Source organism: Thamnophis elegans, chromosome Z (genome assembly GCF_009769535.1).
Source record: "Thamnophis elegans isolate rThaEle1 chromosome Z, rThaEle1.pri, whole genome shotgun sequence".
Lineage (NCBI taxonomy): Eukaryota > Metazoa > Chordata > Lepidosauria > Squamata > Colubridae > Thamnophis > Thamnophis elegans.
Genome location: NC_045558.1, coordinates 113,151,838 through 113,223,926, shown reverse-complemented (window position 1 = coordinate 113,223,926; position 72,089 = coordinate 113,151,838). Strand labels below are relative to the sequence as shown.

Sequence of the window (72,089 nt, the reverse complement as noted above, 5' to 3'; positions counted from 1 at the left end):
AGCATAAGTGCAAAGCCCAAGAGAAGGTACAAAAACCCCGCAATCTCAACTCCATGTGGTTCTACTTCATCATTAAACCATCCTTCCAATCAGCCTCCATTTTGCCTCCATTGCCTTCCTCCAGACTTGGAACTGAATCAGATGGATATTTCTTCCAATAATACTTACTGTTAGATACTAGCTTCAGTTATAATGGTTTCCATCAAGGTCCTCTGTTCCAGCGGGAACAGAGGTTTAATCTCATTGGTCGAAGGATCTGACAGCTCCCTATAAAAGGGCTGCTGTCAGACTCAACCTTCGCTGGATTGTTCTTACTTTTTGTGTTATAATAAAGAGCTATTGTTACCATTAGCCTATGTGTGCCTATCCATTACCCGATCCAACACTGGCAACGAAGATAGGATTGGAAGGCAACTAGGCAAACCAAAAAGAGCGTAGCAATCCAGGAAGTACATCCAGCCCGGAGCTCAGCGCAGCTTCGAGCAGCCATTTTTGAAAAGCAAACTCAAAATGCCCTCAGAACACAAAATGGCCATGCATGCCCCACCGACTCCATATGACCCTGTCACCGAGCACTGGGACTCGTATATGCTGAGGTTCGACTGCTTCCTCGAAGCCAACAACCTCATGGGCCTTTCTGAAGGCCACAAAAAGAACATGTTCCTCGGTTACTGTGGACGGATAGGGTTTGAAACTGCCAAAGACCTCTCTGAACCAATGCTGCTACAATCGGTCACTTGGTCCATGCTCCAGCAGACGCTGAGGACCCACTACGCTCCCAAGCCATCTAAGCACGTCCGCCAGCATGAATTTAATATTTGCAACCAGAAGGAAGGCGAATTGATCAACAAGTATGTTGCGGTGCTACAGCGTACTGTGAATTCCAAGATCTAGATGAACTTATTCTTGACTGCATCATATGCGGTGTGTGGGACATTAATTTATAGAGGAGGTTACTTGCCAAATCTAACCTCACTCTGCAAATTGCCTTGGACAAAGCCAGGGCATCAGAATTGGCCGTCAAGCCTACAGAGACCCTGCAGTGCCAAAGCACTCCGCAAGACACGCAGAAGAGCACACACGTACATCGCGAGGCTGCAGAGGCCGAGAGCTCTGAAGGTGAAGATGACAGTTGCCGCATGCGCAGTAGCCGCACCAAGCCAGCGTGCAATTTTGACCCACGATTCCCGCCGTGCGCTAGCTGCGGAGGAGACCATGCCTGATTGGCTTGCCATTTCCGCAAAACTATCTGCCAGTGCTGCGAGCGAAAGGGGCACATTGCTAAAGTTTGTAAAAGCGAGCACCCCACGACGACCTGGCAGCCAAGAAGCCAATCTAACAGCCAGCAGAGGCCCAACCAAGGGACATGGCAAAAGCCACCATGGCACTCAGAGGGCGACACCAGAGTCACCTACCACATCTCAATCAGCCAAGTCCTCACAAGGCGGTCAAAAAAGCTGAAGGTCACAGTCCTCATCGAGGGCTTTCCATGCGAGATGGAGATGGACACAGGGTCATCAGTGACTATCATGCTGTGGTCTACACTAAAGCAGACTATCCCTAGCCTGAAGAAGCAACATCTACGTGCCCCTAACATCCGCCTTCGCGATTACCAGGGGGAACCGAGTCCCCATCGTGGGCCAGGGCACCTTCTGGGTGAACTTCAACAATTTCAGTGGCCAGCTCCCAGTGACAGTGGTCAGCGGTGACCTGCAGTGCCTCCTGGGGCTTGACTGGTTTGAAGTCCTGGGCCTAGAAGTGACCGGTATCAACAAGAGCACCAATGAGCTACTCGCAGACCAGTGGTGGGTTTCCAAACATTTTCGAACCTACTCTGTGGGTGTGGCCTCCTTTGTGGGAGTGGCTTGCTGGCCATGTGACCTGGTGGGAGTGGCTTGATGGCCATGTGTTTTCTTTCTTTCTCTCTTTCCTTCCTTTTGTCTCTCTGTCCCTTTTTCCTTTTTTCTTTCAACTCTCTCTCACTTTTTCTTTCTTTTTTCTTTTTTTATTTCTTTCTTTCTTCTTTCCTTTCTCTTTCTCCTTCTCTCTCTGTGTAAGTCTGTCTCTCTCTGTGTGTGTGTGTGTGTGTCTGTGTGTGTGCCAGTGGTGGGTTTCAAATTTTTTTGGAACTTCTTCTGTAGGTGTGGCCTGCTTTGCGGGTCAACTGGTGGAACCTCTTCTAACCGGTTCAGTAGATTTGACGAACCGGTTCTACCGAACTGGTGCGAACTGGCAGGAACCCACCTCTGTCGCAGACCCTACCCCTGAGACGCCAGTCCTTCTTATTGACTGCTTAGAGACTGGTCCCATTTCGTTTAGTGAGGTTGCCCACCACTTGGCAAGAGATTCCACGATCAAACAGGTTTTGAACTGGGTGTGCAGGGGGTGGCCCAAGGGACCTGTTGGGTCTGATTTCAAAATGTACTATTGTAAGAGAGATGAATTGTCTGTTATTAATGGCTGTTTGCTATGGGGGAACTGGGTCGTTGTTCCACCCAAACTGCGAGTTGCAGTATTAGAGGCTTAACACGTAAGGCATCCTGGAATTGTCAGGATGAAGTATTTGGTTAGGAGTTACGTTTGATGGCCTAACATGAACAGGGAGATCGAAGAATGTGTGGCTACTTGCACATCGTGCCAGGAGTCCAGACTAGCTCCCCCAGAGGCACCCGCTAAAGAGTGGGAGCAACCTCAAGCACATGGTCTAGGGTGCACATAGATTTTGCTGGCCCAGTTCATGGCCAGACATTCCTCGTAGTTGTGGACGCCTAGTCGAAATGGCTAGAGGTAGTCCTGATGACCTCCACTACGGCAGAAGCGGTCATCAAGGTACTACTACAGAGACTTTTCTCCACACACGGCCTGCCCGACAGCCTGGTCTCTGACAACGGGCCCCAAATCACGGCCATGCAATTCGACACCTTCTTAGCAGCACAGGGAATCAGATATGCCCTGGTCGTGCCATTCCATCCGGCCTCCAATGGTCAGGCAGAGAGAATGGTGAGATCTGCAAAAGAGTCCCTATCCAGGATGGGCCCGGGAGATTGGCAAACACGGGTTGACCACTATTTGCTAATTCAGCACATCACACCCAGTGCCACTATATGGAGAAGCCCCTCCAAGCTTCTCATGGGTCGCCAGCTAAGGTCCCACTTAGACCGGCTACATGCAAACTATTCTGCCGCATCATCCCCTGACTCCACAAGCAAAATTCAGAGCATTAGCGTAGGGGATTCAGTTTACGACCACAACTACGCCAGGGGAACTCTGTGGATTCCTGCCACAGTGATAGGCATCACCGGGCCTCACTCTTATCTTGTAGAGATCGAGGACGATCAGAATTGGAGAAGGCACATTGACCAACTCCGTGGCCGCCTCTCCAACTCCACTCTTAGTCAGCCAGATGTAACTCCTGCTCGAGTTAGCCAAAGCCCTACCCAAAAGGAGCACAAAGTCACTCCTTCCAGAGCGAACTCAAACCCGAAGTCACCGGGATACTTAGCTTCTTGTGTTGCAGGCCCGCAGCGAGCTCCGAGCAAACTGGCTTCAGAAGCTTCAGCCGCGACCTGTGAAAAATTCCAGGAGCTTCCACCAAGCGGAGCTGTGGAGCAAACAGGTCCATCCGACCTGTCCAAACACTCTCCGACTGAACTGCGCAAAATTTTCCTCCCTCTCACCTTCCTTCCTTCTCAAACTGAACTAACAAGTTCTTTTCCTTCCATCCATAGCACTGATGAACAGCTGGTTTCTCTTTTCTTTGTGATTTTCTTTAGAAAAATGATAGCATTTCCCCTCTTCTAATGCAAAGAGGCACATTTGCTTATTTATGTAAATGGAAAATTGTGCTGGGGACACAACAGATCTGAATTCTGTAAGGGACATTGGCCTCCTAAACTACAGATGGACCTTTCAGGCAAGGTGGACTATTAAGGACTCACATTTGCAAAAGGACTTGGAAGACTACAAGAGATGACTGGATTCTGCATTCAATTGGATGGGTCACAAGATCAGAATATAACCATAAATATACTATGGTAAAATAAAAATCAGATATTCACATCTAGATCTTCCCAAGCCTATTTTTGTGAAGAGATTGATCAAGATACCTATTTTATTGTGACCGTGATTTTTTTAAATCCTTCTTTACCTTATAGGAATACTAAATAAGCTTTCTACATAAAATATTCAGACCTGGGGAAAATGGCGTACATCTGGTATTACTGACTGTAAATGTGCAACCTATGAATTCCAGCACAATTTTTCTTGGCACGTAATTCAGTCTTTCTTGGCATATGAAGCTACATAACCTGCTCTCGGATACTTGAAAACTGCCATCATATCTATGCTTAGCTTTACTTTCTGCTAAATTAAACATGCCTAATTCCTCTTTTAACCATTTTCTGTGCCTGAGTAGCTCATGCATTTAAAATCTCACATTATTAAATCCCCCTCCTTCCATATTGTTTATATGATCTTTGAATAAAGCAATCAAAACTTGGCTTTTATTCCAGGTGAGACCTTGCCAACACCAAGTAATCTATTTTTAAGGAAGCTGCCATATTACATTTTGTTTGAAATCTACTGAACTTTTAAATTAGATCTATATCCAATAGTTGTTTCTATATTCACCTTGGACGTCTGGAAATTACTTTGAGGCAATTAGGCAGGGAAGTTTATGTAAACATTAAAATTGGTTTTCTTTCCTTCCCTTTCAGGATATTAAATTTATATTACAAGAACAGGTGTGGCATTCATTATCTCTAGGTCTGGCCTAATTCAGCAGCTGAAGTCATTATATTATACTAGGTCTCATAACTCTGTAAGACACTGATATATAGCAATAGAAGAAAACATTGAAAAATTGGAACTCTTCTCTCTCTTTTTTTTCAAAGTTTGCTGAATTGAATATAAGCTTAGCTTCCATATGTTGATGTGATCACTGCATGTACAAGCTCGTTGCAAGTACAAATTATATCCAGCAATATAAAGAAGATGATTTCAAGCACGTAGCCGGTTCTTTAGAGGTGTATCTTAATCATGCAGGGGTGTGTTTTCTTAGTAGGCCCAGTCGCCTATTAAGCCATAGTTGTCTTTTAGATTCACCCACATATTAACAGTCACATTTCATTTCATCATGCTGCTAGCCAGACCCTGTCTCCTCAGCCTAGGATGAATGACTGGAGTAAGGAAATGTGACAAATGAATAGCAAGAGCATGTTTTTTATTGTCACATTTTTCTTGGGAAGAAAACAAAAGGAATAGAACAGAAAAAGGATAAAAGTTTTTCATCCTTTTTCTTGCATTCTTTTTTCTTGCATCCTACAATTTGAACAAAAGGGATGCTGTGGCTCAGTAGTTAAAATGCTGAGCTTGTCGATCAGAAACGTCGGCAGTTCAGCGGTTCAAATCCCTACCGCTGAGTGATGGAGTGAGCTTCTGTTATCTCTCCCAGCTTCTGCCAACTTAGCAGTTTGAAAGCATGTAAAAATGCAAGAAGAAAAATAGGGATCACTTTGATGGGAATGTAACAGCATTCCATGCGCCTTCAGCCATATGACCTTGGAGACATCTTCGGACAGCGGTGGCTCTTCAGCTTTGAAATGGAAATGAGCACCGCCCCCTAGATTTGGGAACGACTAGCACATCTATGCGAGGGGAATCTTTACCTTTACATTTTGAACTAGAGAACAGCTTGGAGTTTTAGACTGCTTTATAGCATTGGCATGTTAAGGACTCATATCCCATTACAATTTGTTTTGAACTGTAAATTATTGTTAATAGAATTTTGGATTGTTTTTAATTTATTTAGGTAGACCCCGAAGCTGTAAAAAAAATGCTGCAAGGAATTCTCAGGACTTAATAGGAATACCTATTTGGAGATCTCTCTCATCAGCATTGCTTCATCTCATCTTTCATATTTCTTGTCAAGGTAATACCCTTGATTATTATACCTTTCCATCCATATGCAGCTATGAGTAAAAACTATGGGAAGGAAGATCATTATAATTGTTAAGATCTTGGCATTTCCCTCAACAAATTGCTTCCTCTTGTTCTTTAATTTCTAATCCTGTTAGTAGTCACCATGGGAATGACATATTTCTTTCTTTTGGTCTTTCACCAATGTTACTGAGAGTGCTGCTGTGCTATTATTTAATGCACTTGTTTGACTTTTAATCCAGCCTCCTTTCATAGTTTTCCAATTTTTGTCAAAATACATTGGTTCAATGCTCATATTAAAGGACAACAAACTCAAATCACTGAACTTCCTCCATTTGGCTTATTATTAACTCCTGTACTTTAGGCATAGCTTTACAACCAATTGGGCTGTACTCTTGTATCTTCTAATTGGGACCACATTTCTCTAATGAATTGTTAAAACATAAAGTGTAGTCTAACATTTGTTTATGTAAAGATATATTTATACTATCGCTGCCCACCAAGTTTGCAAAGAAAGAATGAATAGAATAGAATAGAATAACAGAGTTGGAAGGGACCTTGGAGGTTTTCTAATCCAACCCTCTACTCAGGCAGGAAACCCTATACCATTTTAGACAAATAGTTGTCCAATCTTTTCTTTAAAATTTCCAGAGTTGGAGCATTCACAATTTCTGGAGGTAGGTTTTGCCACTGATTAATTGTTCTAACGGTCAGGAAATGTTTTCTTAGTTCTAGATTGCTTCTCTCCTTGATTAGTTTCCATCCATTGCTTCTTGTCCTGCCCTCAGGTGCTTTGGAGAACAGCTTGACTCTCACTCTTTGTGGCAACCTCTAAGATAGCGGAACGCTGCTTTCATGTCAACCCCTAATCCTTCTTTTCATTAAACTAGGCATACCAAATTCCAGCAACTGTTCTTTATATGTTTTAGCCTCCAGTCCCCTAATTATCTTCTCTGCACTCTTTCCAGAGTCTCAACATCTTTTTTGCTTAGTGGCAACAAAAACTGGATGCAGTATTCCAAGTGTGGCCTTACCAAGGCATTATAAAGTGGTATTAATACTTTATATGATTTGGATTTGGATTTTATTCAATTTGTAGGCCGCCCTATTCCCCGAAGGGACTCAGGGTGGCTGAACAAAGCCAAGGGAGGGGAAATTACAAAAAGTGAGACAAAGACAAAAAACAATACAAACAGTTTAAAAGCACAACAGACACAGCAAATTCGAGTAGGGGGGGGAACTCAACCCCAGGCTTGCTGGGACAGCCAGGTCTTCATGGCCATCCAGAAGGCCTGAAGGGTGGAGAGGGTCCGAATCTCCACGGGGAGCTTGTTCCAAAGGGCCGGAGCAGCCACAGAGAAGGCCCTCCTCCGAGTAGTCGCCAGCCGACATTGGCTGGCAGATGGTATACGGAGGAGGTGTATCTGTGGGATCGAATGGGTCTGTGGGAGGTAATCGGCAGAAGGCGGTCTCTCAAGTACCCAGGTCCAAGACCATGTAGGGCTTTATAAGTAATAACTAGCACCCTGAAGCGTATCCGGAGACCAATAGGTAGCCAGTGCAGCTCGCGGAGGATAGGTGTAACGTGGGTGTACCGGGGTGCACCCACAATCGCTCACGCGGCTGCATTCTGGACCAGCTGGAGTCTCCAAACACTCTTCAAGGGCTGCCCCATGTAGAGCGCATTGCAGTAGTCCAGTCTTGAGGTCACGAGGGCATGAGTGACTGTTGTAAGATCCTCCCGGTTCAGGTAGGGACGCAATTGGTGCACCAGGCGGACCTGGGCAAACGCCCCCCTGGTCATAGCCGACAAATGGTGATCTAAAGTCAGCTGTGGGTCCAGGAGGACTCCCAAATTGCGAACCCTGTCTGAGGGGTGTATAATTTCACCCCCCAGCCTGAGGGATGGAATACTAAGCCAATTTGTGAGAGGAAACACAAGCCACTCGGTCTTGTCAGGATTGAGAGCCAGTCTTGATTCTATCCCTCTGTCAATGCAGCATAGAATTGAGTTGGCATTTTTGGCAGCTGCAGCACACTGCTGGCTCTTATTTAAGTGATTGTCCACTAGGACTTGAAGTTCCCTTTCACAGTCACTATTATTGAGTCAGGTACCACCTATTCTGTATCTGTGCATTTGGTTGTTTTTGTTTAAAGGTAGAACTGGTGTGTATTACTTGTTTTAAACATAGACATGTAAGATTGATTTTCTATTAATGACCTTCCTAATCCAAACTCAAATCTGAGTATTATTCAGTCTTTTTCCAGCTTACAGTAGGAATATACTGTTGGGCAGAATTAGAAAAGCTGTGACCTATTATTGGTGAAATCACAATGTGTTTCAGACCCATCTAGCATAGCTAAGTGGTGAAGGATGATGGCATATTTTAGTTTACAGATTTCCTGATCTTGAATGGTTGCCTCTAGCTCTCCAAATGAGGTTAAACTATAACTCCCAGCATTCCCCCCCCCCATTAATAGCATTAGAGGAACCTTTGGGAATTGTAGTGCAACAGCATTGAGGGGGGGGTTCCATAATTTTGCTATTTATGTGGGCATAAGTGCCATTGACCCCATAAATAAATCATAAATCTTTGCTCAACCATCATGTTTTCACAATTAAATTGACTTGGATGAAAGTAATCCATTTGAATATCCATTCAGTGAGAACTTATCATGTGGTCTTTCCTTTTCCATCACAGCCAGGTTGTTTTCACAAGCAACCCAAGAGTAAGTCAAATGAAACTGATATGAATTGTGGATCTTGGAACCAGAAATACAGATGGTCTTTGTCTTATAACCACTCGTTTAGCGACCATTCATAGTTACAAAGGCATTGAAAAAAGTGACCATTTATCACACTTTTGACTGTTGCAGCATCCTCATAGTCACATGATCAAAATTTGGATGCTTGGCAACTGGCATGTATCTATGATGGTTGCAGCATCCTGGGGTCATGTGATCACTTTTTGCAACCTTATGACAAGCAAAGTCAATGGGGAAGCCAAATTCATTTATCAACTGTGTTCCTAACTTATCTAATGCAGTGATTCACTTAACGACTGTGGCAAGAAAGATCATAAAGTGGGACAAAACTAACTTAACTGCCTTGTTTAGCAACAGAAACTTTGGGCTCAATTGTGGCGGTAAATTGAGGACTGCCTGTATTGTAATAACCTGAGAGATCATCCATCGGCATATAAGAATTTTTCTGCTAAATCAAACTAAAGGACCAGTTAATTTAGTATTCTTCTTCTAGGGTACTGAATCTAGGGCTTAGAACATGGGTTTCAAACTTGCACAGTCATGTTGCCATCCCGTAATGTTTCGTGATGTTTTTTCCCTTTGCAGAGTGGGGGTGGACGTGGCCTTCACGTGAAGCATCCGGCCTAGGGCCGCCAGTTTCACGCTCCTGGCTTAGAGTAAACATCCATCTAAAAGCAAAAACAGTCCCCTCCAAACCCCCCATTTGGCCCAAATCAATTTTTAATCAGGAAAGCGCCTCTAAATATGGGGATTCCATAGAATTGTTTTATCCAAAGAGCACAAACAAGCACGCCTCTTTTGTGCATGAACAGAGTCTTCTCTGGGATAGCTACTCTGAAAGAAAATAATTGCATTCAAAGAGAATGGGGGTAGCTGTGAGTTCTGAAATGAGAAAAGGCAGGGTGCTTGTGAGATTCACACAGCTGGCAAGCTGCTCCGGCCGAGTGATGAGTGATTTGATGACCTGTGACTGGACGGCTGCAATAGGAGTTAATTCCTTGCTCGTGCACAACCGGATGTTGCAACCGAGCGAGGATTTCATCCATCTCTGGCAAACAGCTCCATCCAAGCTCAATGCCTGGCAGGCTTAGGAGGAAGCTAGTTAAAGAAACTAGGCCCAGCCCTTCCCCTGCCTATTTTTCTCCCCAGCCTTTTCTCCCTAAGTCAGAGCAACCAGCTGGTTCAGAGTGAAGAATATGGGGGATTTCCCCTTCCGCTTTGATCCTCTGGCAGCCTGAGGGTGCTGCCAGGGTGGAATAGACGGGTCCCTGGCCAGCAACTCCTGGAAACTTGCCTCTTGGGCCAACCTATTTCCAGGCTCAAGGCCAGTTCCTTTTGGACTCCCATTCCCCCTTTCCCAAATTGCCATGGAAACCTTCTCCACATTCAGCTTCCCCTCTCAGTCACCTTGTCTTCTGAAAGGCCTTCCCCTCAAGAGGTCTTTCCTCCACAGGGCACCCCTTGACCCAAATCTCACTCAGGGGGAGCCCCAAGAAGGACCTGAACTGACAAACAGTATAAGAGGGTGGCTGTTTGTCAGCCTGCAAGTCCTACGTCTTGGCAGGCCAGCCCTGCTTCACAAAGGGGCATTGAGAAGTCTCTCACTCTCTGATTTATACACACAGACACACACACACACACGCACTTTTTCACAGCACCAGGCATTGGATCTTTTGTTCCTTTACTGGGAAAAGTTGCCTCACCCAAGGCGCTGGCTGGGTAACCAGCCAAAGCCTCACACGGGTGGGAGGAAAGAGGGAACAGAGGGGGATTTGCAAGGGAACTGCCTCAGGTTGGCCTGACACTTGTTTCCCTGAAGCCCTGACCATTGTGTGAGGCAGAAATTCAACAGGCAAGGCCTCTCCTGCTTCAGCATCTGTTGAATTTTTGGTTGTGATGCAGTTGTTAAAACACAGGGATGGGTGGGGTAGGGTAGTCAACTATAGAAAGCTCTCCTATGGACCATACACCCAGCCCAAAATGACTTGAAAAAAACTAAATAGCAATAGCAATAGCAATAGCAATAGCAGTTAGACTTATATACCACTTCATAGGGCTTTCAGCCCTCTCTAAGCAGTTTATAGAGTCAGCATATTGCCCCCAACAATCCGGGTCCTCATTTTACCCACCTCAGAAGGATGGAAGGCTGAGTCAACCTTGAGCCAGTAAGATTTGAACAGCCGAACTGCAGAACTGCAGTCAGCTGAAGTAGCCTGCAGTGCTGCATTTAACCACTGCGCCACCTCGCCTCTCTTAAATATGAATTATTCCCTTCAGGCTACATCACCAATACAGGTAATCCTTTATTTATGACAATCTTTTCACAACCATTTGAAGTTCCAAGAGACTTCAGAAAAAAACTACTTATGATCCTACCTCAAAGTTATGACCACCACCACCCCGCCCCTATAGCTATCACATCATTGCATTTCAGGAGTTTGGCAACCAGCTCACATTTATGACCAGCTACAGTGTTCCAGTCACAACTGCGATTCGTAACTCCCCTTCCCCCATTTATAGCATTATTTGCCAGTTTTCAGCAAAAAAAAAACAACACCATTCCCTTAACAACTATGTGATTCGCTGAATGACTGTGGCAACTCACTTTATGACTACAGTAAAATGGTTTTAAACTGGAGTCCAGTCACCCGGTGCTTCAACTTATAACCACAATGACTTATGACCACATTTCTGGGCTCACTATGGGCGTAAGGACTAGCTTTACCTGTTTTAAGCAAAAACACTCTTATCTATCTGAATCTCAAAAAGTCCCTGAGGTTCTTTAACTTTTCAAATGAATTCTAAACGTTTTGCAAGGAAGCTCGCCCTTTTTCCCGATACATCAGGAAGAAAAGAAGAGCTATACATATAACATCACATTCTGCTTTTCCGAATTAGAGTAACTCTGCTTCTAACATTACAAATCCAATCTCCCTACTGGCAGCATCTATAATAAGGCATGTGTATCATAGGCTCATTCTGCAAATGACACAACGATGGAATTCTGTTTTCATATTTGACACAAGTACAGAAGTCTGGTTATTTACATAATGACACTATGTTCCACATGTCATCACTTAGTCCTCAGTCCCTTCATGAACATCCACACTCTCACATGAGGAATCCAACCTTGTTTGGCTTCAGTCTGTTATTCAGGATACACTGCTTTTTTTTTTTTTTTTACACAAAGGGAGGCCTTGCTCAGAGTTATCCATGTCTTGGTTACTTCCCAGTGGATTACTGCAAAGTGCTGTACATGACTGCTTTTGAAAACTAGAACTGAGTCATAAAACACTGGCATGTACAGTTTCAGGTGCTCCTTGGCTTGGCCATGCTGCACAAGCTGAATTGTCTTTCAGTTTCTTTCTAGATGCAATTCAAAATTATCATCTTTAAGTCTTGGGTGGCATGGGGCCAGATTATTTGCAGGACTGTCTTCCTTAAGGGTATGTACCCAGTGGTGGGATTCAAATAATTTAACAAGCAGTTCTCTGCCCTAATGATTTCTTCCAACAACCAGTTCACCAAATTGCTCAGAAACTTAACAACCGGTTCTCCTGAAGTGGTGCAAACTGGCTGAATCCCACCACTGTATGTACCCATACTAGCAGATTCAATGGGTGGACACCTGTTGTGGGTTGCACTTACCTTCACTACTGGTTTGCTGATTGTGCGTGAGCATGCCTGACTTGCACTGTGCGTGCGTGTGCAATCCACTGCCCCCGTGACAACCAGCTGATTGTCGGGGGTCGTGCAGTGCCGCACACTGTGCATGCGTGCGCAATTTGCCTTTTGCCATAAAAGCAGGTATAGAGCACAGTCAGGTGGGCCAAAAGAGCCACTAAACAGGTTTGCTCTCAGCTGCTCTGACCCACTACCTGTTCGGCTGAACCAGGCCGAACCAGCAGCAACCCACCTCTTAAATGCTTTCATCCAGCAGAACATAAGACATGTGCCTTCTCACTAGCTGCCCCTGTCCTGTGGAATACCTTCTCCTCTATGATCCAGCATGTCCCTAGCCTTCTAGACTTCCAAGGATTAGGGTGATTGTGATTATGTAAGTATTGGAGAAGGTTGTTTTAGGTCAGAGGTTCCCAACCTCCAGTCTGTGGACTGGTACCTATCCACAGTATGCCAGAAACCAGGCCATGGAAACAAGCAAATCCCTCTCTGTTGGAGACAAGCAGCACACAAAACCACGCCCACTCTGGTCCACAGAAAAACCTCTTTCTACATAATTGGTCCGTGGTTCCCAAAAGTTTGGGGGCCATTGTTTTAGATCACTAGGAGCTAGGGGTGGGAGCTGGAAGTGTTGGAGATAAAACTGATTTTTTAAATATATATATATATATATATATATATATATATATATATATATATATATATATATATATATATATATATATATATATATATATATATATATATATATATATATTATTGCTATTGATGTGAGCTGCCCAGAATTATGGTACATAAGATAAGTGGCCATGTAATTGTCATTCAAGAATGAATGAAAAAAAATTAAAAATATATTTTAAAAAACGGGGGCATACTATCATGTATATGAGTCTTGAAGTGAAAAATAGAGGGAATCAGGATGAAAGTTAAATTTGATAACAATATAGTTAATTTAATATGGTTCATATACTTCGTATACACCAATTTTCCTCCTTTTTGTTGCTTTAAAGAGTAAAATTCAAGATTAACTCTGGAAATTCTCTGGGGGCCATAATAACATTTTGGAGGTGTATGATAATTTTTGCTACTAGTAGCAATAAACAGAGTTGTTAAGGGTGCAGTCCTGGATCCATTTAGCTTGGAATACATCTCATTGTTACTTAACGGGATATTTCTGAGTACTATGATGAAACTAAAGGAAAGATAAGAAGAAAAAGACCCACAAGATGGGTCAGTTACAATGACAATGGGTGCACTGTAGAAGACCTAAAGGATCAAGTAAAGGATATATCATCATAGAGAAAATCTACATGGTTACTAAGACTTGATGGCACATAATCGATCAATGAATGAAACTCAACTTTTAAAAGGGTTCAGCAATTCTCGATATAGTTACATACTTCATATTACCTAATGCTGCACCTATGTTACTTTAAAGGAGACAAATATAATACATATAGGTTAAAAAAAAGAGCATGGGGCTGCCTTGAAGCCTGTTTGGAAGCCACAACCAGCACAAAATGTACCTTTTCTGTTTGCTGACTGTATAGCAGAAAAACATTGAAATTAAAAGACCTGCACTGGTTGCTTATCTGCTTCTCAGTCCAATTTATTATGTTGCATATTCTCTACAAAACCCTTTATGACCCAGGTTTTTTGCACTTTCAGGGACATCTGAGCCAGGAAGAATCCATTGCATCCTAGTCAAGAGGATATATTGAGAATTCACCTTCCTGTGATATTAGGAAAGAGCAACCAAAAATAAGTCTTCTCAGCCCAATTGTTCAATACTCTGCCTCCGGTGTTAGGATACCCCTTCTGGCTAGAAGGTAGTGAAAGCTTCCAATAAGGCTTCAGGACAGAAGGTGCCAGTTACTGTAACTGGAGTCAACTATCTGGGGAAGGAGGAGCGCTGAGTCACATAATGTCCTGTACAATTCATATTTGCTGTTTTTGACTTAATCATTCAATGCAAACCACCTGCAAAAGTATACATATGAACATTTAAATCCATATTCCATGTATATCTTTTATGATCCCTGAAAAATTCACTCACAATCAACCTCTGAAACCATGTTTTGCTTTGGTAATTAAAGGAAAATAAATGTCAATTTCAAAATCTGGATTCTCCTCCTTTCCAACAATCTCTGGCAATACTTTCCCCAAATTAGGGTCCTCTAAGTGGGCTGATACAACAGTTCCAGAACTATCCAATCGTCATGCTGGCTTCAAATGTCAAGAATTTTCATTCCAACAAATCTGAAACAGGCTGTTTGCGAACAGTTGTCCTAGACGAGGGGTTCCCAACGGGGGTGCGGACAATATTCCAGGGGGTGCAAAAACTTGGGTTTAGAAGTTTCAAAATTATAATGTATATGTATAATTATATGCATATAATTATTTTTAAGGAGTGCGAGAATATATCAGAAGCATTCTAGGGGTGCGAGAATATATCAGAAGCATTCTAGGGGTGCAGGATATAGAAAAGGTTGGGAACCCTTGTTCTGGACCTTCATATTTTTCAGTTGGGCATGGCTCCAGATGTGCCCATTGTCATGATATTAGAATTCAACAGCTGAGCAGATTTATTTATATCTTGTCTGCATTATTTGTATAAATAACGTTAAGACTGTAAACATCCTTAGTAGTCCTTCCTCCTCCTGTTTTCCCCTTAACAATAACCCTGTGAGCTGAGTTGGGCTGAGAGAGAATGACAGTCCAAAATCAATATCTCGCTTCGAGCTGGCTCAAAAATTGCCCCCAAACTGCCTTTATTACCAGCTCTGTCATAGTTTACATAAAAGCACAGTAAATTTAATTGCTATTGCTTCCTCCACCACATCCCCTGCAAAAAATATATAATGTCTGCTGCAAAACAGAACAAATTATGGAAAGTTTTTACTCCACGCTGACATTATGCACAAGTCCCTGTGCATAACATATGCTTACTTAGTGATGTTGCTGCAACTGCTCTGGCTTGTGCAGTGACATCATCTCATGCTCACATGTGTCAAAAACATGTTAAGTTTCTCATTTGCTGAGAGAGAGAGAGAGAGAGAGAGAGAGAGAGAGAGAGAGAGAGAGAGAGAGAGAGAGAGAGAGAGAATTCCAGCCAGCTTGTTTTTCTGCAAATTCCCAGCCAAGAGTATATTGGGAGCGGGGGGGGGGGGGGGGGGGGAGGTACAGCTGCCAGCTTTTTTTTTCCCAGTCAAGATTAATCCAAGCTCCATTTTTAATTATTTATTTTTTTCACCATCCTTGGCTTGGAATTTTTTTTAAAAAAAAATCTTGGAATAAAGTTATGTTAATTGATTTCATTGCCTACCATGGAAACACCCCTGCCCTCTACGAAGTGTGCAACTGAATAATGTTTCTGTGCAATACACTCTTTCCTTGGCAAAACCTACCCGCAACCCTATTTCCCTATTCTTTTCTCTTACCATAACGTTGTTTTCTGCCATTTGAGGTTGGTGGTCATATATATACATGAGGTTGTGTATCAATGTTACAAAGCTTATTAAGGCAGTGGGGAGTGGAAATGTTAATGGTGTAGAAGGCCTTAGAACAGGCTTCTGCTCCTTCCTGATTTTAACTGCCATTGTTCTTAGCCAGAATTGCAAGAGAGTGGGAGTTGACTTGAAATCCAACTATCTTTAGGAGATTAGGGGAAGCTGTGGTAAAACAATATATCTCTGTTAATCTACAGCAGCTACTTTCACTTGATTTTGAACAAGCCTATTTCATCGGAACTGAGTTAGAAGGAATGTCTCAAAGGACTGTGGAAGCGGGTATGTAAAGTTGAATCCATATTAAAATGATTACCTTACATATAACTTCTTTCTGTCCAACTGCCAAGTTTAAAACATAATTAAGTTCAACATTACTCATAAAGAGCTAGCAAAAGCCCCAAACATCTTAACTCGACAATTCAAGCTAATTTCTTCACACAAAATACAGTGAAATCACACAGAATCCAGTGAAATCCTATTTTCTCTATCCCACTACCACCTATTTTCTTCAAAATGTGGGAGGAGAAAACTTAGGAGCTGAAGTACCCTTAGCTCTCCACTCCTTCCTCACAAAGTAGGCTCTGTTGTCCTCTTAGTTCCCTTTAAATGGAGAAACATTAAATGTTCCCATTGCCCATTATGGTGTTAAGTATGTTTGGATCTTATTTTAAAAAAGGGTTGGTGTCTCCCACACCCCATGTTTGTTCTGGTGTCTCTTTAAATCAATCTTCATTGGCCTCACATGCTCTGCCAAGTGTCCTATTTTTAGAGATGCTCTTAGTGTCCAAGCTACTACCCCCCTTGCCTTATTTTGCAGTTTCCTTTGCCAGCCTCTCTGAGGCCTGGTCCAAGAGAGGTAGGTAGCCCAATGCCATTCTGAAATTGTCCCTCAGTGGTCTCATGACCACTTTGCACCCATTATTTTCCCCATCAGGAAAGTTGTAGCAGTACATCCAACTGCACACAAGATCATTTTGAAGACAGTCTCCAGCACCCGGATGACACACACAAATGCTTTCCCCCACCCCTGGTGGTCATTAACACTAGGCTGTTGCTTCCCTTCCTAAGCTAGTCCAAGCAACTCCCTCCCTCCTCCCACACACGTTTCCTTTCAAAGAAGCCAAGGAAGAGAAACCATGCATTGTTGTATGCCCAGAGGCCTTCTGTTTTCTTCGGGTGCTTTCCTTTAGAGCTATAGAGCAAGAGACAGGGGAAAAAAGGAGAGCCGAGGTTGGCACTTTGCAGTGCTATGATGGGCCAAGGAACAAAATGTTCCAGAAGTAAGTTCAGGGTGTGCAGGAGGAATAGGGTTGAAGGAGTATACGACAGAGAGGAAAAAAGAGAATAACGTAATTTATAAGCGATGATCATAGCCAATCTGGTATTTGTATGAAGAGACAACTGAGGCGAAGTTAGGCTTGGCTCTGACACCACAAAAAGGGATATTGTGGCTATTGGGCTAATTAAGGCAGATTGTGAAACCTGTTCAAGAACAGTGCATGGTCAATACACCTTCGAGGTACCACCTGGATTTTTAATTTCACATATATATTTTTTTAGTGATTTTATTAGAATTTATAGGCCGCCCTTTTCCCTGAGGGGACTCAGGGCGGCTTACATAAAATAGGGAAGGGAGGGTACAAGACAATAAACACAAAACAATACATAAAAGTAAAATAGTAAACAACATTCATTCATCATTCGGGTGGGGACATATTATCTTTATCCCCAGGCCTGACGGGATAGCCAGGTCTTGAGGGCTGTGCGGAAGGTCTGGACGGTGGTGAGGGTACGAATCTCCACGGGGAGATCGTTCCAAAGGGTCGGAGCTACTACTGAAAAGGCTCTCCTCCGTGTGGTTGCCAGTCGACACTGACTGGCAGATGGAACTCGGAGGAGGCCTAATCTGTCAAAGATACCTCTGGGCAGGCTTGTGCAGATAATTACAGATTGTCCCCTTCTCTTTTGCGAGGCCCTCTTAGAGCTTGTTTTGTGACTGGGGAAAGAGAAGCACAATTTGGTTCAAATAATTATGAGAATAGGGTATCAGAAGACTATGGATTTCATCCACCATCTCCAATTTAAAATAGCTCAAGATATTCTTTTTTTTCCTACAGAAAATACAAAACATGAGTTTTGATAAGCACGCATACCAAAAAAAACTTCAAGCTTCTATAACAATGCAAGAACATACTATGAGCACACTATGTAACTATATTATTCAGAACATAAAGTTGTGTGGATGGTTATATGAAGATCTATGCTCAAAGAAGCTTGAAGTAATAGGTAATCTCTGTTTGTAACAGTTGATCAGTGTTGCCTGTTTAATCCATGCAAATGCATTTTTTTATCAAATGTTTACTTGAATTTAATAGGTTTTTTTTTATCCTACCTGCTCCACTTAAGCTCAGAGTGGTTTGCAGCAAAAAAACAAAAACAAAACCCACTTCCCCCTGTCCTTATAAAAATTATATTCTAAAACTGAACCACAAATTAACAATAAGCACAAAATATGTTCAAATTTGGGTGCTTGCAGATGTTTGGACTGTTATTCCTTAGCAATGGCAATGATGGTTAGGGCTGATGGGAGCTACAGACCAAAACATCTGGAACCATAGCTTAGCAGCTAAAGCCAGTCAATCCCACAAAGGCTTACGGGCTTACTGCAATAATTCCAGAGCCATGCGTCATGCCACAACTGTGCAGTGAGAAACTGACAGCCCAAGTATATCCATTCCAAATTAAATTTCATTGAGAATTACATCCAGGTAAGTGCACATATGATTGCAGCTGCAATGATTAAAGGCCTTCATAAGCCCAAAGAATCATCAACAGAGTTGGTTGTTTACTCTGTCTCTCTCTGATTCACTGCTCTCTTTTCGCCTCCTTTCCATCAGTCTCCAGTAGACAAGATAGAAGACAAAGCAGTGACATCTTCTCTGCATCCTGGACCTGAATGAAAAATCATATAGTAATTCAACAAATATTGTAAGGGAAGTAGTATGTTGTGCTTCAGGAATTCACACAGCATCACAGATGTTCTAAAGTGGTGGAGAGTTTGAGGTTCTCCAGGTGTTGCCTGTGCTACCCGGGACCAATGATAGCAATAGCAATAGCAATAGCAATAGCAATGAGATTGGAGTTCAGCAGCCTATGGAGGTCTGAAAGACTTCTTGACAAACAATCTTTCAGATATGTATAAAAACATGGTATTGCTTATAGTTCAGGAAATAAATTATTTCTCTTAGGGCATGAATAAGAAATGCCAGGCTGCCTAGAAAGCCCATCTGAAAGGCATAAAGTTTTACAAGATTTCAGAGAGAGGGTTACTTCTGCATTTCAGCTGGAAATAGATTTCATAATTCACATCCAGAGACTACTAGCATTAAGGCCCACCTTCTCACATATTTAGCAATAGCAATAACACTTAGACTTATATGAGGACTCGGATTGTTGTTGGGGGCAATATGCTGACTCTGTAAACCGCTTAGAGAGGGCTGAAAGCCCTATGAAGCGGTATATAAGTCTAATTGCTATATGCCACTTCATAGTACTTTACAGCACTCTCTAAGCCAGGGATCCCCAACAACTGGTCTGTGGACCAGCCCTGGTCTGTGGCACACCAGCAACCAGGGCACAGATACAAGCAAAGCCCCATATGCACAATACAGGCAGCATGCAAAACCACACCCCCTCCAGCCCACAGAAAAAGTTTTCTCCATGGAACCGGTCCCTGGTGCCCAAACATTTGGAGGCCACTGCTTCAAGCGGTTTACAGAATCAGCATATTGTCCCCAACAATCTTGGTCCCAACTTCGGAAGGATGGAAGGCTGAGTTGACCTTGAGCCAGTCAGGATCGGACTCCTGGCAGTGGCTAGAGTCAGCCTGCAACACTGCATTCTAACCACTGTGCTACTACCATTGCATAGTGAATGGCTTCTGCTAGTTGTGAGAGAATAATAATAGAAGGAGAAAATTATTCAGTGCTAAGAAACTTGTCCACTATCACATTCACCTATTTAGGTATCATATTTTTTGGAGTATAAGATGCACCTTTTTCCCTCAAAAAAAGGCTAAAAATCTGGGTGTGTCTTATACACTGAATACAGCATTTTTTGCCTCCCGAAACCTCGCCCCCTTCACCAAAATGGCCGTGCATAGCTTTTAGGAGGCTTTCAGAGAGCTCCTGGGGAGGGCAGAAATGAGCAAAAAAAGGGCTGTTTTTTGCTCATTTTGCCCCCCCCCCAGCCCCCAGGAGCACTCTATAAGCCTCCTAAAGGCTATTTATGCCCTTTTGGGGGGGGGAACAACCCATTTTCGTGAAAAAGGGCTGTTTTTGGGAGGTTTGCAGAGTGCAAAAACTTTGTTTAAAAACTTGCCTCTTCAAAACCTTGGTGCGTCTTATACTCCAGTGCCTCTTCTACTCTGAAAAATACAGTACATGTGTGCATGCATTTCTCCCAACTATTTCAATGACCTCTCTCTAGAATGGCAAAAAGACTCAAACCTAAATTCAGACTGATGATCATTGAAACCATTGCACTGCCCCTTTACAGTCATGTGATCCCAATTTAGGCACTCGACAACCAGCTCATATTTACAATAAGCTGCAGTGTTGGCAGTCATGTGATCATGATTAATGATACTGTCTGCCAGTTTCTAGCAAAAAATATCATTTGGGAAGCTGGATTCACTTAATAACCACATGATTTACATAATGCCTATGGTGATTGACTTATGATGAAATGATCGTAAAATCAGGTCCAGTCATGTGACTTGAGTTACAGCTGCAATGAATTATGAAAAAATTCCAATCCCAGTTGTGATTATAAATCGAGAGCTTCCTATTTTCACACTATACAAGGTGTCCAATCTCCTCAACATACATGCAATTTTTAATATGAACCATGATGCCATCCAAAGATATTATCCTTCAATCCTAGTTGTGATTATTTACTGAATTTATTTACTGAATTTATTTACTGAATGAAAAACATTCTTCAGAAATCAATAAAATTCTATCCATTTATATAGATCAGGGCTTATCCTGAAGTGGAACAGTATAGGGTTTCCTGCCTAGGCAGGTGGTTGGACTAGAAGACTTCCAAGGTCCCTTCCAACTCTGGTATTGTATTGTATTGTATTGTATTGTATTGTATTGTATTGTATTGTATTGTATTGTATTGTATTGTATTGTATTGTATTGTATTGTATTGTATTGTATTGCAATGAACTCAGGAGAAACTAGATCTTACTTTCACAGTATGCAGGCTTTTTTGTTCAGAAATTGCAACAAGAATGTATATTATAACTGCATACTGTACAGTACATGGTGTGGCAGTACTTAACTGTTTTCTCACCTGCTACAGCCTACAAAACACTTCTTACACTGCATCTACATTTGGGTGTTAGATTCTCACATGGAAACACCCATTTCTAGGGAGGGATTACTATATCTACATGGAGGGAAATAAGCAGTGCAAGTACCAAAAAGTTACATTTTAGACCCAGTACTTTTCAATATCTTCATAAATGACAGTTGAGGAAATAGAAGAGGAACTCATCAAATTTGCAGATGACACTAAGGTGGCAGGAATAGCCTACACCCCAGAAAACAAGCTCAGGATCCAAAAAGATCTTCACAGACTTGAACAATGGGCCCTATCCAACAAAATTAAATGTGATGTGGAAAAAAGCAAGGTTTTATACCTGGGCAGGAAAAACCAATGGTGTCAACCCTGAAGATGACATATGTGTAGCCATATTTTATTGTAGTCTTTGTATTATTTTTTCTCTCTATTAGCTTGGGCTTGTAGTAGCTTTGAAGTAGCTTTGAAAAGGATGGATACCTTGCATTTCATTTCTCATGACAAAAGGTACAAGTACAGATTAGAAAGTAAAAAGTACAGATTAAGCGAAACCTGTCTTAAAAACAGTAACTATAAGAGGGACCTTGGGGTTCTAGGGGACAATCACTTAAAATGAGTTAGCCATTTGCAACACAAGTCAAAATAGCTAATACAATCCTTGGTTATATAAACAGAGGCATAAAATCAAAGTAACGTGAAGTAGTACCACTTTATAAAGTCCTAGTAAAACCACACCTGGAATACTGCATCCAGTTTTAGTCACTACATTACAAAAAAGAAGTTGAGACTTTGCAAAAGTGCAAAGAAGAGCAACTAAGATGATTAAAGGCCTGGAGACTAAAATATATGAAGAACAGTTGGAGGATTTGGGTTTGGCTAGTCTAGAGAAAAGAAGGATTAGGAGGGGCAGGATAGCTGTACTCCAGTATTTGAAAGGCTGCCACAAAGAGGAGGGTGTTAATTTATTTTCCAAAGCACCAGGGAGCACAACAAGAAATAATGGGTGAAAACTAACCAAAGAGAGAAGCAACCTGGAATTAAGGAGAAACTTCCTAACAGTGAGGACAATTAACCAGTGGAACAGTTTGCCTTAAGAAATTGTTAGTGTTTCGTCACTGGAAGTTTTTAAGAAGAGACTGGACAGTCATTTGTCTAAAATGGTATAGGGTCTCCTGCTTGAGCAGGGGGCTGGATTAGGAGACCTCCAAAGTCCCTTCCAGCTCTATTCTGATGGAAATGGATTGAATTGTGGTAACATTAAGGAAAGAAAGAGTTACTCAGTTGTTTGTTTGTTTTTTTCCTGGTGAGGTTTGTTATCAGGTCTCTGCATCTGATACAAAGTGTGGTTTAAAAACCCCAAAAATCTATTTTGGCTCTTGTTCACTCTCCAGCTCCTGAAAGCAAGCTCTGGATAGTTCAGTTTATCTGTTTGCCCTGCTAGAAGCGATTTGAGAGAGGGGAGTCTTAAGAATTGAGATTTGAGAGAGAAGAGAATTGAGAGGGAAGTCTTAGGAATGGTTTTGTGAATGTGGGACCTTTTATACCAAAGAAGATGTTTTGAGAAAGAAGGTGAGTGTGGGAACATTTTATCCCAAACAAAGAGCTTTGCCCAAGTATACAGAGTGTCGGAGGCCTTGGCAATTAACTCAAGAGAATGACAAGAGTGATGTGTATAGCTCAGAGAGATCCTGCCCTGGGATTAGTCCAGACCAGGATGCAAACAGTGCAGGGCCTAACTGGTTTGACCAGATAGATATGTCCAAAGAATGTGCCAGGCAAAACAGTTCCACCCAGTCCTGTCAGAAACACAGCATTTAAGTGGATGGATTAGGAAAATATACAGTCACTGACTGCAAACTGAAAAAAGTAGAAAGCTCAGAAAAAAAAGAGATTTTGTGGGAGACAAAGGAATTGTCTACAAAGTGCATGCGTCAGACACAACAATACTTGGTTGGTTCTGGATGTAGTTGCACACTGGTCTACTTCATATATTCTACTGTAATAAGCCAAGATTTGGCTGGGCTTTCAAAACCTGCTATATAAAATAACTGAAGCTGAAAAGATTGGGTTCACAAAACATGCTAAGCTCAAATCAAATAAATGAGAGTTTGATCCAAGCCATGAAAAAGGTGGACTTTTTCAGAGACAGCCACGTCTCTGAAACACAAGCTAAATACCCAGATAAGCATTGGCAGCCCACTGGGATAGATAGTTTTTTTAGTCCCCTTGCTTTTTTACTACCCTCCAGGGACTGTAAAAACTGAAGATGATGTGAGTGATGTTCTTTTAAGCATAATAAACCAAAGTAGCACCACTTTTTATGAGCAAGAAGATTCATGAGGTCTTTGAGTGATGGACTGGGGCCACCTTCTAAAATGTAGTGAGTTAATTAAAAACTGGAGCATTAAATAAAAGTGAATTTGATTCCCCTCATTTACATTTAAATGTCATTAAAATTAAATGTAGCTACTATGATTATGCTCCAATTATATATGCAGTAATTTTCCATTTCTGTAATTATTTCTGACAGAAACAGATTGTGGGCTCCGAATTCAGCTTCTTGGACAACAAGTCCATTTGGCCTTGGTCTGATCAGAGAAAAACAAGGCAATGAAGTTAAGGGCTCTATTTTATTTTTAGAGAACAGGATCATGGCCAGAGTAGATGTTTCCGAGTTCACAATAGAGTTGTTATAATTTGTTACATAACACTCTTCTTCCCAAAAGCTTCAGACACAACCCCACTCTCTGCCTTTCAGCTGCACGATTGTCTTGTGAGGTAGGGGACTGAGCCAAGATCAACCCTTGAGCTTTCTGGACGAACAAAGATGATCTTGGGGGAGGGGGGTATTAGGTTATACTGTAGTGGCATTTTAATCAATTTCCCTGGGCAAAAGCACTTGCAAGACAATGCAGAGAACTGATGCTGGTAGAGACCAAAAGTAACAGCTAAACCTCTCTCTGGCAGCAGCACAAGAGGGGAATCAAACATCCAGGAACTTCAGATGGAGATAAAAGTTTAAATAAACACTCTTTCAATTGCAGCAGGTTAAAAAGAATGAAGAAATAAATAATAGGCTTTAATTATAAGGAATTGCTAAAACTCTTGCCTAATCAAACAAACACAGGGAGAGAAAGGTTTAATCTCCTTTAGGAAACGATTTCATACTTTGAAAGTCTGTTCTACATCTTAAATGTAGTTCTTTCCTCAGTACAATGAAAATCATCTATCCCTTTATAAGGAAAAAGTAGTAGTTTAGGATGGAAGCAAATCTGGTCTTTTCTGATTGGAATCTCTTCATTCTACTTTGGGCATATATTGGAAACCAATTTTTGCTGTACAAAGACATACATGGGCATAATTTTACCTAGTAAATCTTTTAAAATAAATATGCTTCAACCATGCAAGCGTTTCAGGCTTTTGAAGTAAAATGCACTGAGCTGATTAATGAATGCTTGGCACTCATATATAACAGTGCATTTATGTTTTTACATTTTTAATTAAAATGCTCCCTGGAATCTTTCTGGCTACTGGCCAGTACAAACTTTTAGATATAGGGAAGGAAATCCAAGAGAACTATATGACTAGAATAACTCCTATTTATTCCCAATCAAAATGTGTGGGTTTTTTCCCTTTTTAATTTGGGAAGGGGAAATAAAATGCTGATGTTTGTTCTTTGTTTTGTTTTTGTTTTTCACCAGGAAGCTAAGAATGCTGTAGGTGGCTTTTTTTTCCATTTTACACTGATGATCGCCTAATAAAGCTACCTATTAAGTACAGGTAGCCTTTAACTTAAAACCATTTGTTTATCAACTATTCAAAATTACAATGGCACTGAAAAAAGTGGGTTACCACTAGTCCTCGCACCTACAAGTGTCACAGCATATTCACTGTCATATGACCAAATTCAGGTGCTTGGCAGCCAGTGTGTATTTACAAGAGTTGCAAACTCCCAAGGACACATGTTTGCCATTTGCCACTTTCCCAACTGGGAAAGTTAATAGGGCAAGTTAGATTCCCTTAACTGCATGTTTCTCTCAGGAACTACAGTGATTCACTTAACCATAGGAAAAAAGGTTGTAAAATCAAGTGTGACTCACTTAACCACCTTGCTTAGCAATTAAATTCTGGTCCCAAATGCAGTTCTAAGTAAAAAAACTACCTTTAATAGTAGCGGGCCTTGTTTTTTTATATATACAATGGCTTGAACAGTACAGATGTAAGTAATGATATGAACTTCTATGCCATTTTCTAGCTTAGATTCTAGACCTATATTACATTGGTTCAGTTTTATGCTTGTTTGAAGAAAAGTTAAAGCAATGTGCCTAAAATTGTTATAGAGCTAAGCAGCCTGGTCAATTTAGTTTTTTTTTTTAAAAAAAAACAGGGTCAGTTTGGTGCAGTAGTTTAAGGCATCAAAGACCTGATTCTAGTCCCCACTTAAACCAGGTGATTTTGGGCCACTCATTTTCTTTCAGCAGTAGAAAGGAAGTAATTGCACAGCCCTTCTGGAACTCTTGTTAAGAAAGCTGGAGGAATTCATCCAGGCAATCATCAGGAGTCAAAACTTGTTCAAAGGCGTACACATACAAGCACACAAAATCATTTTCAGTCCATCCAATTATGCATGGTATTCAGAACATCCATTCTAGTGATCAGCTGTCACAGTAATAAAACTGTAGCGTTCATCAAACTTGGTGCTCGATATACTTTGAAAAACAAACAGACTAAGATTGAAAAATGCTGAGATTCATTCTTCCTTGAAGCAGAAGAAAAAGACAAGAGTTGGAAACAATCACAGGCAATTGTTCCTGTCTGGATTTGGTGCCTGGGTTTGACAGCTGCAAATGGCACCTTCCATTCTTAGCAGACTAATTTGGAACCAGATTAGTGAAGTGAGCTCCAAATTAAATTGGATCTCACTTCCAAACAAACAGGGATAATAAAGAGCTACCTGGCAATTTGGATAAAAGAACAATCTGGGGGAAAAAAACAGAGCTACATAGGTAGTCCTTGACTTACAGCAGTTTATTTAGTGACTGTGAAAAAAGTGAAAAAATGACCATTTTTCACACTTATGACTTGTTGCAGCAGCAGCTTGAGCCGCAGTGGCATAGTGGTTAGAATGCAGTATTGCAGGCCACTTCTGCTGATCATCGGCTGCCAGCAGTTTGACAGATCAAATCTCACCAAGCTCAAGGTTGACTCAGCCTTCCATCTTTCTGAGATCGGTAAAATGAGGACCCAGATTGTTGGGGGCAATATGCTGGCTGTGTAAAGCCACTTGAGGGGTGTAAAGCATTGTGAAGGGGTATATAAGTCTAAGTGCTACTTCTAAGTGCTATTGCTATCTCCATGGTCACTTGATAAACATTCAGACACTTGGCAACTGACTCATATTTATGATGGTTGCAGTGTCCTGGGGTCATGTGATCACTTTTTGTGGCCTTCTGACAAGCAAAGTCAATGGGGAAGCCAGATTCATTTAATCACCATGTTATAACTTGACTTAGCAACAGAAATTTTGGGCTACATTGTGATGAGGACTACCTGTACTTGCAACCCTTTATAATGAATTGCTCAATACATTAAAATATATATTTGTGATGGGACTCTGGTGTTTAATTTAATTTTAATGGAACAGTGCGAGGTAAACTAAATTCTAGTCTCACTTCAGTGATCCAACCTACTCTCTCCCAATCCTAGGAAGCAGGAAATGGCAAACCACTTCTGATATTTGCCATGATATGGCCAGTGAATGATAACGAAAAGGAGGTGTGAGAGAAATTACAGGAAAAAAAGTCCCTTCGGTTTCCCCAGTCAACAGAAATGAACTGGTGGCATGCTGGAGAGTGGAAATAATAATCCAGGGTTTCCCATTTTTTTTAAAAAGGAGAAAAAACATTGTTTGCTTTCTAATCGTTAATTTGTGCGGAAGGCGACTACACCCGCTGTATGATAGGACTCCGCCTATCCTACCGCACCAAGCGAGGCGCTTTTGTGGTTGGACTGAAGGCTACAGTAGGGGGAAAAAATGAAGCCCCTAGTACGTCAGGGATTATGCTAAAGGAAAGCAGAAACAGCTGTGCGTGTGTGTATGCTGTTGTTATTAATATTACTCCGGATTATTACCGGTTTTATGTTGCTCGCTTCCCCCCCCCCCACACACAACGCCTTATAAATGGGGAGGGACCTTCGACCTCCAGGCGGCGCAGGTTCACCACTACTTGCCACCTTTTGCCACATTTCGCTTTTGCAGCTACAAAAACAGACACGTCTAAAAATATTAGCAGTCCGCAATGGAGTCAGTCCGAATTTAGCTAGGGGAGGGAGAGGCTGAATGAAGGATGAGATGGAGGAGAGGGGGGGGGGAGGTCGCCTTTGTAGGGCTCCCCGTTGTTACCAGGATCTGGAGAAAGATGGTTGCCCGTTCCCCCCCACCTTTCCTTCTCCTCCGCGATCTCCTCCCCTCACGCCCCCTTTCCTTTCCTTGTTGGCAGCCCGGATTGGCAGAGGCGGAGCTGGAAGGGGGAGGGGAGAGGATCCGGGGGGAGGGGTCTCCCTGGGGTGGGGGGAGGTGGTGTTTGCAGTCAGAGAGTCAAAGGCAAGTGAAGGTGGAAGGAGAGACCGAGTGGCGGAGCGCGGGTAGGAAAGCTGCTGCAGACCCAAGGCAGACGAAGCGACGCACGGACAGAGGGTATCCCGAAACAAGGGGGTGGCAGACAATGTGGGGGGGTGGGGCTGCTAAACTGAAAATGTTATTGTTCTTTTTCCTCTTCCCCCTCCCCTCTTTTCCTCGTATGCCCGTTTCTCCCCAGATCGAGCACCCTGAAAAAAACCAGGCAAGGGAAATCTGTTGCAAGGTGTGCGTGAAGCCGTAAGATGAGAGCGTGCTCTATATTACAGAACCACCTCCCCACCTTTCGGCTCCAACCCCCCACACCCACCCCAAATTGGGTAGCTTTCATTCCCAAAGCAGGCAGGCTGCAAATAAACAAACAAACAAACAAACAAAAAGTCCTCCACCGCCTTTCCCCAAGTCAAAACAGCCTTGTGCTGTAGGAGGCGGCCTCGATGCCAATGTTATTAATGCTAGCATTCCCCCCCCCCGTCGTTCTCTTGATTGGGGGGGAGGGGCGGCTTTCTCTTTCCCACCCGAGCCGGAGCTGCTTCGGATTAATACCCTGCTTGGGTTCTTTAATTCGCTGTTCAATTGACCTAATCGGCAAACTCAAATGTCAAATGGGTCGGGTGGGGGGCGGAGGAGAAGGAAACAACAGTCCGGATGGGAGGCAGCCTTTCGCGCCCCCACCCAGACTTTGAAGGGCCAAATTGCCCGCTGGTTTGGGAGAGGAGAACCTTTTCTTCTTGAGGGTATCAGGTGAGAGCGGGGAGGGTGAGATCTTTACCTCCCGGGAGAGAGGGAGAAAAAAAGATGGGAGGATTAATCGGATTGCAGTAAAGGGGAGGGGGGAAATGTGTGAGCTGGCTTGTCTGGGTCTCTGAGGAAGAAGGGCACAGAAGAAGAGGTTAAATACAGGTGAGTGCGTAAACTAAACACTGCTGGATGCTGAACCCAAGCTGTCAAAAGAGTTCTAAGTGCTAATGGCTAGAAGCCTGTGCTGAAGACAAGAGTTTCACAGGTTCAGGAATCCAGAGGTGTGGGAGGGATGACAGGTGGTTTCCAAAGGAATTGGCTTTAGAGTGGTTTGGTTGGGAGCAGGATCAGCCCCGTAAATGGGTTGGTGGTTAATAGAATTCATGGAGCTGCAACAAGGGAGCTAGTCCCTTAGCACTTTGGGGTGTGTCGTCTCCCCTCCTATCCATCCCAGTGCGTTAAAGAGCTATGAACACAAACAGCAGAGTCTAATGCTAGGTTTCTGAGAGATGGGTTGATTTAAAGCAGGTGAATTTGGGGCTCCCTGCATTTCTTGGGAGAGGGCTATAAAAGCGCATTAAGCAGGAACTGATTAGTTGTCCAGAGAACACCAAGAAGTAAAACTGGGTTCCTTCCACTTGTGGGGTTTACAGAAAGGAAGCTTGTGAGGACACTGGGTGCTACTGAGGTTAAATATGCTATGGGGAATCTATGAATGAAGTTCAAAGATTTTTATTCCTAGTTGAAAGTAAGGCATGGTGGGGAGGTGAGACAATGTTCATATTCCCTGGAGCCAGACTGGAGTGTGTTGTGCTGCTTGTTTTTGCAGCCAGAGGCTTCACATGGAGGTGCCAAGGGGACTTGGCAGGGAACCATTCCTTGTGCTGGAACCTGTAGGCACCTGGAAACCTTCTGGCACAGGTTGCCCCATTGGCCCACAAGCATTTCCTGGTCTTGTGCTGAAAATAAAGGAAATGCTTCTCAAACAAGGGTGTTTGCCTCTAGCCATGTTTCAGAAGGCTGTAATTTGACCTTCAGGCCCCTGAAGATGTGGTGTAAGGAGTCGATGCCTTACTGTCCAAAGAAAAAGTTTGTGGGAATAAGCCAAGATGAAAGATTGTAGCAGCAACTGATTTAGTCCATATGTGCTTCCAGGTGCCCCACTTATCACATAGTTTCAATTGTTTCTATTTTGCTTTTAAATTGGAGCATATTTTGTTAAGATCTGAGTGTCACCAAATCTAGATTAAAGGTAAAGGTAAAAGTTCCCCTTGCACATATGTGCTAGTTGTACCCAACTCTAGGGGGCAGTACTCATCTCCGTTTCAAAGCCGAAGAGCCAACGCTGTCTGAAGACGTCTCCGTGGTCATATGGCCGGCATGACTAAACGCTGAAGGGGCATGGAATGCTGTTACCTTCCCATCAAAGGTGGTTCCTATTTTTCTGCTTGCATTTTTACATGCTTTCGAACTGCTTGGTTGGCAGAAGCTGGGACAAGTAATGGGAGCTCACTCTGTTATACGGTACTAGGGGTTCAAAACGCCAAATTGCCGACCTTTCTAATCGACAAGCTCAGCATCTTAGCCACTGAGTCACTGCGTCCCTTAAAATCTAGATTAGGGACCAAGAAAATTGGGAGTGGTCAGTAAGCATATGTAGCTTGCTACAGCTTGGGTGAATCATACATTTGAAATTTTTAATTCCTAAGTGGATGCTAATACCTACCTTTGTAGATGTGGGCTAGAAAGATGAAGTCAAATGGTGCTTCTAATATTAACGAGGGATAGGAGGTCCTTTAGGTAAGAAAGGGAACTTTTGAAGATCTCAATGCTGAATCAGAGTTCCCAGTATCCCTCATCTTAGGCTGCATCTTTGAAAGCAGCACCTGGAAGGCTTCAAAGATTTCTCGCCCATAGCAGATCAACTATTCAGTCCAGGATCAAATGTAATCATCTCATCTTTCTATGATTTGGAGGAAGTAGATACAGTATGCATTGCTTACCATGTAAACAATGCACACTGAAGGTGCTGCTCAGGCTCCTTTGGCTTAGCATATGGAAACCTTATTGTTTTGCATTTAATTGTTCAACAGGTGGGTAACGTCTAGCAAAGCAATTCTAAGCTGCACAAACTACACCTGTTGGTCTCTGAGTTGAGCTGGTGGCCAAAAAAACCCTGAATCCTGCCAAACTAGATGAGAAGAAGAAGGGGAAAAAAGACAGTAATTTTGGAAAGCATATTTGGAAAGAATGAGACAAAGAAGCCAAGAATCTTTAATGTCAGAATCCTTAATGTCAGGAAAACCTAGTCTATTATGTTAGAAACAGGGCTACTTTTCTATTTGGAATTATGGATCTCCCACTCCCCTAGTCCATACTTTCCTCTCTGCTTTCTTAACAAGGAATAAGGGAATCCTGATGCCTGGCAATAGCCTAGGCTTCTTTGTACAGGGCTGGGAGTATCTACTAAGTGTAGAGTTGCTACATCATGGAGTCATGACTTTTTGGATGCTTGCTCTTTGCAGGCCCCATTAAGGGCCCCTCAGTGGCAAGAAGCTCCTGGGGAACTGGATGGCTGCCCGAGTCATGGTGATCGAAACAGCTATTTATGGCTCAGGAGGGAGATCCTTGGATGGAGCCCAGCGTGGGAAGCAGACATAGTACCTGAGGGAGGAGGGGAAAGAGATAGAGAGACAGTAGAAGAAAGAATGGAATATTGCATGTTCTTACTGGGCCCTGGGGAGCCTACCCCAGGGTCAAGGATGGAGCAACACTAAGAGATGGAAGAGAGGGTGGGCTTGCAGCCAGGCAGAGGGAAAACAGCCTAGTTGCTAAGAGTGAAGGGGGGAATACTTAGTCATGCATTTGCCTTCCTCTGCTCCCCCCTTCCTCTTTTTGCTTTGCAAGAAAAATGCCAATGCAAAATCTTTTGTAGCATGATAGGGCATGTAAGCCTTAATATACAGAAGTCTCTGAATTATGTACTAGGGACCGGGAAGTAGACATTGGGGGTGGAGGAGAGAAGATGGTGATCCATTTGAGGACAAACAGTGCTACATGGCTCATTTCTCTTTCTCCAGGAATGGGTAGGTCCATGGAAGAGACGTTTCTGGGATTGAGATCTTTGTAGCCATAATTCAGTGTACTAACATACTAAGAGCACATGTATTTATGAGTGTAGAGTTCCCTGCTCCAATTTTCCCTTGAGGCAAGAGGAATGACAGTTCCATTTTTTTTCAACTGAGAAGACTCATCAGGATATATGTCTGGGTTGGCAGAACATATGGACACACCTCTAGCACAGCACAGTTAATAACTCCGTGTTCTGGTCTTGTGCAAGTTCCTGTTTTTTTAAAAAAAACATTTTAAAGGAAGACTGTAAACTACTGCAGATAGGTAAGACTGTTCCACAATGGGGTTCAGCATCAATTGATGATGTGCAGAGATCAAGATGTGATGAATGAAAACAGTTCCCATATCCAGATGGACCTTCTGCATTGATTTAGCTGTATCTTTAAGTGGGGTACTCTCGCACTATGTGGGATAGTTTAGTTCAGGTGGTACAAGTTTAGTTCAGATACACTTCTGTATATTAAGGATTTGCACACAGAGAAATCTGGAATAAGGCTTTGAACCTCGACAATTATTTTTTTAAACCAATTAAATGGCCAAAGATGTAATGATTAAATAGGCTAGAAACTGGGACACCAGTTTAGTTCTAATCCTGCCTTAGGCATGATGCCAACTGTGTGATCTTGGGCCAGTCACTCTATCTCAGCCCTAGAAAACAGAAAATGGCAAACTACTTCTGAAATCTTGCCATGAAAACTACATGGACTTGTCCAGGAAGTTGCCAGGAGTCACTGGCTTAGGCACATACACATACAAAATATGACAAAAAGCTTATGTTTGCTAAATCTTATGAGATTTATCTATAACTTGCAAGATTTTGTTTATGAAAACTAAAATTTGTTGAAATTGGTGATATTTTGGACATATATATCAATGTAATATTGTACAGTAATAGTTTATATTACATTAGTGTCCATACCAAAGATTACTGCAATACGCTGAGATATCATCAGTCATTCTTAGACTGTAAGTTAGGAATCATTATTGTGGTGAAAATGTTCTGTTCATTATGTTGCATTAGTGATATACGAGCGTATATGAATCAACTCTGAAGCAAAGGTAATTTGCCCAAACTGCCAAGTGAACAAGATCGATAGCTTTAACCAAGGTAAATTAAATATTGAAAAATAAAAATAAAAACTGATTTAATTTAAACTTCCCATTTTGAAATGCATATGTTTTCTGAATAGATCCAAATAACCAGATGGCTATAACACAGTTAAAGTAGATAGACTAGGTTCCACATCATGTATGTGGTTTGTTTGATTTTAGTTTTGTATATTGTCTGAACGCCAGCCATTATGGTTTATTGCTCACCAAACAATAAGAAAGCATCTATCATAATATAAGCCATGGTTAAGCAGATAATGGCTTAGCACAATGTACTAAGCGATTATTGCTTAATTTTTGCTAGCACAAAAGAGCCGTGGTGGCGCAGGAGTTAGAATGCAATATTGCAGGCTGATTCACAGTTGGATTCTGAATGGCTCAAGGTTGACTCAGCCCTTCATCCTTCAGAGGTCAGTAAGATGGGGATCCAGATTATTGGGGGCAATATGCTGACTTTGCAAATCTCTTAGAGTGGGCTGTAAAGCACTATGAAGTTATATATAAATTTAAGGGCTATTGCTATTGTTACTAACCTAATCAGGGAGTGGGTCAATTAGAGCAACCTATTGATTGGTTTTAGTTTAATATTTTGTGTAATGTCTACATGTGAACCATGACTAATTGAGACATTACCATAATATATACATAATACATTACCATATTACCATGACTGCTCAAATCAATAGTTTTATTCTGTCTTCCAGGGATAATAGAGGGAGGAGCTTAAAATGGTGATACAGCATTGTGTAATATGTAAATATGTGCCCCCTGATTCTACACACTTAACTTATCCTAGATTTGTCCTGCAAATTGGCAGGATATTCAATGTACATGTTGGAGCATATTCCAAAATGCATGGTTGTACCTGAAAATGCCGTACAACTTCACCTATGTCCCTTTGTTGAAAGCTAAGATTGCAGTTCTCTACACACATGATAATAAAAGTCCAAAATGTTTTTTTTTTCCTTCCTGAGGAAGCCTTCACATTTCGAGTTTAGACTAGTGCTTCTGAAACTTACCAACTTAAAGATGTGTAGACTTCAACTCCCAGAATTGCCCAGCCTGTATGGGAGTTGAAGTCCACACATCTTAAAGCTGTTGAGGTTGAGAAATACTCCTTTAGACTAGTGGGTCCCAATCTTTTCTTCACCACGGCCCCTCTTTATATAACTTTTGTGGCCACTGACACCCTCCCCCCAAAGACTTAACTCAGGATTTAAATTAATGGTGAAATTCAATTTTTTTTTCCTGGTTCTGTGGACATGGCTTGGTGGGCATGGCAAGGGAAGGATACTGCAAAATCTCCATTCCCACCCCACTCCTGGGGGAAAGATATTGTAAAATCTCCATTCCCACCCACCCCCCTCTGGGGCCAGTCAGAGGTGGGATTTGCCAGTTCTCTGAACTACTCAAAATTTCCGCTACTGGTTCTCCAGAACCTGTTGAATTTCATCCCTGATTTAAATCATAACATTTCTTCAAACCTTTGCAGATCCCTTGTGATGGCATTGCAGCACCCCAGGGGACTCAGGCCACTGATTAGACCAGGGGTGTCAAACTCGCATCGTCACAGTCCCAACACATGACAGATCACAACTTTTCCTCCCTTCACTAAACCGGGTGTGGGCATGCAAATTTGACAGCCCTGGGTTCTATTGAGTAAACAATATGAGTTGGGAAGTAAGTGGTCATCTTGTTTGATAAGCAGTTTTATGCATATTCATTGTTTGGGATCAAAGCATATTGTAATTACTTGCATAAAATAGGACACAATCATGATGTCCTTGGATAAGTGTAGCAAGAGATTTCCTAATTGCAGGGACAAGCAATCTAGTACCTTCACAAGTTTTGAACTTGAACTATTAATAGGGACTTGCAGAGTAGACTACAGTATGATTGTAGGAATGGTGATCCCAAACATCTGGAGGGCTCCAGATCTTCTACCCTAGCAAATATAGTAGCTACATTGGTTAATATTGGAACCCAGTAAAACATTAGCAGGAAACAAAATGCAGGTGACAAAATTGTATCATCATAATACATAATCTCTGAAGTTAGTTGCTTTACTAATGGTTATTAGTAAAAAGTAATTTAAGCAGAAAAGCATTTTTGGTTGAATTGCTATCAAGTGTACACTACAGTCCCGACTAGTATTTTCGTTAGGAATTATTTCATGAAAAGCCATGCATTTAGAAGGTAGTAAGTTGGACAAGGCTATTTTAACTTAGCCACTCAGAAAATGAACAGTGTCTTATATCAAATAAACCTGCTTACATTTACATTTCAGTCTGAATTTCTAATTTCACAATGAGTGCCCTTAATCACATTAATATAAACATTTTTAAATATGAAATCTGCATGGGGAAAACTTTTCTTCTAGAAATGTAAATGTTTAGGAACTGAATGTATTCTTTTAGGGAAAGAATAAATAGGGAATCCTAAGCCCTAGGGGAGACCTCTGAAGAAATCTGAACACAATTTTGCAGCTTTATTGGACTGAATTTTTTTGCTAGGATCATATTAAAATGGACCATATAAATAATAGGTTTCACGCATTGCTAAATGACTAATTCCAGTGGTGTTTGGAATATGCTGCAGAATTGTTATTTAAAAGAAAAAAATGAAGTCCATTGAGGCCCCTCTCTGAATTATTTTGTCATTACTATACAGCTGGCCTTCTATGTATATCCATAATTGATCCTGCCCACCATGGTTATAAGTCATGGCAGTCATAAATTGGATTATCCACACGACTAACTCAATTTTATTTTATTTTTTGTGTATTGCTCATTAATCAAACAAATGGTTCACTAACGGCTGATTTTGCCAAAAAATGGAAGTAAATGCCACTTTTTGGTAAGGTTGACTCAGTCTTCCATCCTTCCGAGGTTGGTAAAATGAGGGTCCAGATTATTGGGGCATAATATGCTAACTCTGTAAACCGGTTAGAGAGGGCTGTAAAGCACTGTGAAACGGTATATAGGTCTAAGTGCTATTGCTATTGATAAAATAATCACATAAAATAGTCACATAATCATGGGATACTATAAATAGCTATAAATATGAGCCAGTTGCAAGTACCTGAAATGCATTCATGTGAATGTGGTGGGAAACTGGCCATCAGAACTTCAGAACCAAGTCGTAAGTAGTCCCAGGAAGGAGAATCGTAACTTTGAATGGTCAATAAATAACTAATCATAAGTTGAGAACTACCTTTATTACTCATGTAGCAGCTGTTATACGGATCTTGATTATCTGCTGCCATCCCAGCAATCAACATTGCTGGTGATATCCCTCTTGCACAGTGAGCCATGTCATTCTGTGACTCATGAACAATTTGTGGATTGCATTGGACATTTTTGTTCAAAACTACCAAGGAGTATAGGGGGCTGATTTTGGAAAACTTCTATAAGTGCCTAATCAGAGCATTGCATTTTGAAACCTCCTGGAATATTGGAACAGTCCTAAAACATGTCACCACAACCTTTGAAGCACAGTAAACTACTAAAGACCATAGCTCACTGGTAAAGTACCTTTAAAAAAAAAAGACTTTTCTTTTTTAAATAATTATATTATTTTTAATAACTTAAGGCATCAGACCAATGATGCAGTTCAGCCGATTCTATCCAGTTTAGGTGAACTGGCTTCGCCCACCCACCCAGATGTCATCAGGGCCCATTTTTGATGCTCTGTGCATGCGCAGAAGGTCCTGCGCATGCGCAGAGGTCGTGTGTGCACATGCTCACATTTGCAAACCGGTAGTGAAGGTAAGTTGATTTCACCCATGTATCAGGCATATTTATAGTTGTCCTTCCTCCTATTTTTTCCCTTAACAACAACCCTGTGAATTGAGTTTAGCTGAGAGAGAGAGTGATTGGCTCAGAGTTGCCCAGCTGGGCTTTCATGCCTTAAGATTTCACAGGTTCTGGCCTGGAGCCTTAACCACTGCACCCAACTGGCTCTTTTTGTGTGTGTAAGTCGGTGGATTGAATTTGTGGCATTTCCAGCAAGGCCTTCAAAGATATTTTCCATCTGCAAATCCGAGGTGGGTTCCTACCGGTTTGGACCGGTTCGGCTGAGTAGGTAGTAACTTGGCCTGCCACTCCCCCAAACCGGATATCATCTTGTTTTTTGCTTCTGCGCAGAAGCAATATTTTTAGTACTGTGCATGCACGCGTAGTGTGCACCAAGTGTGCCCGCAGCACGTCTCTGAGAAACCAGCAGTAGCAGCACCTGGAACCTACCCCTGCTACAGATGAGGGGAAAATGTATAGACAATTGTCAATATCAATAGATGGACTGTAGAGGACCAGCAGTTCAACTCAACAGAACGCAAGTGTTTATATTCCTGTCTCATTCGGCTGGTGCTGGCCACTTGCCAAGGTGTGGCTGTTTATATGAAATCATGCCTGATTATATAATGAGGGGGTCTAGATCTAGGTCTAGATCAGGGTTGACTTCTTCGCCTCTGTTGTGTTATCCCCTCTCAGCTTCAGTTCCCCTACCTGAAGAAAAGCAAGGTAGGTTTTTGCACGAATGAGTAACAGAAAACCACCTCAACTCCACAGAGTTAGAACCCCACTCAGATCAAGACAAGGTGTCTCACACACATCACAGGGTCACAAAACACCAAGCATATCAGTCTGTCTCCAAAACAGTCTATTTTTTTTAAAAAAAAATTGGCCCATTAAAAGGCTGTTATAAAAAAAGATTCTATTTTTGAGGTGATAGACTGAGAATGAATTCAAGTTTGTTTTGGAGAGCAGCCATAAACAGCTTTTCTCAATCTGACACTTTTCAGATGTTGTCAGGCCACAGCTCCAGAATTCCTAAGATGGCTTGGGATTTTGGAAGTTGTAGTCCCAAGGCAGGAGGCTGGGGAAGGCTGATCTTAAGAGAGTATAAATGTATGCAGGAAAGGGCTTACAAGATGAAGCTTAAAAAATAAGATGTAAAACTTGGCAGTTTTCACAATTACTTGGCTTCTTTTGGGTGCCCAATGTCTCACATTTGCAGCAAAGATTAATGGTTTCAGACTGCTGGTTTGGACGAACCAGTAGCTCTGACGATCAGCTAGGAGAAAACTGGTTCACCTCAACAATCAGATGGGCCTATCCGCCCGCCCACGCTATTTTCCTACCTTTATCTTCTCAGCTGATTTGCATGGTAGAGCAGATTGCCATGCGAATCAGCTGTGTTATTCCTCCAAAGAAACAAGACTTCTTCAAACTGTGCGCGTGTGCAAAATCGTGCATCACCGAACCAGTTGTTAAAGCGGGAGGATCCCACCACTGGTTTCAGTGCTAGTTTTTAACATGCCCTGTTAACACTTTATAATCTTTATAGGTCTACCACAGTCCAGATGAGGTCTATAAGTAGCTAAGTGTTGCTTGTGATAGAAAAATACATTTAATGGCTGGCAGCATCCCCATCCTTGTTAGCTTAAGTTCAAAGCAGTTGGTGGTTCATACATGCATGTTGAGTTCTTGATGTTTGTTCTTCCTGAGGATATTTCATTACCTGGCTAGGTAGCAGTGCCAGTTCTATTCCCAACTGTGGATATATCTGACTGACTTTGCATTCACTTGCTAGTTGGCAGCTGAATGAGAGATTGTGTGGCCAAATAGGAAAGTGTTGTATTTGAATATCCACATCTTATCTACTTAGGTTAGTTCCCAAATGACTCAACCATATGTGCAGCCATCATTTGTCATTATCAAGTGAGGGAGAGTGAAAGTGACATCACCCAATCAATGGTTCATTAATATATACATTTCCTCCATTAACATATCCCCTGATTGTCTTTGTCTTTTGTCCCAGGTGCCATGACAGAACTCCAGGAAGTGCAGATCACTGAGGAAAAGCCACTACTGCGAGCACCAGGAGCACCTGATCCGGGCAAGGTTAGTACAAAATGGGGAGGAAACCGTCTCTCTCCATCCTTCTGCTGCTGCTTTTCCCCCCTTCTCATCAGCATATTTCCAAATTGTATCCAGGCCTGCTTATTTCCATCTTTACCGGTCCTACTTCTATCCCATCTTTGCAGAGAAGTTGCATTCATAACTGCCTTTTTTCAAAACCTACCTTATAGATTTATCTCTCTGGCAGTAGTTTTCCAGGTTTTCCCCATCACTTTGAGCTTCAACCTTTCTAAAGGCGCCAGAGTCTAATGTATCTGTGTATGCCATCGTTCCTTTATTATTAGCTAAAAAAATGTCCTTCTCTGTCAAGTTGGAAACTTTCTAAGCCCGGATCCATGCATGGTCAAATGCCTGTCTCTTTAAAGGAAAGGTAAACAGCGTGTGCTTTTCTTGGATATTGTTGGCTTGCAATTCTCCTTATTCCTTATCGCTGGTCATACTGTGTGTGGCTATTTGGCAATGTTTGAAGAACAACTTGTTGGTCATCCTTACTTTGCAAGTCTTAGAGGCGAAGATGTAACAGCTGTTATGTTCTTATTGGAGAATGATCAAACCTGTATCTAATTCCACAGCAGCAGTAGGTAATAAATTATAATTGTATATCTAAATATAATTCTTAGTTGAGACAAGAGAACCTGAGATCTTCTTGTAGTTGCTGTACTTCAGCAACTATAGTCCAGCAGTGAAATTCAGCAGGTTTTGACAAGTTCTGGAGAACTGATAATGGAAATTTTGAGTAGTTCACAGAACCAGAAAATACCACCTCTGGCTGGGTCCAGAGTGGGGTGGGAGTGGAGATTTTGCAATATCCAATATCCTTCCCCCAGGAATGGGGAGGGAATGGGGATTTTGCAGTATCTGTCCCCTGCCACACCTACCAAGCCATGCCCACAGAACTGGTAGTAAAAAAAAATGAATTTCACCACTGCTATAGTCCCTGCTAGGCAGGCCTGTTGGTGAAAAATGAAAGGCAATGTGATTTAGTATGCATCTGGAGAAAGACACTTTTATTTTACATCGTGAAGCTAACAGTATAGGTTTTATACAATCACTAGAATCCTATCAAGCATGATACACTAATATTCCTAGATTATTTTGATGCAACATTAAAATATTAAAAGCTACTTGGAAGTACTGTTGTTAGTTGATTAGGAGAGAGGAGAATCAGCTTGACCTATTTATGTGCCTTTAACAGCTATTTGGATGTACAGAATTCGGCAGATAAAGCTTTCCGCAGCCCAGATCAGTGCTTCTCAAATTTGGCAGCTTGAAGATGTATGGATTTCAATCCCCAGAATTCCCCAGCCAGCATGCTGGGGACTTGAAGTCCACACATCTTCAGGTTACCAAAGCTGAGAAACACTGGCTTAGATGCATATACAGTGACCTGCACATCATGATTATTAAAGAAACTAGTACAAAGCCAATGGAGGGGTGGGGGGAGTGGCAGTTGTTTTTCCAAGCAGTTGCTAAGGGCACTGCCAGGAATAAGTGTAATCAATCTGTCAAGGTCCTACTTCCTCAAGGCCTACTTTTAACTTTCCCTGGAACTTCCTTTTTGGTATTAAAGCATTCAGCCAAAGACAATAATAAGGACAAAAAGGACATCTAATTGCCCTGTGTTCTTCCAGTGGCGAACAGCAAATACTACATACAACAATGGGGCTGGCAAAGAATTAGACCTCTTATTGAGGAGGACCAATGAAAGGAGGAAAAGATCCTGCATGTTCCGTAAGAGAGGCTATTTCGGCAAATTTTTGACATACCAAAATTTTCTTAATGTTTCGACTCAACTAAGAAAAATGCAGGAACTTCATCTCCTTTCATATCTGAATAAACCTGCATCCTTCATTCTCCATTATCAAATACTAGTATAATTATTGGTAAAGGACACTGAATAGACTTGATCCTTAAATAGTGGCATAAACCTCCATCCTTGCTAGGTGCTTTAAATTGATTTTAGATAAGAGATATATCTACAGAAGGGGGTTGATTGCAAGATGAACAAGGGTTTTGAAGCATACAATAAAACTTTGCTGAAAATAGTAAATGTTGAGGAAGGTGAAAATCCAGAACCCCGTGTGTTATACACCATTCTTTGAGCTCTCAGCATGAAATAACATAAGCACAAGAAATAAATGGAAGTGAATGCTTGCCCTTCTCTCTATGTTTTCAGCAGTGGAAAATTTTCACATTGTTGTAATGTTGTTGGGGAAGATCAGTAAGTGAAACATGATCAGCCTATTGAAATCTTTGGGAGTTGCACAAACTAGGAGTGGTAATTTAAACTTCTTTGGCAGACCCCTTCTTCAAAAGATTCCCTATTAAAAGATATAATTACAGTTAGTTGTCACCAATCAGGCTGAACCTCCTGACCTGCCCTAATTTGTCTCACTGGGAAGTTTTAAGTCATTCATGTCAGTCTGCAAAAATAGAAAAAGGGGGTACTTTGATCTTCCTGACCAAAGTCAGCATTGCAAAACTTAAAAAAAAACACATTGCGCCAATTCTGAAACATAGGGTATAACCATGGGGGAGGTTTTAGCAAGAATTTCCCTTTTTAAATGAAAAGAGGTTTATTGGGAATAAGTAATATATGAAAACTAAACTAATAATCACACACAAAGAATTCCAGGTAAAATCAATTCAGCCAGCCTATATAAATTAGTTATCTGCCTATAGGCTTCAACATATGTTGGCTGTTTAATTGCAGAAAATATGGATTGGAGAGAGTCATCCGAGCCTGATGTTTGAATGTTGTTAGCAGGCTTTCTTTGCTACATCTTTTCTCCTTTTCCGTGAATGCTATTTTTATTATTACAAAATGTCAGGGGAAAAGACATCCTCTTTAGAAAGGTTGAGCTTTCCAAAGACTCCATCTCTGATGTCATACTCTAGCAAGCCAATCAGGAAATTATAATCTGGTATCGCATTCCCTAACAACCAGTGACTGTATGGCAAAGATGCTGAATATTTTTCACAAACAATGCTATTGTCCAAAAATAGTTACATGGGAATGGCATTTTTAAGAGAGGGGATATGATTAATTCTATTTAGGCATCTCAATGTGAGGGCACTAGATGTTTTATGGTGCATTTGAATAGTATCAGACATGAAAGGTTTGTCACACATTGTAAAATCATGAATGTGATGCTATATAATATTGGATGAGGTTTAAAATTATCACAGTATTGTTATAAACAATAGCCATATATAATAATTGCTTATACGTGCTGTTACAAAGGAAACCTGTTTGGAATCACCAACTTTTTATTTCTTAGTTCAGTTTCAAGCCTTTTTTTTTTTAGTTCCATGGCACCTATACAACTACTAAAGGTACAGGAGTAGCCCCATTTCTGGGGGGAAACACCACATATACCTAGACATCCTACTAATTCTAAGTAAAGCAATTTAGCTATTAGGAGAAATATTTAACATAAGAATTAGCACCACTCACTCCCAGCAGTGGTTCTTGAATGCAGGGCATCACCATAATTAATAATAGCAGATGTTCCCAATATGTCATGGGACATGGAGTTAGGAGAACAGTTAGTGCAGACATACAGCTTGCCCAGAAAAAAAAACAAAGACAGCTGTGTTGGTTCAGGAGAGAAAAAATAAAAGTCCAAAATCCATACAAGCAGGGCATCAAAAACTATGCAAGCTTTTGAATTCGCCAAAACTTTACACCAGGCAAGGTGCTACAAAGACAACAGCTTAAAGATAGAATGCATTGTATTTTTATGTGCAGCTGGTCTGTAGTCATACAAGCTTCACAAAGAATGAAAACAAGCAGGTTTTCCTCTTTGCCAATGACAAGCATTTGGCCTCAATTGAGCAAGTTGTTAAAAAACATAAACTGGAACACACAAATTCTTGTATCCATATGCTGCAGCTCTACAGTGCAACTGCTTTCTAATGAACTTATTTGCTGCTTGCAATCCATGCTGGTTTTTTTTTTAAGGATGCCAACGAATGACAAAAAGCCTGCACGTTCTGCTTCTTCCTCCCCCCCCCCATAACTGATTCTTCTTCCTCTTACTTGTTACCTCCTTGCCCCCTGTCTGTCTCTTCCCCTCCCCCCTTTTCTGTGTTCTAGGATGCTGAACTGGTAACAGCCAAACTTCTACAGGAATATGGCCAGGTAATACTACCATGCCATCCTTTCCATTTTACTCAGAAGTGCCTTCCCCTCCTCCCTTTGGCTTGCAGGAGTTTCTAACTTCAGAAGAAGTCAAAGAGTCAGTCTGTGTCCATTCTTTCTAATCTTCTCCCTCAATTGAACAAAATGGATAGAGGTAGACCCAGTATTACAACTATCACCTGCTTTCTTGAAGGAGGAATTGCAAAAGTCTATCTTTCTCTTGCCTGATATTTGCAAAGAAGGAGAAAATTGTTGTCAGATAGATAAATTGTAATGACTGATTCTCCACAAGGAGAGAGAAAGTGAGGAAGATGTAACCGGGGGTTTTCCTCCTTATTTGTACTGGAAGAGAGAAGTGCAACCCGTCTGGGTAAACTCAACAAAAGCAGTGACTTCTTTGTTCAGCAGGAGATATTCCTGGAACAGAGATTACAAATCAGGAACATTTTTAGAGCAGTCACTTTTTTTTCTGGCAAGACACTTTTGCAAAAGAGCCAACAACAAGGTTTTCCGCGTAGCTTTGTCTTTGTGCTAAGAAAATGGCTTTACGCTCCGTCAAATCAATATTATCTGTTCCAAAGATGGGCAAACCATTTGGGAGGTCTGCGTTGGTGATTGCTTGGTTTTTAACCAGACCAAAAATGGTAACTGAAGGGAAATTATCCACTGCAAGCTATCATGCATCATAGACTGGGAGATACGGAGTTCACAGATTAGTTGCCATCAACCCAAGATGAGCCCAGAGCGTAAATCTTTTATATGAATAATAAATAAATAGAAAACTCTAATCTCTGTCTCTAAACTGTAACAGAATTAAAGACCTAGGTGTCAAACAATTATCCTGCTTTGTAATTGAGGCATATGAAAGTAAATGGATAAGCAGCGAACATGAGGTTAACTATTGCAGGGACTGTTTTTACAAAGTTTTATCATATTTCCTACCATTTATGCTATTTAAACCCAAATCTCTCGGTCTTGGCTGGTTCAAATATCACACTTGGCATAATGTTGCTTATTAGTTTTGGCATAGATTGTCATGTAAACCCAGCCATTGAGGTTTATAAGCTATGATTTATGGTTTAGTGTGAAGTGTGAATCTAGCTATTAGTGGCTTGTTTTGCAAAACATGGCTTACCACACTTTTCTAAGCTATCCACAGACTGATAACAGTTCTCTATGGTTTCAAATGAGGCTTTCCATCCAAGAGATTCAAAGTCCTCCTTTAGTCCATGTAGTTGCCATACCATAAGATTTCCCTTTCCCCCAAATTGACCCATTTTTGCATTATACAAGAGCCTTGCCAGACAAACAAAACTGAAGTAACAACTCTTCACAGAAATCTTAGCTTTAAGCAGCCTGTTTTTTATTTGCTGTTGCCACATAGCATAAGGTAATCCTCGAATTACGGTAAGCACGGTGGTTTTTAAGTGCATCATGCTCAATTTTATGTCCTTTATGCCGTGATTAAGCAAATTACTGTATTTATAAACCATTAACTAAATTTGACTTCCCCCACTGACTTTGCTTATTGGAAGCCAGCTGGGAAGGTCGCATAGGTTGATCACATGATCCTGGGACACTGTAACCCATTGTAAATCCATGCTGTTTACAGCATGGATTTAGGCCAAGTGTCTAAATTTGATCACATGACTATGGGCATGTCTGAAAGCCTGAAGCATGAGGTCAGCTGTAACTCACTTTTTAAAACTAATGATATTAAGTCACAAAATCTCTGTGCTTTGTTCTAATTAAAGCATTTCAATTACTGGCCATCTATTTATTCGCCAGAGAATATGAAGTTAACTTCCTTGTTTTGTGGTATGATCTTACGTAGTACCACGAATTTCAACCCTAGCAGCCTTCCTCATCATTGGGGTGGCCAAATGTTCCAAACATCCTTGCTTTTGTGTGGTGGCAGCAACTTAAGCTGTGGGCACCAGCACGAGACTATGTTAATCACTTCCCTTTATCCAGGGGTGGGTTTCTCGCCCCGTTCCAACCGGATCGGTTGGAACGAGGCCGGTGGCGTCCTCGCGCACGCACGCGGCGCGCGCGTCCTCGCGCACGCACGCGGCGCGCGCGTCCTCGCGCACGCACGCGCATGCATACTAGCGTCTGCGCGATGCTCCAGCTGCTCCTGGAGGATCGCGCAGGCGTTCTGTGCATGCGTGGAAGCGCAAAATTCAAAAAAACCGGGTAAGGAGCGGGCGCGGGTGTGCGGGGGGGGGGGGGGGGCTTCGCCGTTCCCGGAAGTTACTTACTTCCGGGTTCGGCGACCAACCGGATCGCAGGGACCGGTGCGATCCGGTCGAAACCCAGCCCTGCCTTTATCCCTAAATATTAAGCAGCTTTGAAAAGCATAGGAGCAGACTGTTTATCAATCCATTGGCAATCCTGTTGCAACATCATGCACCTGTTGAAATGCCTGCCTGTCATGCACCTAAAAAGATAATTGCTTAGTCATGAACCCACTTGACCAGACTAAAGTTATCATGTGGGCTCTCTTGCCCCATGTTTACAATAGGAATATTTATATACAGGGTTACAGTATGGTTATATGACACAGCAGATATTTTTTTTAAAAAGAAGACGAGAAAACCTACCCTGTTTCCCCGAAAATAAGACCTCCACGGATAATGAGTTCAATCGGGCTTTTGAGTGCATGTGCTAAAATAAGCCATCCCCTGAAACTAAGCCGTTCCCAAAAATATTGCAACACAGCAGCAGCCATGAGGTGACCACGCTCACTGCCTCCTGCACCTCAAAAATAATAAGACACACACACACACACACACATACACACACACACACGAAAATAAGGCCAAGTGCTTATTTCGGGAGTCAAAAGAAAATACCGCATTTTTCAGAGTATAAGACGCACCCTTTTCCCTCAGAAAAGAGGCTGAAAATCTGGGTGCGTCTTATACACTGAATACAGCATTTTTTGCCTCCCAAACCCCGCCCCCTTCACCAAAATGGCTGTGCATAGCCTTTAGGAGGCTTTTAGAGTGCTCCTGGGGACCGAGGAGGGCAGAAATGAGTGAAAAATAGACTGGTTTTTTGCTCAATTTCCCCCCCCCCCAGCCCCCAGGAGCACTCTATAAGCCTCCTAAAGGCTATGTAAAAAATGGGCCATTTTGGGGAGGTCTGCAGAGTGCAAAAACTTTTTTTAATTTGCCTCTTCAAAATCTTGGTGCATCTTATACTCTGGTGAGTTTTATACTCTAAAAAATATGGTAAGACCCTGTCTTATTTTTGGGGAAACACAGTACTTTAGATACCAATTTTTGATTTCTCTTTCTTGTTGCAAAAGTTTTATTACATCATCTAACCTCCTGTTAGGTGAGCCGAGCCCATGCTCCAAACCAGAAGAGTGAGCTTTAGACCCTTGGCAGCAGCAGCTTTACAAGCAAATGCTTATTGCTTTGAACTGCTTGGCCCTTTTACATTTGCATTCCATCCCCTGAACTTGTGGGTGAATCCAGGAGACTTGGCCCCCAAGCTTACCAGCTGTTCAAGTCCTGTTCAGTCAGCTGCACATTTAGTTTTATTTATCATTCCCTCAGACAATAATTTTTTTGCTGCTGAGAGCTAGCAAAAAAACAAAAAAAAATAGAGTGATAGCAATTTCATTTTTGGTTTGGAGACAAAGCAAATAATTAGCAAATCTAAGCATGTATATTACAAACCATCCAAAACAGCTGAACCGAGAACTAAGCCTATTTGGGAGCTTCAGAATATTACCAGCTAGTGGGGAATTGGGGGGGGGGGGGACTGAGGAAACAATTAAAGAGGGTGGAGAAAACTATTGTTTGGATGGGGAGGGGAGGGGAAAATACAGCACAAAATTTGAATTTATCTCCCATCCCTTTCGTTTTAACTATGATGATACTGTGCAAGAAGTCGGTTATGGCCTCCCTCTAAGATGGCAACGAAGCTCAGTGTTGGCTTTGGGTATTTACTTAGGACCAGCCTTCCATTCTGAAGAGAAGTACAGGAACAAGCCAAGCCAAACAGGGTTACTGCTGTGGCACTCTTTTAATTCTCTCCCCCTCCCCCCATGTTTCAAAGATTGTCATTTGAAAAGAGCTCTTGGGAAACTCGGTTACCCCTTGGATAGGCAGAGGCATCCTCAGAGGAAGGAGGGAGGGGTAGGTAGGCTATAAAAAAAGTCAGAACCACACAGTTGTGGCTATCTTGACCTTTTTTGGTTTGCTCTGTGGGCATCCCTATGGGTAGAATCAAATAATTTAGGCAACCTCAGCAGTGCTTGCTAGCAAAACTGGATGCATTCTTTTGCCTCTTCTGATGCTTGTTTTAGCAAAGGAAGGTGAATGAAGGAGAGACTGTTAGAATTGCAAAAGACCATCTTCTGCTATGGAGACATAGGGCCTTTACTAGCCTCACCAATTTTGCCTATCTATCTGGCTTTTCTATTTGTGGGGAAGTGGCTTCTTTGGACCTGATGAACCCAGGCAGAAAGGCTGCCAAGGGATCTGCCAAACTGTCATCAGCTCTGAGGCTACTCCTCTAGAATTGCTACAAAAGTAATAAAAACTACAAGGATAAAGCAGGATGCAGGAGAGGCTATAAAACAATCCAAGATTAGATTACACTTCAGGCCTCTAACAGTAGCTGATGTAAGGCATCCAAAGAAAGGCAGAAGAAATAACTTTGTAATTACTCATGTCAACATGGAGCGGTTTTCACCTGTTACTTAAATGACTGCTAACCCTAAGACAAAACTGCTTGAAGAGATGCACATTTTCACAGGCCATCAAGTGGGAAGGGGCCTCTTGTAGACAGAGTGTTAGAACTGCAACTTTTCTCATTGCTACACATTGTGGATTCCATCTTTTATCTCTTGACCATTTTTGTTCAAGCTAAAGGAACAACTGACCCATCAAAAGGAACACTATTGACATATTTTTAAAAGTCCCAGCATGGTGTGGGGGTAGTCTGCTTGTAATGAATATTGTTATGTGCCTTTGTGGGTTGTGTTATAGATATAAGCATACAGACTCCACACTTTGATCTTCTCTTATGTTGAACAAACTGTGCTCCGGGGCACCGTTAAGTGCCAACACGAGAAAGTTGTCTATGTAGCCAAATTAAATAAAATTGCTGTTTATTACCATATCAAGTAGGAACTGTAGACCATTTTAGAAGGTTCAGAACATGCTTATACATCTTATTAGAAAATGGCCAAATATACTGGGTTGGGCCAAATATACAAATGTTCTTCTCTTGGATATTCAATTATTTGGAATTAATAATGGAATAATTATAATTAAGATATGTGGTTGTTCTCCTCCAACACAAATCCATCCAAAAAATGGATAAAGATTGCTTATGTATGCAATAATTAAGATACAACAAACCTCACAACCCACAATGCATAAGTAGGGATCTATTTGGCTTGATGGAACTATGCTCAGGTATTCAATACTTATAATAATAACCATTATTTTCTGGGAATTCATGCCTCCTGCCAATTTATCTCTTTTCTTTGAATAGGTTGGAGTGAGCTGAGTCAACAGAGAATTTCAATTTATATTTCTTCAGTCAATCCAACACTTTATCCACTACATAAGATCCTACTAAAAAAGAGGAAGGAAAAAGCTAGTTAGTTAGCCAGCCATAATACACATTACAGGTAGTCCTTGACTTTTGACCACAATTGGACCCAACATTTCTATTGTTAAGTGAGACATTTGTAAGGTGAATTTTGCCCCATTTTACGACCTTTCTTTCCACAGGTGCTAAGTGAATCACTGCAGTTGATAAGTTAGTAGCCCTGTTGTTAAGTGAATCTGGCTTCCCCATTGACTTTGCTTGTCAGAAGGTCGCAAAAGGTGATCACATGACCTTGGGTCAGAGCAATGGACATAAATATGAACTGGTTGCAAAGCATCTGAATTTGATCACGGGGGTGCTGCAAAGGTGAACTGTGAAAAACAGTCATAAGTAGCAATTTTCAGTGTCTTTGTAACTAATCGAACTATTGTAAATACAGGACTACTTGTTCACATTGTGTTTCATTTGGGAGCTTCCCCAAGGTTATTCATCTGAATCCATGAGTTCCCACTCCTTTTTTTTTTTTTTCATTTTGTGATCCCCTTCCTCATGATTACATCTAAACTGGCTACCTGTCTTCTGAACTGCTTTCTTCATTTCCCACTTTCCCTCCTTTTCTTGCATTGTGTTATTTTGGTTCTGGAAAGAAATGTCTCTGGGTGCCAAATGTCACAGCCCTTCCCTGTTTCTCTAGTTGCTTTTGAACACATTGAGCTCGCTTGTGTGCCATCAGAGAAAAATCTTAGCAGGAAGGGCTGGGAGAATAAACAATGAAGTTAAGGCAAAACAAAACAGAACTTGATTGTTTTTCATTATTGACCCAAGTCCTTCTCCAGGCATTATGAAAACTACAAGGTGGAAATAGTCTTTTCTCCAAGATGAATTGAGCACTTGTTCTGAAATGTGGTAGAAGAGACAACATTAACATTACGGTAGACAAGTACCAAGCAAGACTTGCTCTGAAAGTCACACTTTCTAACCTGCCAAGTTCTTCAGTGCAGAGTGTATTCAAGATAGGCTTTACAGTTACAGATTATATTTATATATTACAAATTTAATATTTATATTGAAGAGTGAAAACTGGCATAAGGATGTTGAGCTGAACTCCAAGTAGGAATAAGCAGAAAACGAACTATCAGGAACCATAAAACTTAATAACAAGTATGATTTTTTTAACAATAATATCCTAAAGGTGGAAATCCCTCCATCCTAAAGTTGTTGAGGTTGAGAATTGCTTTTTTAAAATGTCAAAATAGAGATATATACAGCTACAGTATTGATGTAGTTGTTTTCAGTGAGGATACAATAATAAAGTAAGGGCTTTTGGAACCAAGGTTCCATCCCTTAAATGGATATATAGATGGTGAGAAGGAAGCAGGAAGAAAAATACCAGTTTTTCAGCTGCCTGGTAGGTAACAGGACGATGTAGCTCATAGAATGGAAAAAATGCTGTCTTTTACAGGCTGTTCTCAACTTACAACTACAATTGAGCCCAAAATTTCTGTTCCTAAGTTGAGACAGTTGTTTTGCCCCATTTTACAGCCTTCTTTGCCCCAGTTATTAAGTGAATCATTGCAGTTGTTAAGTTAGCAATATGGTTGTTAAGTAAATCTGATTTCCCCTTTGACTTTGCGTGTCAGAATGTCATAAAAGCTAACCGCATGACTCCAGGACACTGCAATTGTCATTAATATGAGTCAGTTGCCAAGCATGTGAATTTTGATCAGGTGACCATGGGGATGCTGTAATGGTTATAAGTGTTAAAAACAGTCCTAAGTCACTTTTTTCAGTGCCATTGTAACTTTGAACAGTCACTAAATAAACTGTTGTAAGTTGAGGACTACCTGTATCTGTGCTATGAGACTTTCCCTTCAACACAAGATGTTTTAAAAATTAAACTTTTAATTAAAGATACAGAAATATTCCATGATGAGTTATTTTGCTTTTTTCCCCTAGCAATTTAACTAGACTGAACAAGTGGAAAGAGGCAGGTGTTATATGGATAAGCAAAATACATTTTGCAAAATAAGCTAATTAATCTGCAAAAGTCAGGAATTTATTTTTTACATTTGTGTACAGTAATGGTTTATTTTAATGCAGGCACTATATTTACCTAGCCTCACATACATAACTGACATGACCCTGAGTAATGTTTGAACTTCTGCCAGTTCTGTGTTGTCTTTTGGCTGCAAAGGACTTTTTGCCCCAGCATGTTGTTTGGGCTTTTTATATGGAAAAGCTGTTGGTGATGCTGAGCTCCATAGGAACAAATTTTTGTTTGTGTGTATAAATGCATACAAGCTTCATTTACATAGAATTTGGAGAATCCTAATTTGTTTGATACCACATTGCAGAGTGTGTGCTTGTGAACATACAGAGTTTTCCCAAATACTTGAAGATGTTGCCTGAAGGTCTCACCAACCCTCACAATTTAACTTCTCTTTCTATGAATTCAGGGTTATCCTCATTGCAATTACTCACACAGGCCTAGGTCTTTGCAATCTTTCATTTGTTCATCTTAGTCTTTCTTCTTCTTCTACAGAAACACACAGTGGAGACACCTTATGGGGTTGTGACCATCACCATCCATGGAACACCCAAGCCCAAACGTCCAGCTATCCTCACCTATCATGATGTGGGACAAAATCGTAAGACCAGAATATCCATTTGATTGAGGGCTGAGGGTGATGGGAAACCAGAAGTTTCACGGTTAACATAATTCACCAAGAAGTATATAGAACTTCAGTAAAACTCATGCAGCCTTAAAAAGATCTTATTGTTCTGGAAAAATCCCAAGAATTTCTCATTTGGCAAGGTCAGAAACTTATGTATGTGTATACATGCAGTGCTGACTTTGTGTTTTATTAAAAGCTCAACTAAATCACAATTCCAAGTGATAGCTGAGAGAAAGGAATGGAAATGGAAAACAAATTCTTTTGCCATTTATAACCACATATTGACATGACCTATATATACAAACACAAATGTATATCTGAATTATTACAAATTGGGGAATTGGAACAATTTTTTTTGTCAGTGCTATTGTTAAAGAACTGGGATTTAGAGGCCCTTGGTGGCAAGTTGCAATTTGACCTGCCAGATTAAACTATGAAACCTAGGCTGCAAACATACAGGGAGGGAGGGAGGGAAGGAAGGAAGGCTGGCTCTGTAGTCTTAAGTGAGATTATTGTGCTTTCCTCTTATCTATGGATAATGTTCTATTTTCTTCTGCCTTCTGTCTCTATTCTCACTCGGAGAAACCTACCTCTGCCACTATGAATAACGGTAACACTCCAGATCTCCAACTCTGACTGCTTGATGATCTTTGAATGAAGATATTAGGCAGATAATCCTGAGTCTGCCTCCTGCATGCCTCTCCAAAGCTATTTTCTTTACTGCACACTTCAAAAATTCATCCAATAGCATGCAGTAAAATATGAAGATATTAAGGAAAAAGAATGAAATTCTGCCGGTTGAATTTTCCCCTTAGTTATCACTCCCTATCTTAGCAGCTAATTTTCCATCCTCCTTCTTCCAACTGCTAGAAGAAATTAGCCACTTAATAAAAGAGGTAAACAGGAGACAAAGGAAGGAAACGAGCTGTTCTTTCTCTACCGTACATAATATTTTTATTCCGTCTGGCTATTTCTGCTTATGGGTTAGGAAATGTTCAACTTCCCAGCACAGGTTTGTTTGGAACAGTTATCATCAGGGCAAGTTTAATGTGGAGTCAAACGTGGAGTTCTCTCTTTGGAAACAATAATGTTGTCTCTCATAGTTTGTTGCGAGAATTACATGTACATTTTTATATTATTTATAGCCTTCCTTCCACAATCAAAGAGTTTAAATCATCACAAAATGTGTTTGCTGATTTATTGAGGGTTTGGGGGCCTTTCATAGTTTCCACTCAAAATTAGGAATACTGGATCTGAGTTGCAAAAGACCAGATAGTCACTAAGTGGCAGAAAAGAATTAATTTTTGTTGTCCTAAGCAAAAGTGCAATTCTAAGTAAAAAAGAAAGCACCAATTCCATACCAATTTTCTTCAGTACAATACCATGTGTTGGGATCTCTCTTAAAATTCAATTGCACCATTTCTAGAAGACTTCAAGTTTAGAAAATGTTGCTTCATCACAAAAATACTTATTTTTTGCAATTTAAAAATGTATTTACCCTTTAAAGTTAAGATTCCAAATTCAAACTCTTAATACACTATTTTTAAAATATTTTTCTATTTTCAGTATGATTTACAGGCTGTTCTGCATTTCTCCCTCCACCCATTTGGTTGAATTTTCCCTTTAGGGCTTCCCTCCTTCAGGTTTTTCTTACATGGAGGCATGGAAGGTGCCTAATTCATATTTACCTAATCTTCCGAATGTTTTTCTTTCTTGTGAGATGTGTTTGTGGCAAATACTGGAGCCCTTTACATATTTCCTCAATGTTGCTGAATACAGGAGGATATATTTCTCAATAAACATGCAAAGGGTTGCCTTGCGAAGCAAAATATCACAAAACACATTGATTGGCACCCAGGAAACTATGGCTACTTCCCAGTAGGGTTGTCCCTGTTTTATTAGACCTTGCCCGTCTGATGGCATGACCACTTGCCCTTCTGCAGCCTGACACCCCCTTCTTCTGTCTCCTCATCCCCACCCCCACCCCAGATCATTCGTGCTTCGACACTCTCTTCCACTATGAGGACATGCAAGAGATCATAAAGAACTTCGTGGTGATACATGTGGACGCACCTGGCATGGAGGAGGGGGCCCCGGCCTTCCCTCTGGGGTGAGCCTTGCAGCCCCCGTTCCTGCCCCACCCGCAGCGTTGAGTGCGAAGGGGATCAAGCTGTCTAATACAGCCCCTATTCTCTCCTCCCATTCTAGGTATCAGTATCCTTCTTTGGACCAGCTGGCTGACATGATCCCCTGCATCTTGCAATATGTCAAGTGAGTCTGAAGAGGATGATATGACGTGTACCTGTTAGGATAGGGAAGGAAGTCTTGCTTTGAATTTGATTCCAATATGCTTCTTTGGAGGACGTGAAACTGAAAACATAATACCTGTCTACAGCTATCTAAAGCAGTCATGTCTTAATATTCTGTCTTCTTATCTGAGATTGCATAGCAGCTGCAAAGGGCAACTGAATAATCTTAGGAAAAAAGGTGGCTGCTTTAAAAAGCTGAAGACACATGCTCCGTTCATTCTTTGAGGCATTGCAAAGCCCTACCAACTGGTATTTTACTGCTTGTGAAATGTAGTTAGAGTAATTCATTAGAAGATGGTTTTAAAACCTGATGATTGATTACTGACTAAGTTGTCATGATGAGGCCCATATCTAAATGGGTATTTAAAGTTTGAGTAATTACACTTATAAATAAGACTACAGTTTAATTTTTCTTAACACAGGATTATTTTTTTAAAAACTGTGATAAGTCTGTTTTAGCCCTTATGTTATAGCTGTATATTTCAGAACGACTGAAACTAAACCAAATAAATGGGTATCTGAAGTAGCAAAAAAACATCAACAACAACTTGCAGCCATGAAGTTTCTCAGGCTGTAGATGCCAACCCTTATTATGTAAAGAAATAAATATAGACAATGGAGAAGAGGGAGGGAGGGAGGGAGGGAGGGAGGGAGGGAGGGAGGGAGAGAGAGAGAGAGAGAGAGAGAGAGAGAGAGAGAGAGAGAAATGTAAACAGTAGCACTAAAATTACACAAGGTGAAAAACGCAACCTGTGACATTTCAAACTGCAAATACTAAAAAAAGTACAACATCAGCAAGTTGAAAACAAATTTTGGAAACTATTTCTCTACCTGAACCTCAAGGCTATCAAGGCAGTCCCTGTTCCACTGCCCTTTTGCAACCTCTTTTTTCCTTTCCACAGCTTCACCAGCATCATTGGAATTGGAGTTGGAGCTGGAGCATATATCTTGGCACGCTATAGTGTAAGTGCAATGGGACCTAGCATCTGTCATGCAGGCAAACATGCTCTGCATGCCAAAGGGGCATGGTCAGATCCTTAAGTCAGGGTGACTTGATCATCTCTGAAAGTCACAAGCAAATCAGCCCTCTGAGTAGCTGGCTTCTGGGTTCCTGACTATAACAGGACTAAGGGGGGAGGGGTGGCAATTCACAGTGAGATTTTAGTTGTGTGAGCTATGTGGTATTCAGATGGGCCATCAAGAGATGACTCTCCAATTATCTTTCATGTTCTCCTTGAGCTAGCATGCGTAATTTCCCACTCTAAAAGAAAATACAGCAATTATTTGAGATAGAGTACATATTGAGTATATGAAACTAGGTTGCCCAAGGCCTAGTTTGATTCACTTAACACTGCCTCCTCTATACATAAATGTTGTTGCAATAAAACAGTGTCATTCTAGTGTTTAAGACTTTGATAATTGGCATGCGTATTGGGGAGAAAATAGAAAAAAATAATCTAGTTGAAGAATTTCCCCTGCCAAAACCAAAAAGCAGAAAAAGACTAGCGTTCTATCATGGGTGCTTCATCTTCTGTCTCAAATTGCTTCTGTTGACTGATAATAACATATCTTCTGCTAAACATCTGTATCATTTTGAGACTTAAGGAAGTTTGATTATTATGTAACACATTCCTTGGTAGACTTATTTTCCTTTCTCCATCTCCTTTAATACGTTTTTTAAAACTTGCTTAGTTTTCTATGATGACCCAAATCATCATAACCAAAGCTACCTTTTCTAAACTGGCAACCACACTGCATCCTGTGTGGTTGTAGTCTACTGTAGGTACTGTACGGTAACTACCGTACACTTTCTGTGAAGTAAACCAATAGTGCTTTCCTTTGTCTATGCTGAATCTTCAATTGATCTGTTTCGATAAGGAATCCCACATGGTCCCATGACAGTGGAAGAATATTTCCATTTCCCCTTGTTGTTTTTAATATAGTGGCCTTGGGTGTAGTGTAATGGCTCAGTAGTTAAGACATTGGGCTTCTCGGCTGGAAAGTCAACAGCCCAGGTTTGAGAACTGAGCGTTGTGCAATGGGGTAACTGCCCACCTTCATCTAGCTCCTGCCCACCTGATAGTTCGAAAACATGCAAATGCTAGTAGATAAATAGGTACCATCTTAGTGGGGAGAAAACAATGATTTGCAATGTCATGCTGTGACCACAGAAATGTCTTCAGACAGCACTGGGTCAACAGCCTTGAAACAGAGATGAGCAATACTCTCTTTAGTCAGCAATGACTAGCAGAGTAAAATCCGCAGGGACTCTTTGTTTTCATTTTTTCCTTTTGTTGTTTTTAATTTGGTAAAAAACTGCTCTTCTCTGCCAGTTGTCTCCCCCATTGCCCACCCCACATTGTCCCCAACACCCTAGCCCAGAAATATATTGATGCGTCATCAAATATTTTGAATTATAATTCCCAGTGTCCTGCTGATGGAAGTTAGGGTTTCAAACCATTGGAACATGCTAAACTATATAACTGTAAAGTGCTGGAGGAAACAAGAGATTCAGGCAGTTCAAATGAGTATAAAGATTTCTTGCAAGCTTAACCTATCCACAAGAATCTGAACAACTGACTGTTATGGGAAATGCAGGAAAGAAGATAGGCATTCAAGGTGGGCTGGACTTAGATCTCACGTGGACACACAGAGACTCATGATTTATGATGTGTTTGAATCCTCCCTTGGGCTTGCCCTGGTCATCTCCTACAATAAACCAGCTTTAACCTTGGCATATAAAAAATGTATTTCACACCACTAATCATTCTAGTGACTTTTCTTGTCAACTCAGGCCTTTTGGTGAGCTTATGGTTCAACATAGAAATTGGATTAATTCAATAATGAGTTAAGCATGTTATGTGAACATAACCAGTGTACATTGAAGTTTGGACATAGATATGAACCATGAAAATTGAATGGTATATCTCTTTCTATAGTCTTCCACTTCTGTATATTTTGGCCAGGTCTGAAAATATACATGAGGAATGTGATGAATTATCCTAAAGTATGCTTGAGCTGTGTCGTTGCAGTTAAAGTATCATAATGGTTATGCTTATTTCTGTTTGTTCCTATTTTCCCACAGCTCTCACATGCAGACACTGTGGAGGGGTTGGTTCTGATCAACATTGACCCCAATGCCAAGGGTTGGATGGATTGGGCTGCTCATAAGGTAAGACTGAGGAAGATGCTCATCACTGTGTGGCAACAAACTGCACACAGGGCTCTGTTATAGCAAGTAATTAAAGTGCCCATCCGTGCTTGATTTGAAGCAATGAATGGCAACTTATTCCTCCCAAGATCTTTGCACTTTGTTTTCAATTTTCCATTTATTCTCTAAAAGGTTTAATTATTTTGTCCAAGATCTGAAACACCTATATGTTTGTCTGTCATACTTTTGCTAAAAATTATGGTAACAGTACAACCATCAGTACAACATGTTGGCCATATAGCTTCAACAGAAAATCAGCAATTGCTCATGTGTATGTGTCACTTCACTGCTGAGATTTAAAGACTAAAAATAGTTTATTGTTTTCACATTGGGATATATTGATAGGTGGGGTGGAGACTTTAGAATATTTCATCAAGTAATAGGAAACTCCCAACTCTTCCAGTTTTTAAGTTAAGCCATTTAAATGCTCATCTCTGACTCTCCATAACAGTTTCTTGGTGAATTTAAATACAGAGTTGGTTTAAATACATGCAAACAAAATTGGCACATTTCTCATACATACTTCATTATTTCTTAAATCTAAAAAAAAATCAATTTCCCTTCCAAAAAAGCAAAACACTTAAAATTTAGGCAAATTAACCATACATTATTCTGATCTTGTTTTCCAACTTTTTGAGAGAGAGAGAGAGAAAGAAAGAGAGAGAGAGAGAGAGAGACAGAAAAAAAAAAGATTAGAAAGTACAGAAGTGTAAAATATCTAAAGGACAACTTCTATATTGCAGGAATTTCAAAAGTAATTCAAAGGTACAACAAAATACAGTTTGCATATATTCAAAAGCACCTTTTCTGTGGTACATTGCATACTGTCAGGATCAACCTTTAAATTATTCTTGAAGCAAGATGGGTGGCATATAAATTAAACAAAAAATATCTAAGCTTGAGCACTGTTTAAGCTGTGGAGGCATAAGTCAATGATTCTAATTTCAAAGACCTTCACCTTTTCCTTTTGTACAAGTAGTCCTTGACTTATAGCAGTTCATTTAGTGACTGTTCAAAGTTACAACAGCACTAAAAAAGTGACTTATGAGCATTTTTCACACTTATAACCATTGCCACATCCCTGTGGTCATGTGATTTACATTTAGATGCTTGACAACTGACTCACATTTATAATGGTTGCAGTGTCCTAGAACTATGATCCCCTTTTGCCACCTTCTGAAAAGGCAAGTCACTTAACAACTGTGTTGCTAATTTAACAACTGCAATGATTCACTTAACAAATGCAGCAAGAAAAGTCATAAAATGGGGCAAAACTCACCTAACAAATTTCTCACTTAGCAACATAAATTCTAGGCTCAATTGTGGTCATAAGTTGAGGACTACCTGTACAGATATCAGTTTTACCCTTTCAGAATAATGCTTGTCTGTCCTCTAATCATATTCTGTTTTTTTCGTAAGCTTACCGGCCTCACCTCCTCCATTTCTGAGATGATCCTAGGACATCTCTTCAGCCAGGTAAGCCTGAGCAGTAGGAGAAGAAAGAAATGATGGGTGGTACATAAAGAAGCAAAATAAGATAGATAGTCTCACTTCATTTCCAGCTCTCTGGTAATACTAGGACAGGCTTTTTAAGAAATGCATGTTTTGAACTATGGTACTTTACTTCAAAAGTTAATGTAGCTTCTAATGTAGCTATGCTAACTGGCAATTTGAATGATTCTTGGAGAACAATAAGAAACAAGAAAATAATTCCTATTTTTTGAAAGCAGGCTAGTACTATTTACTTTACAATAGTGTTTTTCAATTGTGGCAAGATGTGTGGACTTCAACTCCTGCTGAAGTTGAAATCCATACATCTCTAAAGTTGCCAAGACTGAGAAACAATGCTTTAGAAGTTTAGTTTTTTTTTCTATTATCCTCGTTCCTTATTCTATTTGTAATATTTATTTTCCAGGGGAAATGGCATTGAGATGGAGTTATATGACTAATCATAATTACAGTTGGATTAAGAGAAAATGGTAGAAGAAACCTGAGTCTATTCCAGTGCCTTTAAGATCAGTTGGAGGTGCAGAAGTCAACAGGCATAAATTTTCTTAGCATCGAGGGTAGAAAATCCCTTGCCAAAGGAGATTGATGTTAAGCCACAAGCAACAGAGACTGGTTCAGAACTTGGCAGCCCTAGATGTTAGATAAATTTAATGGAGTAGCGATGAGATTAAGTTACAGGAGTAACACTCTTCTTCTTCCACAGGAGGAACTTTCCAAGAACACTGAGATGGTGCAACAACAGCGGGATATCCTGAGTCATGCTACAAATTTACCCAACATTCAACTCTACTGGAGTAGTTACAACAGGTTGTAGGGACAGGGAGGACAGGGCAAGGCTGAGTCCAGGTTAAGCTCTCAGCGGCTGCCAGAATAGCCCTACAGGTAGAAAACAAACTAGGACACAATAGAGAAGGATGTCCACATAAAAGGACCCAGCCTAAACATAAACTTCTCAAACACTTTCCTTTTGATTGCTAGCCTATGAAGATAGGCCTAGATCAGTGCTTGAGAACAATGTACTTTTCACAGAGATACTTCAGCTATTCACAAGCTGCATCTAAAGTAGCCAGTCACAGACCGATAGGTTTTTTGCATAGGCCTAAGAAAGCCTCCTATTTCAAATGAAGCTGAGCCTGAGTGGGTTTTTCAATAATTATAAGATTTTATAATTATTTAATTAATTGACTTTTCCAGGTCTGTTTCAGGAGCCTCTTCATAATTTCCAGTTTAGGAATTGCCATTCTAACAGGCAGTTTTTTTAATGACTAAATCATAAATTTAGTCTCTGCTCTCTTTAGAACTTTGGAAAACCTAGGCTCTGGAGATTTGAGCAATGTATTGAAATGCCAAAATGTAAATCAGTGAATTAATTATTAAGCTTAAATGGCAGATGACTTAAATATTTATATTTAATTTTGATTTTAAAAGCCATCCCGTATAACATTCTTTTAAAAACTGTAAACTTTTATCATTAATAACAACACAGAATAGTTCACAGTTTTTCAAACTGTGGCAATTCTACAATGTATGAATTTCAACTCCCAGAAGCACAGAGTCCTGACTAATGAGAGTTGAAATCATCATATCGTAAAGTTGCCAAATTTGAAAAATCCCAAAATAGCTAAATCAGTATTACATGTTTGATATGCGCTAGGATTCTAAAGATGTTTTTCTAGAGCTACCAAACTTGTATGCAAAAATCCACACAAATACTAAATGGCGGCAAAGATATTCACAAGGCATTCTGTGCTTCCACCTAGCTGTTACCATGATAGCAATCCAAATCTGATAGACCTGTTTTCTCCACATGAAAAGAAAAGATTAAAAACACTATCAAGTTTGTGACTCTAAAACATTCACTCTGAAGACTGGAGATTTCACTTATCAAATTAGGTTAGGTTTTGAGTTCTTGTGGTTCCAGTTATGTAGAGAACACCAGCAAAAATATTAGAAATAATCAGGGAAATCAAGTAGAAAGCCAGGTTATGAATTATTTGGGTCATCTGATCATAGCAGATGACTTCAAAATGAACAGTGTGGCCAGACAGCTGTGAAGCCAAACAAAATTGTGGGATGCATCTCTGGACAGATCACCAGCAGGAAAAATAGGTTTTAATCCCACTATGTAGGGCTTTAGTCAGATCACATTTGGAATAATGTATGTAGTTCTAGAGACATAGATAGATAGATAGATAGATAGATAGATAGATAGATAGATAGATAGATAGATAGATAGATAGACAGACAGACAGACAGACAGACAGACAGACAGACAGACAGACAGACAGACAGACAGACGACAGACAGACGATGATAGATAGATAGATAGATAGATAGATAGATAGATAGATAGATAGATAGATAGATAGATAGATAGATAGGATTAGATTGAGCAACTCCAGAAATGGGCAACAAAAATGGCGCAAGGTCTGAAGGACAAAACATATCAAGAAAGATTGGAGGAACTGAATATGTACCTAGGTAATGTGCCTAGAGGACAGAAGGAAAACGGGTGACATGACTGAAACCTTTAAATATATTAAGGATATCAATAAGGTTCTAGAAGGCAGTATTTTCAATATTTAGCAAAAATCAAGAATATAGGAGCAAAACCTCAAATTGACAGGAGGGAAGTTCAAAAGTAATGTTAAAAACATTACTTCAAAGAAAGTAGTGCAAGCTTGGAATGAATTTCAATGGAGATAGTGGGTCAATCATCATGATCAGTTGTTGTTGTTGTTAGTTGCGAAGTCATGTTTAACCCATTGCGATCCCATGGACAACGTTCCTCCAGGCCTTCCTGTCCTCTACCATCCTCTGGAGTCCATTTAAGCTCACGCCAACTGCTTCAGTGACTCCATCCAGCCACCTCATTCTCTGTCGTCCCCTTCTTCTTTTGTCTTCAATCTTCCCCAGCATTAGGCTCTTCTCCAGTGATTACTTTCTTATCATTAGGCCGAAGTATTTGAGTTTCATCTTCAGGATCTGGTCTTCTAAAGAGCAGTCAGGGTTGATCTCCTCTAGGACTGACCGATTTGATCATCGTGCAGTCCAAGGGGCTCACAGGAGACTTCTCCAGCACCATAGTTCAAAAGCCTCAATTCTTTGGCACTCAGCCTTTCTTATGGTCCAACTTTCACAGCCATACATTGCAATTGAAAGTGCATCAGTAAGTGAGTTTAAACATGCTTGGGATAAAAATAATAATTAAAAAAAATAAATTATTTAAAAAGAAGACAAAAAAATCAATAACCTCAAAGTGCAACTTGATGAGCCATTAGGTTTTTTTCTGCCATCAGTTTTTTATGTTTCCATATTTGTGGAGAAAATGGGAGAGAGGGACTGGGTGATTGCTATAAAAAAAAGCTATCCTAAGGAGGCTGAAGCAGTGATTTACAATTCCCTTTTTCTTCATAGCCGCAGAGATTTGTGCTTGGAACGTGGAGGGGATGTCACATTCAAGTGAGTATCTACCAGTCTTTACCCTTTCTTCTTCTTCTTAAGCTCATTTATTTGTTCTGTGCATATACAATCCAAAGCTTCCACTAACACGTCTGACAGAGCTCACATATAATTAACTTTGAATTCTTAAGGTTGAATTATTAAAAGGGAAAATTTAGCAATAGGGTGAAGTTATACATATTTACCAGTTTGGTGTAATTTGGCATTAAAAATAATGTATGCAAAGAAGTTGCCAGCTAATAAAAAAAAATAAGGGCTGACCTGTCTTTATGGAATGTAATATCCTGCAAATGAAACTTCTCACAGTATGGAAATGAAAATGATGCCAGAAAAAGGTGTGGTTTAAAGCATTAAAATCTGACAACTCTTTATACAGATGTTTGATGTCTAAACACCTATACCCTAGGTTTTAAAATCATTAGGGAGAAAACCTGAAAAAGAACTTTTTAAAAATGCAGCAGTGCCCCCCTCCATCTGCTCTTCTACTTTTCATTCTAATTAATTGTATTCTAATTAACTTATACTTCTCTATTTTTTTTCCTATCTTCTTTGCTCCTTATTCTGAATCATCAGGACTTATAATTAATTAATCCAAAATAAAATGTGTCACCATGTGAATAACTTTTAGAAGTGACAAGAGGGAGACAGAAGTCACACTGCTAGCTCAAAGAGTGTGTTGAGGGACTAAAAAAAGACATGTCGTATGTTAGGTCTAAATATAAGAACTGGCGGTTTCTTTTTCTTTTCCATAGGTCCCTGTTTAGAGGCTGGACTGAAAAATTACCAATCTTTGTCTGCTACTGATGTTGCTGCTGTTAAAAATCCAAATATTCAATTCCCCTTTGCTATTCTTACCTGTCACCTACTAGCTTTCTGGATAATATAATGTCTGTATAGACAAAGAAATCCCCAAGGAGTGCTAAAGGAAAGAGCCATTTCATTTCTGTTTGTGCAGCCCCAAAATCCAGAATTTATATAAACTCAGCAAGACATCTGTTCAGGTGTTCATGCCAGCTACTTTGGTAGAATGCAAAAGAGTCCTTTGATCCATGTGGGACTTGATTCTTCTGCCAAATTCAAGAGGGAGTTGGGCCTCCCGCTTCTATATTTTTGCTCTAAGGGAAAATTAATTTTGCTGCTCTTGTCTTATTATATGTAAGTCCTACACAGAAGAGGCCAAAAGTGGGGTAAGGGAGGAACAGCAAAATACAGTAACTTTTTTGCTCTCTGTCAAAGCAACCACAGAAATTCAGCAGCAAGCCACTTCAATACATATAAACAAGCCTGGCTCGTTTCTCTTTGAATGTGTTTAGAAGGGGGATTTCTAAACAGAGCCCCCTCGCTTGTTCATGTTGGAACTTGGATCCACAGAATGTCTGCCTCAATTTTTCAGAGGCAGTCTCATGCAAAGAAAGAGCATCTGACTAACATATGATTGATGTCCCTGCCAAAAATCTGCAGCAATTCATTGATGCATCTTTTGGGGCCACACAAATTGGTTTAAAATGGGTAATCTGTGGATTGCCCACCCCTTAAATTAAGTGAGTTTATGGGGCTTTTCTTTGAAGTTCCTCCAATTGCAAGAGAAAGAACCAATCCCGAGAATGTCTTGCTGCAGTAGTGTCTCCATGTCCTGTTTTCCCAGGTTTCAAGGGGAATGTTTATTGGATTGAGAATTTGTTCTTACAATAAAACTGTCGTTTGAAAGTTTGAGGTCCTTACAGCAACTGTTTCTTCAGCTATGCTAAACTGGCTGTGCTCACACTACAAATAAACCCAAACCTAATTTATTTATTTATGACTTAGCGTGGTTCGTGAACCCAGATTTGGGGGTTTAAAGCCATGGTTAAGCAAATCAAGTTATTGCCTGAACACTGCCAATCAACAGGGTGGGGGGAGTCAAAGGAACAGTCCGACAGAAAGAGATGGGGAAATACAAATACGTAGCGCATAAGGCACGCTCTTCATTTTTTGTTTATCTCGCCTTATCTCGCTTTATATTAACTGCCCATGTTCCCCATGACTCTCCATTCTGGCACAAGAGAAATATTCGTCACTAGAAAGAGAGATAAGAAGAAGTAAACAATGGAGGAGAAAATAACAGATCAGCTCTCTCTTGCTCTCTCTCTCTCGCTCTCTCGCTTTCTCTCTCTCTCTCTCTCTCTCTCTCTCTCTCTCTCTCTCTCTCCGTGTGCCTGTGCGTGTGTGTGTGTGTGTGTGTGTGTGTGTAGGCAGAGAAAGAAAAGGATTCTAGTCTTCAGCACCTACTTTAATTCTTGAACAGCAGCAGCCCTGATGATCGGAATGATAACTCCAGCCCTTCATAGTCCGTAGATTCTGGCTGCGCTGACACAGCAGGCTTAACTAGGTTTCTAGAAAGCCAACTGCAGGATGCATTGGCTTTGCATTCAAATCTTAATTTAGCATGATAAACCAACCTGGTTATTTTCATTGGTTTCTGAATCAAGGTATTATGTGTTCTAAAAATGGTTAACTTGGTAACCAAGCATGTAGGAATGCTGTTTCTGTGACTTCAGTTTTTCTCTTCCTTAGTCTCTCCCTTCATATTTTCCCTCATATTAGCCCAACCTATCTGGCACTACTTCCAAATCTTTTGATCTATAATTCCCACACACTTAGAAACAAAAAGATAAAACTAAAGTTTGTTCTTGGGGTTTTTTTGCTTTGACATTTTGATTACTTGGTTACATTCCCCTCCCCCCCCCCCCCGTGATTAGACTGTTTATGCTCTTTTACATAACTTGGAGTCAGTCCCTAAATTTGTAGGTCCAAAATTGATTACTGCAAGCAATTTATAGTAATTTGGCCTCCAATTCTAACTTTCCACCATTTTCCTTTTTTTCCTGTCCTCTTGCCAGATGTCCTATCATGCTGGTGGTGGGAGACCAGGCTCCACATGAAGATGCTGTGGTAAGTGATGAAGACTTCTTTTTTAAAAACTTCACAAAATGGTAGATAGATTCTGACTATTATCTGTCTTTTTTTTTTAACTTATCTAGAAGCAAGAATGTTTTCTTTCTTACCTCGTGTATATTTTAGATTCAAGCTTTCTACCATTCTTCTCTTTCCAGGTGGAGTGCAATTCCAAACTGGACCCCACCCAGACCTCTTTCCTCAAGGTAGGCTATGCATTTCAGACAGGGGTAGGATTCAGCCGGTTCGGGCGAACCAGATGCTAATTTTACATCTGGTTTGACGAACTGGTAGTTGAAAGGATTGGCTGGCCCCACCCACCCCACCCTTCCCCGGAATCTCCATTATTTTGGATGCCAGGTAAGTGCAGGGTCCACATGGAGGTTCTGGGAAGGCAAAAACGGGCCTTCTGGATGTCTGGAAACGGGCTTATTTCCGGCCTGTGGGGAGCCTCTGAAGCCCAGGGGAAGGCCATTTTGTCCTCCTGGAGGCTCAAGGAAAGCCTCCGGAGCCTGGGGAGAATGAAAAACTGGCCTCCCTGAAGTTTTATAATTCCAGATATGGGCCCTTTTCCAGCCTCCGGAAGGCCTCTGGAGACTGGGAGAGGCTGTTTTCACCCTCCTGGAGGCTCTAGGAAAGCCTCCGAAGCCTGGGGAGGGCGAAAAGCCCCCACCACCATAGTGCAGGAGGCTAAGAAGGCCTCACCCACCCAGCAACCAGGCAGAGAAACGGTTACTAAAATATTTGAATCCCACTGCTGATTTCAGATACAACCAAATCCCAACTTGCAAAACTCTTTCCAGGATTATGTTGGGCTAACCTGCAGAGTTCCTATCCCTGCAGTTACGTAGGGTGATAAAACTGGTGGAAAGGAGTTAAAGTTAGGTCCATTTTCAGTTACCATTTTGCCTGTGGTGTTACTAACATTGATCATGCCATCATAGATTATTTTTCTATATTTTTTTGAAAAGCAGAAAGTAGCAAATTTCCAACTATTTTTGAGTTGAAAAAAAATGGGCATTCCCCATTTGACTGTGGCATCCAAGATCATATGTTATTATCCTACATGGGAGCTGCAGACCAAATCAACAATCTCATGTAAATATATCCTATCACACATTTTCCCAACATGGAACAGCTCCCAGACCAGATTGTCATGGAAAGAGTTATCCTTTTTTAGGCAAGTGTCTTATTTAGGTTATTCTTTCTTATATTGCAGATGGCTGATTCAGGAGGACAACCACAGCTGACACAAGTAAAATATACTAATAACCCGATACACAGATTCATTAACAATTAATTTTGCATTCATAATATTTTTAAAAAGCAGTGTTCTTTTCTGAATGTATCATCCTTCTATTTGAGTATTATTTTAAAAAGTATGGGTTAAAAAATTATTAAGTTATAGAGTATTATAAAATACAAAAGTAAATAGAAGAGCAGTGAGAGGGGAGGGGAAAGGGAGAAGAGAAGTGAGAAAAGATGGGGAAATAAAAAGAAGCATTGACTTACGACTCTGTTACAGTAAAATAAGGCATTCACATCAAATCACAGCTTTTTGCTTTTCAATAATAGCATGAACAAGTTATTTCTATTAAGATCTACCAATCTAATCTGTAAAACCCAAAGTCAGAGTTTCATTCTTTTCCACATCAAGCATGAAGTTCAGAAGTGGTGTCCTTGTAGAAATAAAACTACTTCGGTTCTTTTCTTTAATCAAAGTGGTCAGTTTTGCCATTTCAGCCAACTCCATCAAAACTTAAGTTTTAAGGTTTTTGCATTTGTTGTATGCTTACATATGATTGCAGATTTGTAATATATTCAGTCAATCCTGGTCTCCATATACCATTCGAGGTCTGTACACAGAAAATTGAATTAAAGTGTTATTGTTATCAATGCAGAAACATTGAATTATAATCTAGATTGGTTTATAGGGCTAGAGCATACAGTGCAGTGGGCTGAAATATAGCTGGCTAGTTCTTACCTTAGTTTGCAATTCAATAGAGCTTATAATATCTTTTCTGAGAAACTGGAAGAAATCGTAGGTAATTGCTAAGATGTTGCACATACACTCACCAAATAAAATCTCATTAAACAAGGTGTTCGTTTTTGGTTAGGAAAATAACATCTCTTCTGCTCTACTCTACCCAATGTAGTCATGCAAACATATGTCTGCAGAAGGAAAAGAACCTTGTTGAATGGGAGAAGTAGACAAGAAACTTGTAGGCATTTCTGAAAAAGTATTCCATGCCAGTTTGAAAACATTAGGCATTCCCACATAAACAACATTGGAGTTGTGAGCTGATTGACTTCCAATGAAGTTCTTCAATGTAGTTGAAACCACTATGAATCTAGTTGGTGTATTTCTCCACTAAGAGGACACTTGCTTTGTGCCCTTTTTTGGATCTTGAATTTCAGATCTTTTATGAGAAAAGTGATCTGGATAGTTTTGCTATTTCTTAGAAATCCATTTTAAAAAAAGCAGAAGAGAAATCCCAAATTTTGACAGTTCCTTCTAATCTTCAGCACTAGATTAGCCCTCCTCTAAAGCTCCAGGATCCTAGATCCTGTTTTTATTTTTCTGTTCTTTTGTGAACAGTGAGTTTTGTAGCTGTAGAACCTGCATGGCATAAGTTTCACTTCTCATTCTTGGCATTTCAAATCAGTAAAAGTAAAAAAAAAAAAAAAAAAAATCACAGACCACCTCCCAGCATTTTTGAGAGTTTGGGGTGTGGAGTAGAATTATTGCAATGGATCATTTCCCATAGTGTGAGGAAATCAGAATTTGTTTTAATGAATTTCATAAAAAGAGATTTGAATGGGTTCCATGTCAGATGTTTTTCTAACCTTTGGTGTCCCCTCCCCACAAATATAGTCGATGAGCAGTAATTTGGAAGCAAATAATTTAACCTTTAGGATTTTGTGCCCCACCCTTTCTTTCCATATATGCATTTTTTAATGTTTTTCTCTGCTCTTTTTCTGTCTTTCAGCCTGGGAAACTGACAGAGGCATTTAAATACTTTGTGCAAGGAATGGGTTATAGTAAGTATTGGATCTGAGAACCTCTGTCCCATTGCGCACCACCCCCCACCAAAGTTCATACGTTATTGGGTTGCAAAACCTGTGTTTCATCTAGCCAAGAGCAGAGACATTCCTGACAAGGTCATTTTGTACCCTACTGTAGATTGCACTCACAAAGTACACCAAGTCGTAGGTTTTTTTAGATGTAGTTTAATAAATAAACCAGAGTTATATTAGCTTGCGTAACATGTGAGGTTATAAATAATGTTGGCTGAGATTACAAACTAAACTAGAAAAAAAAGAACATTGTCACTTGGGATACTATATGGACATGCCATAATTGATTCCTGGGACTGCCTATTTCTTGGCTGGTTCTTGCATCTAAAATGATGCTTCTAGATAATTGGGATTGCTTATAAGTTCTCCTTTTCTTTGAATCCCTCTTTCCTCCCCACTTGTACATCCACCTTCTCTCCATAGCTATTTAAAGCTCAGTTCCACAACCTATCAGCTCAGCCCTTCAACAACAATCATTGTGGAACATTCATTCCAAGTACAAGTTCTCGATCAGTTTAGCCTAAGAATATCATTTCCTATTTCTCCTCAGTCCCACATGTATTGGACAAGAAATTGAGCCAGGGGTCAGGTACCTTATGTGGTATTTCTCCCTCATCTCCCATAATTCTCTCCTCCAACATGTCTGCTCACCTTTCCCCTGGTTACTTCACTCCCCAACACACAACCTCCCCTTTCCACTAAAGAACACCGAGTTGTTTGCTGTGGTAGTAGAAAAACAGAAGCAGGCGTTGTTTTGTTTGGATTTCTGTTGTGTGCCCAAACGGGGATGATCTTTGGTACGTTATTACAGAAGGATTGCCAGCAGTCCTGCACTGTGGTTTGATTTCAAAATTAGACCTCTCACTTGATTAACCTTTTTATGCCAGTGTACTAATTGTCTACAAATGATCTGTTGCACTCCATACCTTTAAGAGGTTCTTGTTACATATTGGGGAAGGCAGGGGCTGATGGTATGCAACTTCATTGTTTGGCACCAAAGCCAGAGAGCCAAGTGTGAAGAAGAGAATGTGTAGGCTGTCAATAGAAAACATTTGAAAATAACAAGGTGTATATGCTTTCTATCCTAGAAGATTAGAAATTTTCTCCTTGTTTTTTTCTCTTGCACCAAACAAGCTTTTCTTGAGAGGTGCTTCCCTTTCTAGGTTCTAAGCAACCCTCACTTCCCCTTGCTTGTTCTCTAAATCTTAGAGAGGATCCAATATGCAAGGAATTCACTTGGGTGAATTTTAGACCAGGGGTCCTCAACCTCCGGGCCACAGCCCATTACTGGGTTGTGGCCTTTTACTGGACCATGGTCTGTTCAGAACCAGGCAACACAAGTGGCAAGTGACTGCACATGCTTGCGTGTGAACCTCCATTTGTGCAACCAGTGGGCTAGAGCTGCATGCAATTATGTGCTTGCTTGCCACTCACACAGAACCATTTCCTTCTCTCCCCTCACTGGTCCATGCTGGAAAGGTTTAGGACCACTGTTTTAGACTATTCCCTGATTGTTGCTGGTATCTTCCTTGATATGCTCCCTTTTTTTCACACAAGTGCCACTTGTTCCATCATTGGTTGAATTCAAAATGAGCTCTTGATAATTGCCTTTTATAATATGTAAGAGTTTTATCTAACTTTGCTCATTTTTTCCTTTCTCCACAGTGGCCTCATCCTGCATGACGCGCCTTTCTCGCTCCCGCACCGCCTCTCTGTCCAGCGCCACCTCGGGGGACGGGAATCGCTCCCGGTCTCGCACTCTGTCCCAGAGCAGCGAGGCAGGAGCTCCTCAGCCACCTGCCCCCACCATGGAGGTGTCCTGCTGAGCTCCGAGCCAGGGGATGAAACCGCCTCCCACCTCTGAACAGGACTCCTTCTGCTATCCCACAATGCACTCCGGCCACTGGGCCAGGTGACGATCTCCCCTAACGGTACTAAAAGTCCAAGGAGGCCCAGATGGGATGCAACTTTACTCTTTTAAAAAAAAACATTAACTCCCCCAACCTTTAAATCCAGCACATCATATCCACCTTCCTTACCAACCTTGCCTTCCTTTCTCCCGTAACTTAAAGCTAGTGTTGTCAGCCTTTGGTATCTATAGTGATCCTTAGTACCTAGGGAGGTATGGATGGAAGACTACACGTTTTCTAAATTATCAGATAATCAGTATCTCCTCTGATGTTTCCCTTTGACCTCCAATTATCTTGCACATGTAGATTCCTTGATATAGGAGATCTGGATTATCATTGGGCTTTGTTTTTCCCCCCTGTATAATCATAACTAACCCTTGTTCCTCCCCCTAAATCTTGAGCGATATATTCTTGGAGTAGCCGGATGGCATCTCATTGCCTTGCAAGCTCTCTCTTGTCCCCTCTGGAGTGTACATAGGAGGAAAATAAAAATAAAAAGCAGGATTTCACAAGTGAGACGCACAAGCCCCAGTAAGGACTTGACTTGCTACTGTCATGCTAACCTAGTGCTCCCAAACAGGAGTTGCTTTTCCTCCACCCAACCCATTTCTACCCTTGTACTTGTCTGGCTTGGTCTCATCTCTTCTGATTCCATCCATCTAAGTGGTCTTTGAGGTTCTGGTTCCTTCCAGAGGCTTAGACGTGTTTTTGTTTTCATTCACCTTTTAAAATAAAACTAGATTCTTCATTCCCCTCCCGTCCTGTAAGATCTCTCTTGGCTTTTATTTTTATAGTTTTCCCTCCTCCTGTGCATATATTCTTCCCTGGTCAAAGGCTACATTTCCGCTTCTTTGTCTCCCTTCCCTTCCACTTTCATAGATGGTAGCTGCTTTGTGGTGTGCATGCACAGTTCCTGCTAAGACAGCAACTGTTTTCTGCGATTGGGGCATTGGGAGGCTGGGCAAGATTGAAATGGGGGGCACTGGGGAGGGTGGGATGGTTCCTTTTGGGGAATGCTGGGGGCAGCGGGAAGCTTGAGACAGATTGCACTATTGCAGCTGTGCCAGGCACAAATGACAATAGCCAATGTGTCTGTGGTTTCACATAAGGAGATGAAAGGAGGAGACACCGACCGTCATTGGCTGTGATTTTTTTTTTCCTTTGCACCAAGCGCTGATTTAGTGGGTTCTGGCTGTTGGCTTTGAGCGGGGCTCCTGTAGTGCCATGGAGGAGGAACTCCTGTAATCGGATTCTGACTGTATCAGTTCTTTTTACTGTTATCAGCTGTATTAAAGACCTAAATGCTTAGATGATGTTTGCCATGTTGATCTCACAAAATAAGGAATACATGATGTTTTAAGGGGTCAAACTTCTAACTTTGGACCAGCTATTGGGGGTATCAGTATGTAAGGTTTTGAATGGTATACAGTCTTGAATAAGCCCATAAGGCCTCCAGTGGAACCAGAAAGGTATTGGTCCAACTAGAAGATATCTTACTTATTCCCTAACCTGAACAGGCACTGGGAGTTAATTGCTCAGTTGCCTATAAAAAGGGGCATTGTTTGAAAAGGACTCCAGCTGGAGTTTTAACTCCCACATGTAATGGGATCCTTGTATTTGAGAATGTGTGGGCTCTGCTTTATTTTTCCCAGAGCAGTCAATGGTGAATCCCTACTCTTAACAATAAAAATCTCTAGAGGAATCAGTTTTTGCTTCGTTTTTATGATAGATGGATAGTCCATGCATGCAGGCCACAGGCCATAACAGCTTCTGTTCAACAGGGAAGATCACCAAAGAGTGCTATATAAATCAAAGGAACAAGGCTGGACATCAGATCAGCATTGAGTAGCAATAGAAGAGAATATAAGTAGTTCAGGATTGAACTGTGGAGTCCTTGATGCTCTCTGCATTGGTTGTTTGCTTGCATCATTTTGCTACCTGACTAGGGTAACAAAACAAGTTCAGAGAGCACTAGACTCCACAGCATTCAGTATTTCAGGAATGGATATTTCAGCTGCCTCCAGGAAATTCACAATAAGCAAGATTGAGCCTCCTCAATGAAATCTGATACCAAAATGGGGACCATAGGAAGCAAGAAATCACTTTGGCAAGAGTTGAAAAATATTTTTTATAGATTGGGGAGGCAGCTTCTGCCCCTCTCCCCCCCAAAAAACCACCCTGTCCTACAAGAATTGAGGTTGTTTAATTTATTGTCCTGTAGAAAAGAGAAGCAAACAATGGAGCTCCTTACAGATTAAAAACTGGAGATACAGGCTTAAGATGTGGTTTGCTTATATATTTAGTAATCCATATTTGGTTGAGTTCATGAGACACATTAAACCAGGGGTAGTCAACCTTTTTATACCTACCACCCACTTTTGTATCTCTGTTAGTAAAATTTTCTAACCGCTCACCAGTTCCACAGTAATGGTGATTTTATAAAAACCTAATGAAAAATTTTAAATAATGCTATGAA

General features: G+C 40.9%; 1 protein-coding gene across 3 annotated transcripts; it reads left to right on the top strand.

The window, feature by feature from the left end:
• Positions 1 to 27,839: 27,839 nt before the first annotated feature.
• On the top strand, positions 27,840 to 71,315 carry NDRG2 (NDRG family member 2). 3 transcript variants are annotated; one of them, XM_032235284.1, is made up of 15 exons: positions 27,840 to 27,908; positions 38,704 to 38,786; positions 51,068 to 51,173; positions 53,190 to 53,310; positions 53,409 to 53,471; positions 54,412 to 54,472; positions 56,595 to 56,681; positions 58,140 to 58,196; positions 58,933 to 59,036; positions 61,647 to 61,691; positions 64,571 to 64,622; positions 64,784 to 64,831; positions 65,845 to 65,880; positions 67,616 to 67,667; positions 69,369 to 71,315. In XM_032235284.1, exons 2-15 carry the CDS (start codon positions 38,709 to 38,711, stop codon positions 69,527 to 69,529), a joined length of 1,071 nt encoding a protein of 356 aa, XP_032091175.1. In that variant the 5' UTR covers positions 27,840 to 27,908; positions 38,704 to 38,708; the 3' UTR covers positions 69,530 to 71,315. The 3 variants fall into 3 exon arrangements, with proteins under 3 accessions (XP_032091175.1, XP_032091174.1, XP_032091176.1); XM_032235283.1 differs by having other exon boundaries at positions 27,845 to 27,960; XM_032235285.1 differs by lacking the exon at positions 27,840 to 27,908 and adding an exon at positions 33,271 to 33,293.
• Positions 71,316 to 72,089: the final 774 nt, after the last annotated feature.

Bases quoted from the DNA above. Each gene is read 5' to 3' on its own strand.
- NDRG2 (XM_032235284.1), top strand. From the start codon at position 38,709: ATGACAGAACTCCAGGAAGTGCAGATCACTGAGGAAAAGCCACTACTG. The intron at 64,623-64,783 runs GTAAGTGATGAA...TTCTCTTTCCAG, and splicing joins CTCCACATGAAGATGCTGTG to GTGGAGTGCAATTCCAAACT. The intron at 67,668-69,368 runs GTAAGTATTGGA...CTTTCTCCACAG, and splicing joins TGTGCAAGGAATGGGTTATA to TGGCCTCATCCTGCATGACG.